Source organism: Saccopteryx leptura, chromosome 4 (genome assembly GCF_036850995.1).
Source record: "Saccopteryx leptura isolate mSacLep1 chromosome 4, mSacLep1_pri_phased_curated, whole genome shotgun sequence".
Classification (NCBI taxonomy): domain Eukaryota; kingdom Metazoa; phylum Chordata; class Mammalia; order Chiroptera; family Emballonuridae; genus Saccopteryx; species Saccopteryx leptura.
Genome location: NC_089506.1, coordinates 187,685,743 through 187,757,831, shown reverse-complemented (window position 1 = coordinate 187,757,831; position 72,089 = coordinate 187,685,743). Strand labels below are relative to the sequence as shown.

General features: G+C 39.3%; 1 protein-coding gene across 1 annotated transcript; it reads left to right on the top strand.

Annotated features, from left to right (window-relative positions):
• The first annotated feature begins 23,227 nt into the window (after positions 1–23,227).
• Positions 23,228–63,450, top strand: LOC136403445 (cytochrome P450 3A12-like). The gene is made up of 13 exons (XM_066382184.1): positions 23,228–23,398; positions 27,083–27,176; positions 29,302–29,354; positions 32,748–32,847; positions 40,541–40,654; positions 40,912–41,000; positions 42,290–42,438; positions 44,294–44,421; positions 46,253–46,319; positions 53,169–53,329; positions 56,868–57,094; positions 60,318–60,480; positions 62,662–63,450. The coding sequence occupies exons 1-13, from the start codon at positions 23,328–23,330 to the stop codon at positions 62,755–62,757; spliced, it is 1,512 nt and encodes a 503-aa protein (XP_066238281.1). The 5' UTR covers positions 23,228–23,327; the 3' UTR covers positions 62,758–63,450.
• Positions 63,451–72,089: the final 8,639 nt, after the last annotated feature.

Below are 72,089 nucleotides of genomic sequence, written 5' to 3'. Positions count from 1 at the left end.
AAAAGATCCTATGTCATCATTTCTTATGGCTGAGTAGTATTCCATAGTATATATATACCAAAGCTTTTTAATCCACTCGTCCTCTGATGGACACTTGGGCTGTTTCCAAATCCTTGCTATTGTGAACAATGCTGCCATAAACATGGGGATGCATTTCTTCTTTTCAAACAGTGCTATGGTGTTCTTGGGGTATATTCCTAACAGTGGTATAGCTGGGTCAAAAGGCAGTTCGATTTTTAATTTCTTGAGGAATCTCCATACTGTTTTCCACAGTGGCTGCACCAGTCTGCATTCCCACCAGCAGTGCAGGAGGGTTCCCTTTTCTCCACATCCTCGCCAGCACTTATTCTGTGTTGTTTTATTGATGAGCGCCATTCTGACTGGTGTGAGGTGATATCTCATTGTGGTTTTAATTTGCATTTCTCTAATGAGTAGTGATATTGAACATTTTTTCATATGCCTGTTGGCCATCTGTGCATCCTCTTTGGAGAAGTGTCTATTCATTTCTTTTGCCCATTTTTGGATTGGATTGTTTGTCTTCCTGGTATTTAGTTTCATAAGTTCTTTATAAATTTTGGTTATTAACCCCTTATCAGACGCTATGTCAAATATGTTCTCCCATTGTGTAGCTTGTATTTTTATTCTGTTCTTATTGTCTTTAGCTGTGCAGAAGCTTTTTAGTTTGATAAAGTCCCATTTGTTTATCCTGTCTTTTATTTCACTTGCCTGTGGAGACAAATCAGCAAATATATTGCTGCGAGAGATGTCAGAGAGCTTACTGCCTATGTTTTCTTCTAAGATGCTTATGGTTTCACGGCTTACATTCAAGTCTTTTATCCATTTTGAGTTTATTTTTGTGAGTGGTGTAAGCTGGTGGTCTAGTTTCATTTTTTTGAAGGTAGCTATCCAGTTTTCCCAACACCATTTGTTGAAAAGGCTGTCTTTACTCCATTGTATTCCTCCTTTGTCAAATATCAGTTGTCCATAGAGCTGTGGGTTTATTTCTGAGTTCTCTGTTCTGTTCCATTGATCTATGTTCCTGTCCTTATGCCAGTACCATGCTGTTTTGAGTACAATGGCCTTATAATATAACTTGATATCTGGAAGTGTGATACCTCCCGCTTTTTTCTTCCTTTTCAAGATTGCTGAGGCTATTCGTGTTCTTTTTTGGTTCCATATAAATTTTTGGAATATGTGTTCTATGTCTTTGAAGTAAGTCATTGGTATTTTAATCGGTATTGCATTGAATTTATAAATTGCTTTGGGTAATATAGACATTTTAATGATGTTTATTCTTCCTAACCATGAGCACGGTATATGCCTCCACTTATTCGTATCTTTCCTGATTTCTTTTATCAATGTTTTATAATTTTTCAAGTACAAGTCTTTAATCTCCTTGGTTAGATTTATTCCTAGGTACTTTATTTTTTTGGTTGCAATGGTAAAGGGGATTGATTCCCTGATTTCTCTTTCTGACAGTTCATTATTAGTGTATAAAAATGCCTCTGATTTCTGAGTATTGATTTTATATCCTGCCACCTTGCCAAATTCATTTATCAGGTCTAGTAGTTTTTTGACTGAGACTTTAGGGTTTTCTATATACAATATCATGTCATCTGCAAATAATGATAGTTTTACTTCTTCTTTTCCAATTTGTGGCTAGGACTTCCAGAACTATGTTGAATAAGAGTGGTGAAAGGGGGCACCCCTGCCTTGTTCCTGATCTTAAGGGGATTGCTTTTAATTTTTGCCCACTGAGTATGATGTTGGCTGTGGGTTTGTCATAGATGGCCTTTATCATGTTGAGGTATGTTCCCTGTATTCCCACTTTGCTGAGAGTTTTGATCATGAATGGGTGCTGGACTTTATTAAATGCTTTTTCTGCATCTATTGAAATTACCATGTGGTTTTTCTCCTTTCTTTTGTTTATGTGATGAATCACATTGATTGATTTGCGAATATTGTACCAGCCTTGCCTCCCCAGAATAAATCCCACTTCATCATGGTGTATGATTTTTTCCATATATTGCTGGATCCGGTTTGCTAATATTTTGTTGAGGATTTTTCCATCTAAGTTCATCAGAGATATTGGCCTATAATTTTCTTTTTTTGTGTTGTCTTTGCCTGGTTTTGGAATCAGAATTATGCTCGCCTCATAAAAGCAGTTAGGAAGTCTTTCTTCCTCTTGAATTTTTTGAAATAGCTTGAGAAAAATAGGAGTTAGTTCTTCTTTGAATATTTGGTAGAATTCACTTGTGAAGCCATCAGGCCCAGGACTTTTCTTTTTTGGGAGTTTTTTGATAGCTGTTTCAATCTCTTTTGTTGTAATTGGTCTGTTTAGGTTTTCTGATTCTTCCAGATTGATTTTTGGAAGATTATATGATTCAAGGAATTTGTCCATTTCATCTAGGTTGTCTAGTTTTTTGGCATACAGTTCTTCATAGTATTTTCTTACAATATTTTGTATTTCTGTTGTGTCAGTTGTTATTTCTCCACTCTCGTTTCTAATTTTATTTATTTGAGTCCTCCCTCTTTTTTTCTTGGTGAGTCTTGTTAAAGGTTCGTCGATCTTGTTTACCTTTTCAAAGAACCAGCTCCTGGTTTCATTGATCCTCTGTATTGTTTCTTTAGCCTCTATGTCAGGGGTCTCAAACTCCACTCAGCATGTGGGCCGCAGAGTAAGATGCTAGAGAAATGAAAAATACAAATAGGCCCCTAGGCTTACTTAATTTTATCCAAAATATTTTGAACTTTGTGGATTAGTCTGCGGGCCGCACAAAATTGTTCGGCCGGCCGCGAGTTTGAGAACCCTGCTCTATGTCATTTATTTCTGCGCTGATCTTTATTATTTCCTTCCTTCTACTAGCTCTGGGCTTCACTTGCTGTTCTTTTTCTAGTTCTTTTAGATGCAGGGTTAAGTTGTTTATTTGAGCTTTTTCTAGCTTCTTGAGGTATGTCTGTAATGCTATAAACTTCCCTCTCAGGACTGCTTTTGCTGTGTCCCATAAATTTTGAGTTGATGTATGCTTATTATCGTTTGTTTCTAGGAATTTTTTAATTTCTTCTTTGATCTCAATGTTAACCCATTCATTGTTTAATAACGTGCTATTTAGTTTCCAAGTGTTTGAATGTTTTTCAATTTTTCTATTGTGGTTGATTTCTAGTTTAATGCCATTGTGATCAGAGAAAGTGCTTGATATGATTTCAATCTTCTTAAATTTGTTGAGCCTGCCTTTGTGCCCTAACATGTGGTCTATTCTAGAGAATGTACCATGAGCACTTGAAAAGAATGTATATTCTGCTGTTTTAGGGTGAAAGGTTCTGAAGATATCTATTAAATCGAGTTGATCTAATATGTCCTTTAAGTCTGCTGTTTCTTTGTTAATTTTCTTTCTTGAGGATCTATCTAATGATGTTAATGGGGTATTGAAATCCCCTACTATTATAGTATTGCTGTTGAACTCGCCCTTTAAGTCCATCAAAGTCTGCTTTATATACTTAGGTGCTCCTATATTAGGTGCATAGATATTTATAATGGTTATATCTTCCTTTTGGATTGCTCCCTTTATCATTATGTAGTGACCTTCTTTATCTCTAACTATGGTCTTTGTTTTAAAGTCCATTTTGTCTGATATAAGTATTGCTACCCCAGCTTTTTTTTCCTTTCCGTTTGCGTGAAATATTTTTTTCCATCCTTTTATCTTCAGTCTGTGTTCATCTTTTGATTTAAGGTGTGTCTCTTGTAGACAGCATATGTATGGGTCCTGTTTTCTTATCCACTCAGCTACCCTATGTCTCTTGATCGGATCATTTAATCCATTAACATTTAAGGTTATTACTGATATGTAATTGTTTATTGCCATTTTTTTTTCTTTAAAACTGTTTTTCTCTTTTGCTATATTCTTTTTTTTTCCTTTGATCTGTTTACAACAGGTCCCTTAGCATTTTTTGCAGCCTTTGTTTGGTTGCAGTGAAATCCTTGAGGTTTTTTTTTGTCTGTAAAGCTTTTTATTTCTCCTTCAATTTTTTTTTTCATTTTTCTGAAGCTGGAAACAGGGAGAGACAGTCAGACAGACTCCCGCATGCGCCCGACCGGGATCCACCCGGCACGCCCACCAGGGGCGATGCTCTGCCCACCAGGGGGCGATGCTCTGCCCATCCTGGGCATCGCCATATTGCGACCAGAGCCACTCTAGCGCCTGAGGCAGAGGCCAAGGAGCCATCCCCAGCGCCCGGGCCATCTTTGCTCCAATGGAGCCTTGGCTGCGGGAGGGGAAGAGAGAGACAGAGAGGAAAGCGCGGCGGAGGGGTGGAGAAGCAAATGGGCGCTTCTCCTGTGTGCCCTGGCCGGGAATCGAACCCGGGTCCTCCGCACGCTAGGCCGACGCTCTACCGCTGAGCCAACCGGCCAGGGCCTCTCCTTCAATTTTAAATGATAGCCTTGCTGGATAAAGTAGTCTTGGTTGTAGGCTCTTGTTCTGCATTACTTTGAATATTTCTTGCCATTCCCTTCTGGCCTCAAGTGTTTCTGTTGAGAGGTCAGAAGTCATCCTTATGGGGGCTCCTTTGTAGGTGATAGTCTTTTTTTCTCTAGCAGCTTTTAATATTTTCTCTTTATCATTTAGCTTTGGTAATTTCATTATGATGTGTCTTGGTGTTGGTTTCTTTGGGTTTCTCCTTAATGGAGTTTTTCTCCTTAAGGCAGTGAAATGTTTTCCTGCCTTAATTGGGGGAAGTTTTCCGCTATAATATGTTTGAACAAAGTCTCTATCCCTTGTTCTTTCTCTTCTCCTTCAGGAACCCCTATGATGTGGATGTTATTTCTCTTCATGTTGTCACAGAGCTCTCTTAGAGTTTCCTCAGACTTTTTGAGTCTCTTTTCTTTTTTCTGCTCTGCTTCCATGCCTTTATTTATTGTGTCCTCTAACTCACTGATTTGATTCTCTGCTTCATCCATCCTGCTTTTAATTCCAATACAGATATTGTATTTGTCATTTCTGTCTGATTCTTTTTTATTATTTCAATGTCCTTTTTTATATTTGTTATCTCTTTATTTAGGTTTTCGTAATGGCCATCTATGGTGGTTCTAATATCTTTGAGCATCCTAACAATCGTTATTTTAAACTCTGCATCTGGTAATTTGGTTATATCTGATTCACTTAGGTCCTTTTCTGGGGATTTCTCTTGGTTTATTTGTGTTGTATTTCTCTGCCTCTGCATTTTCTCTTCACGGGAGTGGCTGTGATCACATGCTCGGGTGCACAAGGGTTGGTGGCCTTGGCCTTTGCCCCGCCCCCGTGTGTGATGTTATGCTCAGTCCTGAGGGCACTGGCGAGCACCTTTGCTCAGCTGCGGGCCTCTGCCTGTTTCCAAGCTTTCGCCCTGCCCTTGCAGGAGGATCCCACTCAAGGAACAGCTGCTAGCCTTGGCTCTACCGCCGGGCAGGGCTGCATGCCCAAGCTCAGCTCCATAGCGGAATTCCGCCTCTTCTGGGCTCTTGGCTACACCCCCGTGGGAGAAGCCGGCTAGCAAGTCAGACCGCAAGCCTGGGTTGCACAGGCGGGGCAGGGCTGTGCTTCTCTGCCCTTGCTTCGGGGCTGGTCTCCACCCTTTCCGGGGTTCCCGTCCTTCTCCCGGAGGCTGGATTACAGGCTGCCAGCAGCTGAGCTTGACCGCTTTTGCACGCCCCCTTCTCCCCAGCCTGGCAAGATTGAGCTCACACCTGAGCCCAGTGGTGGCCAGCCGGCTTTTGTCTCCTGCTGCCGCCCGCTCTCCGGTCCGCCCTCAGCCGCGTGGGTGGGGGCGTTGCAGCTCGGACCCTAAGACTCACTACTGTAGACCCGAAAGCTCCCTCCTTCTATGTGACTCTGCTCTGAATGCTGCGGGGGAGCTTGTTTGGCTGCTCTCCTGCTTCCCTTTGCTGGTATTGCTGTTTCTGGGGGAAATATTCACTTCAGCTTTGGGGAGTGACTCGTCCCAGGGGTTAGGGTGGCTATCTCCCAAAATGTTTCTCCCTATGCCTCCTAGATTACACTCTCTTCCTGTTACTCTGGTCCTCTCCTCTCTCCCCCCGTCCCCAGGAGCCCCAGGTGATTGTTTTTGAGAGAGATGTTCTGCGCGGTCCCTTTAAGAAGGATCCTGGGTCTGAGAAATCAGACTCTCTCACAAACAGTATCCTGACTTGTTTCCAGCTAAATACTGTCCTTACGCCTCTTCTGGGCTCTGGGGCTGCAGGCTGGGGCTTTGTTCCTGGGGCTCAGGACCCTTTCCCCTCTGCTAAACTCACTTCCCGCCACGCGAGTCTCTCCCTGCTGCCATTCGCTCCGAGGAGCTGGGCAGCCCTCTCCGCGTTTCTGCATTTCCGCTTTTCCTACCAGTCTCGGTGTGGCTTCTTCAGTGTTCCTTGGTTGAAGGGTCCTTTTAGTTTAGTCCAAAGTTGGTTTTTCCAGGTGATAGTTCATAAAATTAGTTTGTAATCCACTTTGGTTCTGGGAGGTAGATGCTGGTACGTCCGCCTACTCCAGCGCCATCTTGTCTCTCCCAAGGTTTGTCAATTTTATCTTTTCAAATAACCAGTTTTTTATTTCATTATTTTTTTCTATTTTTTTTTTGGTCTCTATCCCCTTCATTTCCACTTTGACTTTTATTATTCCCTTTCTTCTACTGACTTTGGGTTTCATTTGTTTTTTTCTTTATTAGTTCTTAAAGTTACAATATTAAGTTGTTTATTTGAGATTTTTCTTGTTTCTCTTGGTAGGCCTATGATGCTATAAACTTCCCTCTTAGTAATTTTTGCTGCATCCCCCAAATTTGATACATCATAAGTACATTTTTATTTATCTTTGTATCTCTTGATCTTTTCTCTTATTTCTTCTTTGACAAAATAGTTGTTCGGTAGCATATTGTTTAGTCTCTACATATTTGCTATTTTTCCAGCTTCCTTATTGTAGTTAATTGCCAATTTGATATTACTGTGTTCAGAAAATATGCTTGATCTTTGTCTTCTTAAATTTATTGAGACGAATTCTGGGACCTAACACATGTTCTATGCTTGAGAATATTCCATATACACATAAAAATAATGTGTTTTCTGTCCCTTTGCAGTGGGAAGTTCTATAAATATCAATTAAATACATTTGGTATAATGTGTCATTTAACACCAAAATTTATTGACTATCTTCCTGGATGATGTACCATTGCTACTGGAAGGTATTTAAATTTCCTAGTATAATTGTATTTTTTTTCAATTTCTCTCTTTAGGTTAGTTAATAAATGCCTTATATATCTTAGTGCTCTCTTGTTGAGTGCATATATATTGATAAATGTTATATATTTTTGGCCATTATAAAATGTCTGTCCTTGTCTTTTATTACCTTTTTGTAACAGTACTTATATAAGACAAAATTGATTTCATTAGCTTGGAATATTATCTTCCACCCCTTCTTTTAAAGCCTCCTTTGTCTTTGTATTTGAAATAAGTCTCCTGAAGGTAGTATATAGTTGTGTCTTGTTTTTTAATCGAACCCATTACTCTGTGTCAAAAAGAGCCAGTGAACTACAATGAACAATGTGGGGAAAGGCAAACAGTTCATGTTTAGCAAACTCCCAACATTCTAATAATTCTTTTCTACTAATATTTGAACTTATGTCTCCTCTTTTTGCTAAAAGAAAATACATTACACAATTTGGAATTACTCTTTAACTTTTGTCCTCTCGCTGACACAAGTTGAACTGTTTATGAGTTCACCTGGGTGAACATTTCTAGATGATCCTGCAGCAGTCAGATATCGGCTGAACATTGTGATATATTCTCTTTAATCACAGCCATCATGGGAGAAACTTAAGATCTAGGCCTGAAGCTGCTGCAGCTCACAGATCAGGGCCATTCCTGGTAAGAGCTCCTTTGCAAAGGAAAGACATAATTATTAATGCTTATTTTATGAGGCTAAGCTGTTTAACTCCTATCGTACCTGCATATCAGTTGCATTTGGTGGATTCCTATTAGCCATCTGTTTAAACAACAGAGAACATACATGTCCTTGGAGTCCATACAAAGCTCAGGGGCCAACCAGGCCAGGTTCTTACCACACTTTATCCTTGTCTCCCTCTATCTGGTATGTTCTCAGAGTTTCTTACCCAACGTGTTGTGCAAAGTTAAAATCCCAGAAGAACTATGACTTCACAACAACTAGGGTGGCTATAAAGAAAAAACCCCCACAAGTGTTGGTCAGAGTTTGGAAATACTGAAACCCTTTTATGTTGTTTGTGGAAATGTAAATTGGTGTAACCAGTGTGAAAAATAGTTTGGTAGTTCTTCAAAAAGTTAGAATTACCAGACAAGCCAATAATTCCACTTTTAGGTATAGACCTAAAGAGAACTGAAAACAATTTCTCAGGCAAATACATGTACCCACATATTTAAAGAAGCCAAAGGTGAAAACAGCATAAAACTGTGAATTACTAGATAAACAAATTGTGGTATATATGTACAACTTAGTAGTATTTAGTCATAAAGGGAATGAAGTACTGATATGTGCTACAATAAGAATGGACCTTGAAAATTTCATTTTAAAAATGAAAGAAACAAGATATAAAAGCCACATATACAGAATTACATTTATCTAAAAGGGGTAAATCCATAAAGCCAGTAAGTACATTGCTAGTAGTCAGAGGTTTGGGAGAGCAGAAAGCAAACATGCATTGCTCAGTTGGCACAGGATTTTATCTTCAGTAGAATAGAAACATTCTGTAACCACAGGGATGTGGTGGCAGTGCAGCATTGTGAATGCACTAAAAGACAATGAATTGTTTATTCTAAAATGACTAATTTTATGTCATGTGGATTTTACCTTGGTCATTTTTTTTCAATCCCAGAAATGCACTCTAATAAGTACAATACACATCAACATGGGGTCTGCCAAGCCCATTGGCTATTTCCAGAGGATCTGCTCAGCCTTCAGCACCCTACTGTCTGATCCAGGGTTGACTCTTGACCCTAGAAACAGAAGATCCTCAGCTTTGCCTGTGAACTGACTAGTTCCTTATTAGCAATAGTAAAAGTTGGCATGACTCAGACACTGTACTTTTCAGTTAACAAAAGGTAAACACGATCAACAATGATAAAGATGGTAAGCTAAGCCTTTCTCACAGCCTGAGATGCTCTCTCTCTTTTTCTTTTTCTCTCTGAAACTCCTCTATCTGTGGTAGTACAACCAGAGTGTCACCTCCTCTGGGAAGTCCCTCACCCAGGTTGCTCCAAATCCCCCTTAACTCTGCTTTCCTCAAGCTCCCAATGCCTTTGGAGGTATCTGCTTGCAGTGGAGCACTCCACCTAGGACCTCTGCATAAACACCTTTGTGACATTCTTGTTTGCTCTTTGTCCCCACGTACATCATAACACCAGGCACAGCGACAACCCCATTCAAACTGATAAGCAAGGCCCGTGGCTCTGGGGATAACCTGTGACTGATTGAAACAGGGCATCTTGTGCCAGACCTCAGGAGAGGACTGAACTTGGCTGACCCCTGGCAAAAGTCAGTGGGTTTGGCAGGCAGCGTGGTGACATGTCTCCTTGAGAACCATTATGATCTTCACAGAAAATGAGTGTTTGTTTATCTTCTGGGGAGATTGTTCATTACTTTTAACTGATTATCAAAGGAACCCATGTTCTGACTAAAGGTCAAGAACTCCAGCTTGTGAACCCAGCTTTCTCCCTTCCCCACTCCCCTTGCTGCCACTAGATCTGGTCAGTTCATGCAGTCTCATAGGGATAAAAATAATTAATTTTTTCAGTAATTTAATAGTTTTCACTTAGGATTTCATAAGCAGCATTTCTGATGAAACCAAGTAATGATGTTCTTTCTATTAGCAGCAAAAATAAATTCATTGATGGGATTTTATTTATTTAAGAAGTTGCAATTTTTGAGTGAGAAGATGGCAGCAGAGTAGGCAGAATCATTCACCTCCTCCCAGGCCCAAAATGGAATGACAACTAAATTGTAGACCAATTAACCTCATAACTAACTGAAGAGTATCTGAACAGAAGCCTTATAACCAAGGATCTTCAGAGAAAAACACATCCAGACTGGAGGGAAGTGCAGAGATGTGAAAAGGGCTGTCACTGCTCCCACATACAGTGACTGAGAACCCAGAGGGATACCTCAGCTGCAAAGGTGCCCCCTGAGGAACACGGGGTCCCAACTCCATGCCTAGTTGCCATGCCCTGAGCAACAGAGCCAGGAAGAGAATCCCACATAACATCTGGCTGTACAAATCAGTGGAGATTCTGTATGCTAGGAGAGAGGAGAGTCTGCTAGAAACCCAAGTACCCTCTTAAAAAGTCAGTATACAATATCTCATCTGCAGCCACTCACTCTGGACTCCAAAAAAAGAAGGATTGCTAGTAGAAGACTGGAGTCCTGTGTAGACAGACTGGTGTGGGTTGTGTCGCTCTTAGGGAGCTGAGGGACAGCCACAAGGGTCCCTGTGCTGAGTCCCTCTCCTGTACCACTCACAAAAGCCATCTTTCCTCAATCAAGCATACCCCTTCAAACTACATTGGCCTGGAAGGACTGCACAAACCCTACTTTCCTGACCTCTTTTCCCATGCCCAGCTGAGCTAATGCCTTACAGATGAATTTTGCTTCCTGATTCTGTGGTATAGATGTTTCTGTAGGGATCTTGAGGGCAAACAAGGGAGAATCAAAGACAGAGTTGTGTGGCTCTGGGGTGGAAGATGTTTCCCCTCTTTTTCTCCATAACATGTTTTCTAGAGCAGAAACACCACACACAGCACCCCTTCCCCATACATGGATCAGAGTAGCTGCACCATGCCCACTCAGAGTGCCAGAGGAGTTGTACCCCACCTACTGTAGGCCAGAGCTTCTGCACACAGCACCAGAAGTGCCAGAGAAGCACTCCCAGTCCTTCATGGGCTAGAGCAGGGTTCACCTTGCCCCTATCTAGTGATCCACTAGCCCACCAAAGGAGAACCAATGGATACACCCTCCTGAATCCTAATGGCCTTACCCTGCTGAGCTTATACATAGCAATATTGTCAGCAGGATGTGGCCAACCTGTTCCCCTAGTGCAAAAGACTCTCCAGGAGATAAGGACAGACTCTGGGGAAAACTGAGTTGTGTGGCTCTTGGGCGGGACCATTTTTCTCTTGCATGCCAGATTTGTGCTACCATTCTTATACAGAGCCCTGCTTTCAAATGGCCAAATTTTGGTCTGTTTGGACCTGATGATCACTGCTGGCCTTACCCCAATGAATACTTAAGACCCTGTCCCATCACAAAGGTTTCAGGCACCTTATTGGTAGCAGCTGACCTTGGTATACCCTTAGACACTTGCTGAGTGGCCTCAAACCCTGCACTGGCACCAAGTTTGAATCTGTATCAGTCTAGTGAACACCACTCACCCCTACCTTGTGACTCATTGAAAGCTTCCCTCATGAAATTCAAGTACCACAGAGGCTCTTCTAGTAACTAACAGGAAACTAACAGGTGAGGGTATATCTTGGGGAGCCTTGGAATTTTTGCTGATCTGTCCCCAGGTTCAAAGATGATAGAAACCAGCTTTGGTATGCAGCTACATTCCTCCTAAGCACAACAAGTCCTGCAGAGGCAGCTACAAACTGTGGATCACTTTGTAACTCCAAATCAGTAGCCCAAGGCTGGTCACAGGCAGTGCCTGACATTGACAAGCACTGAGTCCCCTCCTCTCCAAAGAACCAATATACCCAGTGGTTCAGATTACATCAGAACAAAACCCAAATAGCTCCACAAATAGCACACTAAAATGGATATCTTGATAGACAAAAGACCTTGTTTGTGTTAATTCAGCTTTGTGGAGTCAGTCCTTGCACAACAGATCATACATTGTACTCGGGGTTGACTCTCATACCAACCAGAGGGGAAACCATACCATGATGGGCCAACAGCAATCAAGACTCAGTTACAACAAGACAGCTCATATAACCTACACAAGAGACATTCCTGGAGCACCTAGTTCAGACAATCAGGGTGACTGCACCTCTGAGTTCAACAGGACGTCTACTACATAGGCAACCATATCAAGGCATAGCAGATAAATGTAATAGAAAACATGGTTACAGAGAGACAGCCAAAATGTGGATAAAAAGAAACATGCTCCAAATGAAAGAACAGGAAAAATCCTCAAAAGAAGAACTAAATGAAATGAAGGCAAACAAGTTATCAGACAGAGTTCAAAACAATGGTTATAAGGAAGTTCAAGGAACTTAGTGAGAACAAAGACATAGAAAACATAAAAAAGGGATATAGTAATCATTAAAAGATCCAGTCAGAAATGAAGCATACAAAATCTAAAATTAAGACTACACTAGAAGGAATCAACAGCAAGATAGAAGAAGCAAAAATACAATGATTTGGAAGACAAGGTAGCAGAAAACACCCAATCAGAGCAAAAAGAAAACACAATTTTTAAAAACTTTCTTAATCTGGTGAAAGAAAGTAATACACATATCCAGGAAGCACAGAAAATGCCAAACAAAATGAACCCAGAGAGGCCCACACCAAGTTACATCATAATTAAATGACAAAGGTTAAAGGAAAAAAAAAAGCTTAAAATCATCAAAGACAGTTAACTTCAAGGGATCTTCCATAAGACTGTCAGCTGATTTCTCAAGAGAATCATATCAGACCATAAGTAATTGGCATGAAATATTCAAAGTGATGAAAAGCACGGACTTATAAACAGGACTACTCTACCTAGCAAGGTTATCATTTAAAATTGAAGGAGAGATAAAGAGCTTCCCAGGCAAGAAACAGATAAGGAACTGCATTACCACCAAAACATTATTACTAGAAATGTTAAAGGATATTTTTAAGAAGAAAGAAAAAAGAGAGAGAGAAGTTAGTTATAAACAATAAAATGACAATAACTAGATATCTATCAATAATCATTTTAAATGTTAATAAATTCAATGCTCCAATCAAAAAACACAGAATAGCTAAATGGCTAAGAAATCAAGATCCATATATATGCTATTTATAAGAAAGTCACCTCAGAATGAAAGATACACACAGACTGAAAGTAAAGGGATAAAAAAGCATATTTTCTTCCCAGTGAAAATGAAAAAAAAAAAAGCTGGGGTAGCTATACTTATATCAGACAAAATAGATTTGAAAACAAAGTTTGCATTAAGAAATAAAGAGGATGCTACATAATGACGAAGAGATCACTCTAACAAGAGGATATAACACTTATAAACATTTAGTCACCCAACATAGGACCACCTAAACATTTAAAGCAAATATTGATGAACACTAAAGGAGAGATCATCAGTAATATAGTAAGAGTAGGGGATTTTAATACCTTATTGACATCAATGAAAATATCTTAGGTACGAAAAATTAACAAGGAAACATCAGCTTTAATGACAAACTAGACCAGATGGATTTAATGGATATTTTCAAGGATTTCACCCCAAAGCACCAGAATATACATTATTTTGTATATATATCAATAGAACATTTTTTAGGGTTGACTTCATGTTAGGACACAAGACAGATCTCAGTAAATTTAAGAAGATTAAAATTATATCAAGTATTTTCTCTGGCCAAACACAATGAGGCTAAAAAATGAATGGGTTAACAATGAGATCAAAGAAGAAATCAAAAGTTATTTTGAGAAAAGTGAAAAAAATCTCACAACCCAAAAATCTATGGGATACAGCAAAAGCAGTCCTAAATAGGAAATTCATAGCATACAGGTCTACCTCAAGAACAACAACAACAACATTAAAAAAAACTCAAATAAACAATCTAACCTTACACCTAAATGAACTAGAAAAAGAACAAAGCCCAAAGTGAATAAATGGAAGGAAAGAATAAAGATCAAAGTGGGAATAAATGACACAGAGACTAAAAAACAAATAAACAAACAGAAAAAAACCCATAGATGAATGAAACTAAGAGCTGGTTCTTTGAAAAGATAATAAAAATTGACAAAACTCTAACCAGATCCATCAAGAAAATGAGAGAGGATTCAAATAAATAAAGTTAAAAATGAAACAAGAGAAGTAGCAACTGACATCACAGAAATATAAAGTATTATAAGAAAATATTATGAAAAACTATATGCCATCAAATTGTACAATCTGAAAAAATTGGATATATTTGTAGAAACATACAGTCTTCCAAAACTAAATAAAAAACAATAAAAAAACCTGAACAGCCTGACCACATGGTGGCACTGTGGATAGTGCGTCAGACTGGGACATGGAAGACCCAGGTTCAAAACCCAAGGTCGAAAAAAAAACCCCAAAAAACCCTGAGGTCACTGCTTGAGCGCAGGCTCATCAGCTTGAGCACGGGCTTACGAGCATAAGTGTCGGATCTCTGGCTTGAGCATGGGATCATAGAAATGACCCGATGGTCACTGGTTTGAGCCCAAAGGTTGCTGGCTTGAAGCCCAAGGTCTCTGGCTTGAGCCCAAGGTAGCTGGTCTGAACAAGGGGTCATTCACTCTGCTGTATCTCCTCGGTCAAGGCACATAGGAGAAAGCAATCAATGAACAACTAAGGTGCCGCAGTAAAGAATTGATGCTTCTCATCTCTCTCTCTTCCTGTCTGTCTGTCCCTATCTGTCCCTCTCTTTATCTCTCTCATAAAACAAACAAAAAAAATGCCAAAAACAAACAAACAAAATGCATGATTATAAAAAAGTGATGCTGAAAAAACATTTGACAAAATCCAGCACTTATTTATGGTAAAGACTCTCAGCAAAGTGGGAATAGACAGAACTTATCTATTGATGGGATTCAGCCACTTTGCACTGGTTCGGCAGAACGGATATCTAATTTTTTGTTGAGTTCGGTAAACCAGTTGTTAAAATGGCACTTGTAATCAGGGTTCTCTCTAAGGTGGGCACCTAGGCAGCTGCCCGATGTGGAAATCACATATTTACATTCCTTACTCTATTTTAATGTTCATCTGTGCAACTGTATGTTCTAATTGCCTAGTATTGCTTTCCGTCTACAGGTGAAAAAAATTGTAAGTGAGGACGCCAATCAAGAAGCAATATAGAAATATCTTAAATAACAGTTTTATTGTTTTCTGTCAGATATTATCTAATATTTTAAAACTCTTATTATCTAGTTTTGTGTACCTCTTTTATTGTTCCTATTTAAGAATTAAATACTTGAAATAATAAATTACCTTTCGGTATATGGTTTTTTTAATACTTAAAATGGTCATTAGGGCAGAGAAATTGTTGTTAAATAATTTGAACCCCACCACTGAACATATCTCAATGTAATAAAAGCCATACACAACAAACCCACCGCTAACATAAAATTCAATAGGAAAAAGCTAAAAGCATTTCCCTTAAGATCAAGAACAATACGAAAATGTTCCATTTTATTTATTTATTTATTTATTAGTTTTACTAGGGTGACATCAATAAATCAAGGTACATATGTTCAAAGAAAACATGTCCAGGTTATCTTCTCGATCAATTATGTTGCATACCCATCACCTAAAGTCAGATTGTCCTCCGTCACCTTCTATCTAGTTTTCTTTGTGTTAGTATTTGAAGTCCTAGCTACAGCAATCAGACAAGAAGAAATTATAGGCATCTAAATTGGAAAGGAAGAAGTAAAACTGTCATTATTTGCTGATGACATGATACTGATTATAAAGACCCTAAAGAGCATTATGATAAAGACTCCATGGAAAAACTAGATGATAGCCTGACCTGTGGTGGTACAGTGAATAAAGCATCGACCTGGAACACTGAGGTCACCAGTTCAAAACCCTTGGTTTGCTTGGTCAAGGCACATATAAGAGTTGATGCTTCCTGCTTCTCCTCCCCTTCTTTCTCTCTCTCTCCTCTCTAAAATAAATAAATAAATAAATAAAATCTTTTTAAAAAACTAGATGATAAATGAATTTGGTAAAGTGGAAAATTAAAAAATTCATATTCAGAAATTGGTTGCATTTTCATACACAATAATGAAGTATCAGAAAGGGAAATTAAGAAAAAATACTTCATTTATATTTGCATCAAAAAATAGTAAAATACCTAGAAATAAATTTAACCAAAAATCGAAAAGACCTGTACCCAGAAATTATAAGGCTCTGAAGAAAGAAATCATAGAAGATACAAATAGATGGAAACACATATGGTGTTTATGGATAAGAAGCATTAACAACATTAGAATGTCTATATAATTTCTATCAAAATACCAATGATATATTTCACAGAATAAGACCAAATAATCCAAAAATTTATATTGAACCACAGAAATCTCTGAATAGCCTCAACAATATTGAGAAAGTAGAATCAAGTTGGAGGTATCACAGTACCTGATATCAAACTATATTATAAAACCAGAGTAATAAAAACAGCATGATACTAGCATAAAAAGAGACATATTGATCAATGGAACATAACACATAGAGTCCAGATAAACCCACACCTATATGGGCAATTAATGTTTAATATAGGATGAAAAAACATACAATGGGGCAAAGACAGTCTATTCAATAAATGGTGCTGGGAAAATTGAAGAGATACCCACAAAAATATTTAAATTAGACCACCTTCTTACAGCATATGCAAGTACAAACTCAAAATAAATGAAAGACTTAAATGTAAGACTCAAAACCATAAAAATCTTAAAAAAATATATAGGCAGTTAAATCTCTGACATTTCTCTTAATATTTTTTTCTGATATATCTCCTCAAATAAGTGAAACAAAAGAAAATAAAGAAATTAAAACCACAATGAGATATCACCTCATACCTTTCAGAATGGCTATCATCAACAGATCAACAAACCATAAGTGTTGGCAAAGGTATGGAAAAAAGGGAATCCTCATGCACTGTTGGTGGGAATATGGATTGGTACAACCAGCATGGTTGTATGAAGTGAACTCAAATAATTAAAAGAGGATCTATGACCTCACAATTTCATTTCTGGGAATTTATCCAAAGAAACTCGGGGATTGGAGGGATTGAGGAAAAAGGACAAAAAATAGAGGGAGAGAGAGAGAGAAAGAGAGAGGGGGAGGGAGAAAACTCATCGATATGGACAATAGTGTGGTGATTGCCAGGGAAGAGCAGAGGTGAAGGAGGGTAAAGGAGAATAAATGATTATGGACAAAGGCTATTCTTGCAGTGGGGGGCATGGACACACAATACAGCATTCAGAGATGTGTTGTAGAATGGGGCATTTAAATATGCATGATTTTGTTAACTAGTGTCACCCCAATAAATTCAATTTAAAAAATAAAAACAAACAAATGGGACTACATGAAACGAAAGATTTTGCACAGCGAAAGAAACCATCAACAAAACAAAGAGAAAACCTACTGATTAGGAGAACATATTCACTAATAATATATCTAATAAGGGGTTAATACATAAAATGTATAAAGAACTCGTAAATCTCAACACTTAAAAAAAAATTCAATTACAAAGTGGACAGAGGACCTGAACAGACACTTCTTCAAAGAGGACATACAGATGGCCAATAGACATATGTAAAGATGCTCAACACCAGTAATTGTCAGAGAAATTAATATTAAAACCATATTGAGATATCACCTCTCCTGTCAGAAGGGCTATCATCAGTAAATGAACAAACAAGTATTGGCGAGTATTTGGAGAAAAGGGAACCTCATGCACTGTTGGTGGGAATGCAGATTGGTGCAGCCAATGTAGGAAACAGTATGGAGTTTCCTGAAAAAATTAAAAATAGAATTTTCTTATGATCCTGCAATTAAACTGCTGGGAATTCATCCAAAAAACCCAAAACACTAATTTAAAAGAAATATGGGCCTTGGCTGGTTGGCTCGGTGGTAGAGTGTTGGCCCAGTGTGTGGATATCCTGGGTTAAATTCTAGGTCAGGGCACACAGGAGAAACACCCATCTGCTTATCCACCCATTCCCGTCTCACTTCTCTCTCTCTCTTCCCTTCCTGCAGCCATGGCTTGATTAGAGCAAGTTGGCCCCAGGCGCTGAGGATGGCTCCATGGCCTGCACCTCAGGCACTAAGAAGAGCTCAGTTGTTGAGCAATGGAGCAATGCCCCAGATGGGCAGAACATAGCCCCCTAGTGGGGTTGCCAGGAGGATCCTGGCTGGGTTGCATGAGGGAGTCTCTCTGCCTTCCCTCCTCTCACTGAATGAAAAAAAAAAGAAGAAAAAAAAAGCACTCCTGCATTTATTGCAGCATATTTACAATAGCCAAGATATAAAAGCAAGTGGATATTAAGTTGGTGGTACAGATATATACTGAAATATTGCTTGGCCATTAAAAAGAATGATATTTTACCATATGCCACAGCAAGGATGGACTTAGAGGGAATTATGCTAAGTGAAATTAGTCAGAGACAAATACCATATGATTTCACTTACATGTGGAATCTAAAGGACAAAATAAACAAACAAACGATATTCAAACAGCCTCACAGAGACAGAGAGTAGATTTGTGGTTGCCAAAGGGGAGGTAGTTTGGTGGACTGGGTGAGAGGGGTGAAGGGATTAAGAAGTACAAATCTGTAAATAATATTGTGATAACAATGTATGATGCCAGTTGGGCACTGGAAATATCAAAGGAAACCCTTTGTGAAAAGACTCCATAGCACATGTCCAGATTTAGAATTCATTGTTTATTTGTGTGGCTAACTGTTTAGTGTCTATACCTATCTTCCCTTCATGAGGGCAAGAAGCCTGACTCTCATATTCAGTTTCGGCACATGGACTGAACAGAGCAGGCATAGAACCCAACCAACATGCCCACTTCCTCCATATTGTTTCTCACTTCTCCATCAACCAGAGGCCCAGCCACCAAAACTTAGCTACCAATTTGTTTACTATGAATTGGCAAGATCAAGCTTTACCCTACTGAGAAGTATGGGGGCTTGAGAACTGAGTTACAAACACATAATCTTGCTTTTATTTTTTGTGCACTCAAATTATGACCCGTGAAATTTGAATCTAATGCACAAATCACTTCAGAATAATGTGCCTCCTCATACTGTCGCAATTCTCTCAGTGGATATCAGGATGGGCTTCCCGGAAGAGGTGCCACTGGGTTAACATTATAACAGAACAGGAGCATCAGACTAATGGTGCTCCTCACATCACTGAGTCCCTGACAACCTGATTATCTGAGCCTAATGCTTTCCTGAATGTTATCTGAGATTCAACTTTGACCTTTTGCTAAGAAGACCAAGCAAGCAGATAAGCCACTGTCTGGTGATGAGGACATTATGTTTCTTATACCTGCATAATTACTTTAACTTGGTTGTACTATAATTATCTGTTAATTTATCTCTGTATCAACCTGAATAATGTCTGGGTCTTATTCATATTTTTACCCTGAGCATTTAGAGCAGAATTCTGAAAGAAGGTGAGGAGCACACTAGTACACGAGCAAGTAGATGAGAGACACGGGTTGGGTGGGTGTATTTTTTTCATACTTCAGCACTACTCATAATATGTACGTCTTTTCTTGTTAGACGTTTCCTTCTGTAATAAGTAAATCAGGAATGGCTAAGAACTGTATGATTTCACACACGGGTGGGATATAAAACAGAGACTCATGGACATAGATAATAGTGAAGTGGTTACCAGGGGGAGGGGGATGTAGAGGAGAAGAATGGGAGAGGGTGAGGGGGAGAAGGGTGTAAAGAGGGGCAAACATAAGGTGACAAAAAATTATTTGACTTTGGGTGATGGGTGTATAACATAATCAACAGTTCAGATGTTATAAAAATGCTTACCTGAAACCTATGTATTCTTATCAATCGTCACTCTGTTCAATTTAATTTTCTAAATAAAATTAAAAATAAAAATAAACCATAAAAAAGATGTTTCCTTCTGTGGGAAGAAGGGGCAGAAAGATCATGCCTTCTATTGTTTCCCCCTTGAAGAGCAAGGCCATTTACATTGTTTAGGATGTGGTGCTGGCTACATTTTAGTCCTAAGGAATGACTAGCCTATGGCTGTTGGGCTACATTCCAACCTGCTGGACCAGTCCTTAAGGTGAATAGGGCCAGGCGGTGGTATATTAGGCTTAGTTATGAAGTCAAGACACCTAAGTGTGATTTAATAGGAAGAGTAAAGCACATTAGGTTCCACAGAAGTTTTGTTTCCAAAAAGAATAATAAAAGTTCTGTGTTTAGGTGAGTGAATTAAGTTGTCACTAGTTATCAGATTAATCTTACCCTTTCCTTGTTTGGATGTATTATGTGTACTTCTCCGGCTGGGAGCACAGAGGGGAGATCCGAACCAATAATACCTTTAGTAGTCATGACTGGCATCTGTCTTTGTTCCCGTTCAGATGAGTTGGAGTCTTTTCACAGGAAGACCCATGGGGGTGTTGCTGTGGAGGGGGCTCCATGAAGAATCAGAATTTTAATCACTTGCCATTGTAGCCTTGAGTCTCACCAGTTCCCATAGTCTCACCTGTTCCCATATTAGGGAACAGCGTTGAATATTGGTGTTTAGGAGCAGCAGAAGACTTTTCAGTCTCCATTTATATTAGCTTAGTTTTAACATGTTGTCACAATCCATAGCTTTTGTGAAGCCACTGCAGTTACTAAGTCTCAGCCTTTACACTTATAAACTGGGGAGAGTAGCATAACCTTATTAAACATTACTCAGTATTAGGCAGCAAATTGGGCCAGACTAGTTGGAATTCTGGGACTTTTTATGCTACTTTTCCTGTGGATCAACTTCTAGCTCCTCATGCCTGTCCTTTGTTGGTATTCCAGCTTGCAGCCCGTTCTTAGTTACCTCACTGCAAGACTCCATTATTCAAGATCTTCTAGAGGTGTGCTACATTATGGCACATCTATATGTCCCTCTGCCTCCACTGAGAGGCTGTTCCCGAGGACGGGAACTGTATGTCTTGTAGCCCACAGCCTGGCATGATAACATTCATGCACTTGGCTTTGAATCAGTGCACAGAGAAATAAGTGTATTTGTGTTACACTTTCCAGTGGCAGCTATGGAATTTAACAGGTGCCTCCTGGAGAAAACCTTAATGCAAAGATGACACACTCTGATGGTAGAACTTTCAGGCTGCATGACAAACTTCCAAGTAAATAAAAGGAAGTCGGGACTTACTGCATTTTAACCAATGTGACATCCACCTACTCAGTCCATTTCATGCAACCTTGGAGAATTTCAGGCCTGAGGGACCTAAAGAATTGACAAGTGAGTATCACTTTCTGCAAAAGGGCTGAAAGTGAGGAAGGATAAAGAGAGAAGGAAGTGTACAAACACAGCTCAAATGTTTCCTGTTCCTTTGAGTTTTAAGAACATTTAAGGTTTCTTTTTGACATAATCCACAGTCTCTCAGGCCAAGCAGACACAGAACATGAGTCCAATTGATGACCACGAGCCAGTGGAATTTCCAAACCTTCAGTACTTGTATCTCTCCCATCAAGAATGTGGAAGAAAGGTCACAGGACACTGACTGCTATTAGATCCCTCCTACCAGCTCTTTACAGCCCATTAGAAAATCCCCCACTAGTCAAAAAACAAGGAGGCTTTCTTCTCTCAGCCACATTTCCTCAGAAAAAAAGCTCATGTCATGTTTCTGGAGTCCTGTGTGCTATGTGTGCTGCCCAGAGTGACATAAGTCATGTCAGTGGTGGCTAAGGAGTTCAGGGTTCACTTGGCCATCTGGGCTGCTGTCCTCTTCACATTCATTGTTCTTGGACTTGTTGTCTTTCCAGAGAAATAAGCCATTATTTAGACATGAACCTGTTTAACTCCCTGTCCTTTGCAGGGCCCTCTGAGGGGTGAGATAGTAAGCTGGATGAATTGATAAGCTTGGTGTAGACATGATCATCTCCTCCAAGTTCTGCCTTTCCTTCAGGGGCCCCTGTTCAACACAATCCTGATGGATCAGTCCTGATGCATCAATGTGCAGCAATGAGGAGGCAAGGCCAGGCCCTCCTGTTGTGTTAACAATTCCGGAAACGGAGTGGTCACCAAAGAGCCACAGGGAAAGGACACATACAGGATCCAATAATATCACTTCTATCAACTCAACTCCACCAACCTTTCTCAATGCCTGCTATATATCATATAAAGTGTTCTTTATGCATAATAATGAATAATGACATAATGGTGACTAACACCCAAACTATGCCCTTGAGAAACTCTTCCTGGTAAAGGAAATTGGTGTGGAGACCAAGAGTGGTGCTGGATGGTACAGAGGATGGTACTGACTCCAGATTTGACTGTCTGCCACTGAAACTTCAATAATTAGAGACAAGAGCTGGTGCAAGGAACATCGGTGTATCCAAGAGCCAGCAGCCTAAGAAGATGGTGGACTAAGGTTACAAAGTCCATCTTTACATGTCAGTGCAGGCAGGGGTTTTGATGAGAGGGGAAGGGAAGGCAGAACAAAGGAAACCAGAAAGCAGGAGGGGGTTCTGGGCTCCCCGTTGAGTACACTCTGTGCGAGTCAACACAGTCTACCCAATAACCATCTCACGTTCAAGTGATGGTCTGGTTTCATTATTCTTGTTTTCCGGTCCAAGGTGAGCAAATCACCTTGAGCCAAAACACCTAAGGCTGGAGTCTCCTTCCTTTCCTCTTAGAATCCTTTAAGCAAACAGACTGTTTATCCATAGCTACATGTGAATTTACAAGTCATCATTTACAGAAACACCATGAAAAGAATGGTGGTGGTGGTGGTGGTGGTGGTGGGTTTACAAGGATAATAATAAAATTGTCTGCAGAGAGTAGAAGTTCCCTAGAGGAGGAAGCAGTTATATCTGTTCAAGGAGGTTGGTTAGGAAAGATTCAGACAAAAAGGGTTCTGGCTAAACTAAGTATGAAGGATGAGTAGGGGCTTTCTGGGGCACAGAAACAGTCTTGGCATAGAAAACTGCACGAGTAAAGATCTGTGAACCTAGCCAGTTTGAAGGATTTCAAGTATTTATTAATGCAAACAGCATGGAGTCAAGGGCAGGTTAGTGATTTAAGTCCAATGGCTTTACTTGAGTTTCAGTAACCTTTGGCCTTACTGATAAAATGGAGTGAGTTGTTCATTGATTTCCCACAGAATATGAACTCAAGGAAGATAAAAGTGGGAGTGTCCGTGATGCTTTGTCAACTACCAGGGTGGAGAGGTCACCTCAGTTCGAACACAAATGGCTTTTCTACTGGCTGCACTCAAGCTCCACCCCGACTCCCAGTACATAAGCTTCCAGTCTCACTGATATCCACTAAAACTCCACACGCACCGCCTGCTAAGAGCACATACTAACTACAAGGAAAACTCAGACGGCGGAATCTTGGAAGGAAAGTGGCCATGGACCTGATCCCAAGCTTTTCCATGGAAACCTGGGTTCTCCTGGTTACCAGCCTTGTGCTCCTGTATATGTGAGTTACTGTTCAGGTTCATGACCTCTGTAATCTGGGACTTGGGAAGTTCCTTAAACCCCCCTTTCCCATATTTATTTTCAAGGTCCAACAGCTAACTAAGAGGTAGTTGCTTAAGAATTGGGGCTACAAACACCAAAGGGGTCATTATTGATCTTCCATGACCTATTGAGGGAGTAGACTCCTTGTCCACCCAACTCCCAATATCTGTAGTGCAGAGGGTTTGGTGACATTATTTGGTCCTGGGGATGATTTATTTTATTTGGAAAATTAAATTTAACAGGGAAACATTGATCAACAAGAGTACATAGATTCTGGGCAAACATCTCCCCATCATCTGGACAGTCGATTATGTTGTATACCCATTTGATTGACTACCGGTTTGGTAAACGTAGACTAATTAACCAGAATTCAGCAGAGGCAAATTAAACACAACTGGCTCTGTGCAGTGGAGCCCTCTCCACTCTGGGTTCCTGGAGGCAGGAGGGAGTGGCCTGGGGTTTTGCCTCATTATCTTCACCTCCTGGGATCTGTGTCTGCTGGAAGAGGTGTGTGCAAGGATCGGTCCTTGTGTGACTAGGTTTGTTCCTGCTCCCTCCGTCCCACTGCCTGGCATAACTTACACCGTGTGCCAGGATGTACCCCAGGCTTCATGGGAGGCTAGAGAGTGCTGCCCTTCTCTTCACATCAGCTCTTTTTTGTTTGTTTGTTTTTGAGAGAGACAGAGAGAGGGACAGATAGGGACAGACAGACAGGAAGGGAGAGATATGAGAACCATCAATTCGTTGCAGCACCTTAATTGTTCATTGATTTATTTCTCATATGTACTTTGACTGGGGGGCTACAGCAGAGCGAGTGACCCCTTGCTCAAGCCAGCAACCTTGGGTTCAAGCCAGCGACCTGGGGGTCATGTCTATGATCCCAAGCTCAAGCCAGCGACCCAGTGCTCAAGACGGCAACCTCAGGTTTTGAACCGGGTCCTCTGTGTCCCAGGCCGAAGCTCTATCCACTGCACCACAGCCTGGTCAGGCTCCACACTAGGTCTATTCTGTGTCCCCTCCCCCAAACACTCCTATCCTAAGACTCAGTTCCCATCTCTGTAATAGGCAGAACCATTCCTCCTGGATGAGAAAACTTTAGAGCAGAAAAACTTGGCAAAAATCTTATTATTATATTCTTTTCTTTCTCCATTTTCACTAATCTTTGGGGAGTGTTGGCATCATTATAGAGATTTATTTTCCCCCTGTCAGAAATTGGCTAACTGACAGCACAGGCTTGAGCCCAAAATCCAATTTTGATTTAAATATTTTTTTCCATTAAGTTACAGTGTAGGCAGATGAATCAAACCATCTAGCAGAGGAATTCCTTTCAAGAGTGAGATTTCTGGCATCATGAACAGGTTGGGAGAGGAGTTATTTTGGACATGTGGGTAGGGACAGCCCCTTCATGTCCCATTTGACCTCTACCTCAATTTGATTTTCAATAAGGGTAGGGAATCATGATAACATGAATATAGAAAATATGAACTTTGTTTCAGTTCTATGAAAGAAATATTATAAACACAGGATATTGTAGCAACATGTTTACTATCTGATCACATTTTAAAATTAATTGATAGTATTTAATTTCATTTAGTTTAATGCTAGATTTTTTACTGAGATAAGACTCTTTCCATCATGTTCTTTCTGTAGGATAAAAGAGGCTGTTGGTACAGAATTTGTGGCTAAAAAGGTGTGTAAATTTCTTCCCACTACTAGAATAATGTCAGGAATATGAATTCAGTATACAAGCATATACTTCTGTGGCATAGATTGTATATGTGTTTTTAAATATAGGTGCCCAGCTGGTTACTTTAATCTCACAGTGCAGGTATATAAGTGAAACTATGAGGCTGTGATGATAAGAGAGGCATCCAGGTAGCAGTCTGGATGGAGTGGGAGAATATTCCTCCCAGATACTCCTGGTCCTGGCCCCACAGGAGGTCTTTCAGAGGGCAGCAGGTTAGGCATCTCCTCTGCTTGAAATCTGGGGTAGGGACACCATCTAAATCACACTGTGTGGCATTGGGTCTGTCACTAGATACTGTCACCCCTGGATAAACAACATTGTAGCATTGATGACACTGGGACAGCCAGGCATCAGTTGCTGTAGAGCAGACAAAGCTCTCGTATGACAACACAATGTAAACAGAATAGAAATGATTGGCTTTATTGTTAGCCCCCTCATTTGCCTTGCAACAGAGAATTGGTGTAGCTGAAAAGCACTGCAATGGAAGTTTTTTATTGGACCAGAAGTTTTATTGAGCCTGCAGGCAGAGTTTTGTGTGCCCACTGCTCTCTGCTTCAGATTTTCTTTTCTATAAGGGACAGACTTGTTTCTCAGATTTTAAGCCCTGAACACTGGTTTAATTGTATAGAAATAAGTACACTGTGGCTGTTCAGAGGACTCTTTATGGTGATTGTAAAGCCAGTATCCACAGCCACCATCACAGCCGCCTGGCCCATACAGGTTTGCATTTGATTCGAACAGACAGTAATGAAACTACAGAGCCAAGAACTGGTGAGCCATTAGCTTTAATCCTAGTTTGCACCCGGCAGGCAAGAAATATACACAGTGGGCTTTTCATTCAGGGCTCCCAAAGCCACTGGCTTATCCGAGTTTCCTAGAATCAAAGGTTTCTACCTCACCAGCCTTATTCATCTCTGTTCCCCATCTGCTTCTCTCTGCACAAACTGGCTTCTCCTTCAGCACTCCGCCATCTTGGATGTTTCTCCTCTCCTCCATGTGGCCTTTCTCTGCTCTCCTCCAACATGGGCTCCTCTGCCCCATTTTATAGTGTAGAAATTAAAACCTTTAATCCAATATACAAACAAGGAAGTCTCTGATAAAAAGTCACTTATCTGAGGCATAATGAGATTCTTCATGATTGTGCACCACCCCCTATCACGCATCAGTCAAGGGTGTGAGGAAAAGCTTAGTCTTTAAAATTAAGCCTTAGGCTATAATGACTTTGCCAGTTTACAGCTTGTCTCCCACACTCAAAGTGAGCAAACATATATGTCATATTTAAAAACTTATTTGACCAACAGTGATATATTTAAGAAGAGCCAGATCCTGAAACTAGGTCAGGGCAGAGAGGGAAAGGGAAGGTTAAAAGTCACTGAGCAAACTGTTAGGACAATGTCTCAGTTGGCTCATAGTAACTCTGTAATTAAGTGGATACATTAAGCCAAATCTCATCATTGGAGCAGATTGTGTGTGTGTGTGTGTGTGTGTGTGTGTGTGTGTGTGTGCTTGCGCGCGCCCACGCTCGCATAGAATTAGAATCTCCAAAGTCATAGGTGAGTCAACTTATTAAAAACCATAACTGAATTATCTGAAAATATTCCAGCCTGAACCTCCCAGGAGCACTGTCATTGGAAACACTGATCAAGTATTCACTCTGGCATTGGGTCCATGCAGTCTTCAGCTGCTTTTATGTAATCTCATTACTTTCTGTGGGCCTCACAGCAGAAGTAGAAAAAGAGATGATGAGTGAATGTGATTACTGCTATTGTTACTGTTATTATTTATTGTCTTTATGTGACCTGTCTAGCTTAGTGTTCAGGTTCTGCATCAATGACTCTGCAGCCCCAGCACCTATTCCACAATTCCCATAATCTGGCTTTCTCTTTCACTTTAAAGATATGGGACTAATCCACATGGAGTTTTTAAGAAGCTGGGAATTCCTGGGCCCACACCCCTGCCCTTTTTTGGAACTGTTCTGTCCTACCGGAAGGTGAGTGTTGTTTGAGTTTCCTCTTTTGCTTCTTTGTGGTTACAAATCCCAGCTGACCTACATAGCAAAAGGGACCTCCTGAGTTCTAAGGTTTCACACTGTCCAGAAAGGGCATCAGAGGCCCCGCCCAGCACAGGGCGGGGTTTACCCCAGGGCTCTGTCAGCTGTTAGGAGCCTCAGGTTTTGCCTCCATGGGCAGCAGAGCTCTCTGGCTAATTCAGCACAGGACTTCACGTTCCAGCTGTGAGCATCACGAGCAGCATTTTCTTCCTGCCAGTGCAGATTCCCAGGAAGACATCATCGTACTCAGTATTAGGAGAAAAGCGTGGAGGGGGCCTGGTAGCGCCTCATGAAGTTGGATACTCTGGAGTCAGACTTTCCTGTTCTTAGGTTACAAGGCTGTTAGCCTGTTTTGTTTTGTTTTTCTTTGAAACTTCACTATAATAGGAAGCCCACGAATATGCCATTGGGTAATTTGCATATCCATACCTGAACTCAATCCCTGCATTTATTTCCATGGCTCCAACTCACCCCTTGCTCTCCTGACATCATTGAAGGTATTTGAGAGTCGGAACAAGAGCTTTCTGCTTTACCTCTCTGTCCTTGGCTGAGTCTAAGTGGGAGTGGGTGAAACTGAGACACGATGATATTTGTACATCAACTTCAGATATTTAACTTCTAACTGAGTTGTGGAGGGGTTTTTTGTAAAAAAAAAAAAAAAAAAAAAAAAAACAACAACAAAAAAACACAAAACAACCCAGTTACTTAAAATGTAATTACTAACAGCAAAGGATTTGACAAAATTATTTTAAAATTAAATTACCTGAATGAAATGTACTAGGTGACAGACACATGAACTGTGAATTTGGGTGAAGTCTTTGTGGTTCATCCAGCCCTGATGCTTCACCCAGGGCCTGACCCTTGGACGGAAAGTGATGAGCTCTCTTTATTGGGCCCGCAGGCAGAGTCTTGTGTGCCCACTGCTCTCTGCCTCAGGTTTCCTTTCCTGCAAGGGACAGGCTTGATTCTCAGATTCTAATTCTCTCAGCTGAGGTCTCAATGCTTCATTTGTCTGAGAACTTCCCATACTTTCTTGCCTCTAAAAAATAATCATTTCCTTTCTACCTTCCCAGATCACCTTCTCATAGATAGACCCCAATACCCACATTTCTGGGACCTTCTTTTGCATAGTTAAAATATCTAATATCTCAGCTGAAACTTATCAATGGGAAGATTTCTTTGGTAAGTTATTGAAGTGAAAACTCAGAGAGTTTTAGTTTCCTCTGTCCTTGTGGAGTGGCGTCATCTCCTCCTCTTTCCCGTGTTGAGCTGGAAAACTGGGAAGTGAGTCACTGCCATTCATTCATTCACGCACTCACTTTCTCACTCAACCAAGATGTCTTGGACTTGCTTAAATCTTCTAGACCAGCGGTTCTCAACCTGTGGGTCGCAACCCCAGCGTGGTCGCCTAAAGCCATCGGAAAATACATAATGCATATCGGGTATTTACATTCTGAATCATAACTGTAGCAAAATTGCAGTTATGAAGTAGCCACCAAAATTATTTTTTGGTTTGGGGTCACCGCAACATGAGGAACTGTATTGCGGGGTCACGGCATTAGAAAGGTTGAGAACCACTGTTCTAGACTAAAGGGGTCACTGGTGTCTTGAACTTCCTAATTCTGCTAGAGTTCTAGAGAGGGCCCATCATATCAATGAAAAGGATGCTTAATGAGGAGATGAAAGAGTGTGCGGTCTCTCATCCTCTTCCTCAGCTTCAGTTCTGGAATGTCTGTGGAGGTAATAATTCAGGAGGTTATGAGAATTTGAGGCAGCTCATGCACAACAAAAACCCTTCAGAAAAACAAGGTGTTACTCAGTATCCTAGATAAGGGTAAGCTGAGTATCAACACTATTTAGAGAAATATCAAGTGTGATTTTAGATTTTCCATTTCAATTCTCTTTTCAATTTCTCCATGTTCCTCAAGACATGTCTGAGTAAGGGCTTCCCTCTATCTGTCAGTGAAAGACAGCCTGAAATCATTGGATTCAGGTCATTTTGGTTGGAATTAGAGTTAGAGTTCAGTACACTTAGATTAATAATCTAATTTTCTTTCTTCTTCAGGGTTTTGGGAACTTTGACATGACATCTTTTAAAAAGTATGGAAATATGTGGGGGTAAGTATTTGGGAAACTCCCATTGGATAGACTTGCTGTTACAACAAGGGCCACAAAGGTTTGGAGGAAGTCTCAGCCCAGAGCCTCTTGGTAGGAAGTCAGCTATTGTAAAGCTTTTGGAGACTTGTCCTAGCAGGGATCCCCGATGTCACCAGGTGTCCAGGTCTGTTCAGAATCAAGCTGGGGAGTTGCAGGCTGTTATTACTCTCTAGATGTTGATGGGCCAGGACTCCTGGTGTCCCTTTCTGGCCAGTGTCTCATTATTCCCTCTTCTATATTTTTCCTTCCTTAGGTCTGCTTTAATTGAATAAAATGCATTATTTCAGACCCTTCTACTCTATGCTCATAAATGCATATCATAACCCTTCTCACATGATTGACTATTAATTAGAAGCCCAAATCCATAATTTTATATTTGGATTTGTTGCATCCTTTTGAAAAAAAACTGTAGGTATAGAAAAGCAGAATGGGAAACCACATCTGCTTAGCTTTTTAAAAACTTTCTGTGCAAGTATGGAGTTTTATTTTATTTTATTTTATTGTTTCTTTTTTTTTTTTTTTTTTTTTTTTCATTTTTCTGAAGCTGGAAACAGGGAGAGACAGTCAGACAGACTCCCGCATGCGCCCGACCGGAATCCACCCGGCACGCCCACCAGAGGCGATGCTCTGCCCATCCTGGGCGTCATCATGTTGCGACCAGAGCCACTCTAGCGCCTGAGGCAGAGGCCACAGAGCCATCCCCAGCGCCCGGGCCATCTTTGCTCCAATGGAGCCTTGGCTGCGGGAGGGGAAGAGAGAGACAGAGAGGAAAGTGCGGAGGAGGGGTGGAGAAGCAAATGGGCGCTTCTCCTGTGTGCCCTGGCCGGGAATCGAACCCGGGTCCTCTGCACGCTAGGCTGACGCCCTACCGCTGAGCCAACCGGCCAGGGCCTATTTTATTGATTCTTAAATGAGAAGAAGGGAGACAGAGAGATAGACTCCCTCATGTGCCCTAACCAAGATTCACCCAGCCAGCTCCCTATGAAGCAATGCTCTGCTCATCTGGGTCTATTGTTCTGTTGCTTGGCAGCCGTGCTATTTAAGCACCTGAGGCAAGACCATGGAGCCATCCTCAGAGCCCAGGGCCAACTTGGCTACAAGAGGGGAAGAGAGAGCTAGAGAAAAAGAAAGGAGAGGAGGAAGGGTGGAGAAGCAGATGGTCACTTCTCATGTGTGCCCTGACTGGAATCAAACCTGGGACATCCACACACCAAGCCGAGGCTTTACCGCTGAGCCAACCAGCCGGGGTCTGGAGTTTGGGTTTTAAAAAATGTTTAAACCAAGACTTCTCACTAGAGGTTTAATTTGTACAAGTATTGCTTAATCTACCCTAATCTACTAACTCTGAAGAGAGGCAGGATATTTCCAAACCACACTGTTTCCTGGCAGGTCAATGGACTTGAGGATTTTGTAAAGTGACCTCAGCCAGTTGCAGCAACTGTTCCCAGGGGGAGCTGCTGGCAGTGTGGTGAGGGCAGCAGGAGAGGTGTGACGTGGTGCTTGTGTCCTAGAAGCACATGGGAAAAAGGCTTTACTTCTCAGTACTTTTTCATCTTTATAATCCTGAAAAACCATAAGGTCCACTGAGTCTGCATGGTCCAGAAAGGCTATGCCGTGAAATAGAAATACCACGCAACATGGGTCACCAGTGGCCTAGATTCCACTGAGCTTCCTACAGTCCCTACTTGTGAGCTCTGGATGCAGTTTCTTTTTTTAGAAAATGGTTCTCATGCTCAGGTGTGTGCACGAACCACCTTGGAAAGATTGTTAAATACAGAGTCTTGGGACCAATCCCCCCACCCCCACCCCAGCAACATCAAATCTGGAGAATCTGAATCGGGACCCAAAAATATGAATGTTACCTGGTAGTGCAACAAACCCGAAGACTCTGTGAGATCATACATGCAAAGTGTTACCCAAAGCCTTAGGTCTCTCCACCCAGGTGTTTTTGAAAAACACAATGGGGAGAGAGGAATCATCCAAGAAATATGATCAATCTGATCAGCCTGAGAGCCACCATAGGTGCTTACATCACTACTTCAACACTAAATGTACTTGACATCCACTTAAATCTTCTCTGAGTTTTAGATTTTTGGGGAAATGGGCAGAATTAGTGCAGAAGTTTTCACCCATTAAAAAAAAAACTTTTTAAGAATTTTATTTATTGACCTTAAAGAGAGGGGATGGGAGAGAGAGAGAGAGAGAAAGGCAGGGTAGAAGAGTGGGAAGCATCAACTCGTAGTTGCTTCTCATATGTGCCTTGACCCCTAGCCCTGGGTTTTGAACCGGTGACCTCAGCATTCCTGGTTGATGCTTTATCCCCTGTGCCACCACAGGTCAGGTGGTTTTCCTCCATTTTTATGTGTGATCACAAAACCATTTGAAATTCCTCTGAGGAATCAAAGTAGGTAACACTTATAGAAAATCTTCCATTTTGTTCTAGCTAACGCAAATTATTTATAATAAAAAATAAAATGCCAGAAGACAGTGTTATTAAACTTAAAGTAAACCTCATGTAATTAAACTTATAATAAACCAGTCAGGAGATCAAGACAAATTGGGATATATCACACAGAAAGAGTCAGCTTTGTGTGGTATGTCAGTCAAAAGTGGGTTGGCCCTGCTGCTAACAGATGTCACCCACGTGGGGCTGGAGACCCACTCAGGACCACTTACAGAATAAATATAACTAATAAAAAGGAAGTATTTTTAAAAACTAATTATATGTGCTCCTTTGTATTTTTTAATTCTCTTTGTCCTTTTATTATAAATATTCCTAAACTTGATTCTACAAAGGACTTCTCTTTAATAGTTAAAATATTTCTTTTAAGCAATTATGAACTAGGGAACAAAATTTAGCTAATAGGGCAAAGAAATCATTCATATTCTTACTAAATCTTTTTGAAAATAAGTCTTTTTTATTTGCAGGCACATTTTTGCATATTTATGATCACTATGTTTACACTTTTATCTAATATCATATAATATGCATTTTTATGTTCTTGATATAAATTCAAAAGTGTATATATATATTTTTTTCAAAAGTATATTTTTAAGTGACTGTATGGATGGACTCTTCTTATTTGTTTCCTGTTCTCAGATAATTGACTTGCCATTATCTATTTACTAACTTCCTTTTGATATGAAGCATTTTAAACATGCAAAATTATAAAGAATGGCATAGGAAATACTCATGAACACACCACCTAGACTTGAATTTTCTAATGTTATTTCTAACCACAATCTCTAGGAATATGGATTATGTAATACCAGAATGGAGTTTGGACTTCCAGGAGTGGCTCCAGCTGCAGAAACTGGCTTGTTATGTTAATCAGCTCTGCTTTCCCCACACAGGTTCTATGATGGTCGCCGGCCTGTGTTGGCTATCACTGATCCAGACATGATCAAAACAGTTCTAGTGAAAGAATGCTATACCGCCTTCACAAACCGGCGGGTAGGCACCCATTCTGTTTTTAATTTAAATTTTTATTTATTTAATTTGAATTTGAATTAATAATATCAATAGGTTAACAGGAAGTTGTCCCCAAAATATCCAGGTAGGTCCTATGTCATGTACCTTTCATTCAGTTTTGACCAATAGTAATATCTTGTATAATTGAAGTACAATATTAAAGCAGGAATTCGACATTGGTACTATCCACAGAACTTATTCAGAGTTCATCTGTTTTACATGCTCTCATTTATGTGTGTGTTGCTTATAAAAATTTATCATGTATTAGATTTGTGTAAGTATAACACTACTACAATTAATATACAGAATTGTTCCATCACAACTCTCCTTCTTACTATTCTTTTGTAGTCACAGTGTGTACCTTGTCTTTTCCTTTTATTAGTTCAAATTTTTTTTGTTTTTGGTGAAGCTAATTTATCAATTTTTCCTTTTATGAGTTAGGCCTTTTGTGCCAAGTCCAAAAACTCTTCACCTAGCCCTAGGTCCCAAATTTTCTTCTCTTTCTCTACACAGTATATAGGTTTGTATTTTACATTTAAGTATATGATCTATTAATTTTCGTATAGGGGAGTATAGGTTAAAGTTCTTTTTTGCTATGGATGTGTAATTGTTGTAGAACCATGTGTGAAAAGGCTATCCTTCCTCCAGCCCCCTCCACACCCTTTCCCCACTCTTCCCACGGAAGGTAGTCAGGAACCAGCCCACAGAGACACGAGCAGTGTCTGGCGGCCTTGCCTAGAAGACAAGAGTCTCAGGCTGCAGTGTGGGGAATGACAGGGGGAAGGAAAACAGGGAGGGGAGACCAGCACAAAAATACAGGGCCTCCTCTCCTAATAGCCCCTGTATTGTTTTCTTAAACAACTATATCTTTGAATATTGCCTCACAGCCAGATCTAAGGCAGCCACACCTGCACACACAACTGGACCTAAGGCAGCCACACCTGCATGCACAACTGGACCCCACGATCCTTGGGCACATACCTCATATGCTTGTGAGGCTCATATATCTGAGAAGCAAAGTTAGTGTTTCTAGTGGAGGCTTGAACTGGCCAAAAAGATTGTCGTTTGAGCTTGGTCTCATGTACTGGCAGATGAGATCTGCCTACTCCCCTAGCAATATGAATCGTGAGAAAAAGTGGACTGCAGGAACTGTTGGAAACAAGGGCCGGTCCTGCTTAAGAGGTGCTGGGTTGGAGAACATTAGAGGGGAGGCTGGGTTTTGTTCTCTCCAGATGTGCGTGGTTGGGACCCACAGGCAGCCATTCTGATACTGAGCACTAACTGAACTCCTATTCCACACACCAAACTGTGCTAGGCACCACAGGGCACAGAGGAAATACAAAAGAAATGGAAGCCATCAGTCCAGTCCCAAAGAATTAGAGACAAGACACATACATAATAAACCAAGAACTAATGCCAGACATAGACTGCAAATACAGCTGTAATACAGCACAGAGCACATACAGAAGGTCTCTGGAATGTGCAATAAAGGAGTGACCAGAAAAAGAAAAGAAAGAAAAGGCTTCCCTTCCTCCTTGAATAGCTTTTGCACCATTGTCAAAAATCATTTGGGCCAATTTGTGTAGGTTATTTCTCATTCTCTGTTCTGTTCATTGATCTATGTGTCTGTCCTCCACCAGTACCACACAATCTTATTACTGTAGCTACATAATAATTCTAAGCATGTAGAATGGTTCCTTCCACTTTTTGTTTGAAAATTTTCTTAGATATTCTATGTCCTTCAACTTTCCACTCAAAGTTAAAATAAGTTTGTCTATCTATATTACAAAAAGATGTTAAGATTGTTTTTTAGTATTTTGTGTAATATTTATTAAAGTTTTTAAAATTTTTTTAATTAATTTTAATGGGGTGACATTGATAAATCAGGGTACATATATTCAGAGAAAACATCTCCAGATTATTTTGACATTTGATTATGTTGCATACCCCTCACCCAAAGTCAAATTGTCTTCCTGTTGAGATTTTGATAAGCGTTTAAAATAACCATATAGATCAATTTGGGGAAAATCTATATTGTTACTAGGTCAAGCCTTTCAATCCATTAACACAATATATCTCTTCATTTTATTAGGTTTTCTTTGATTCCTTTCACCAGTTTTTGTAGTTTTCGGCATAGAAATCCTATGCATGTTTTGTGAAATTTTCACCTAAACAATTTCATTTTCTTTGATGTGATGGATGATAAATAGTATTGTGTTTTCAAATATTCATTGTTATTATATTAAAATGTGGTTATTTTATTTTACTTTATTTTATTTATTGCAATCGAGACAGACAGACAGGGAGAGAGATATGAGAAATGTCAATTCATAGTTGTGGCAATTTAGTTGTTCATTGATTACTTCTCCTATGTGCCTTGACTTGGGGGCTCCAGCTGAGCCAGTGACACCTTGCTCAAGCCAGCAATCTTGGACTCAAACCAGTGACCATGGTGTCATATCTATGATATGATGCTCAAGCTGGCGACCCCTCGCTCAAGCTGGTGACCCTATGCTCAAGCTGGATGAGCCCATGTTTAAGCCAGCCACCTTGGGGTTTTGAACCTGAGTCCTCAGCATCCCAGGTAGATGCTCTATCCATTGCACCTGGGAAGGCTTGATTTTTATTTGTTGATCATGTATTTTTACAACATTGCTGACCTCATTTATTAGTTCTAGAGTTTTCTTTTAATATTCCTTTAAATTTTCCACACAGACAATTGTGTCACCTGAAAATAAGGACACTTTATATTTTTCTTTCCAATCTGTATGCCTTTCACTTCTTTTTGTCTTACTGTACTGGCTAGAACTTCCAGCATGATGTTCTATAAGAGTGGTGTGAGTGGACATTTTTGTATCATTCGTGATCTTAGAGGAAAGTATTCTGTTTTTTGCCATTTTAATTTGTATATTTCCCTAGCTGATTAGCTCAGTAGTAGAGTGTTAGCCCTGCATGTGGATGTCCTGGGTTTGATTCCGGGTTTGATTCTTTTTCAGGGCACACAGGAGGGGTGACCATCTGTTTCTCTACCTTTCTCCCTCTCTCTTCTCTCTCTCTCTTCCCCTTCCACAGCTATAGCTTGGTTGGAACAAGTTGGTCCTGGGAGCTGAGTATGACCTCACCTCAGGTGCTAAAAATAAGTTGGTTGCCAAGCATTGGAGCAACAGCTCCACATGAGTAGAGCATTGCCCTATAGGGGGCATGCTGGTGGATCCCAGTTGCAGTGAATGTGGAAGTCTGCCTCTCTTCCTCCCTACTTCTCACTTAGGAAAAAAATTTTGTATAGCTATTTGCAATAAATAAAATGTACACGTTTAAGGTATACAATGTGATATTTTTATATATGCATATATTGTAAAATAATTTCTATAAATGAGTTGACATATTCTCAGTGTGTGGTAAAAACACTCAAGATCTACTTCCTCAGTGAATTTCAAGTATACAATACAGTATTATTAACTATAGTCACCATGCTGTACATTAGGTCTCCAGTACTTATTTATCTTATAACTAATTTTGTACCCTTTGATTAGTATTTTAGTTCCACACTCCTAGGCTTTGATAACTATCATTCTATTTTGTTACTCTTAGTTTGACTTTTTTATTGCTTCATGTACAAGTGAGATCACACAATATATGTCCTTCTATGCCTGACTTAATTTACTTAGCATGTTTTTCTCTAGGTTCATGTATGTCGTTGCAAATAACAGAATTTTCTAATTTTTCAAGACTGAATAAAACTTCATTTTATATATGTATATATATGTCTGTATATATACATATATATGTTTGTGTGTATAAGGACTTACTAGTGTCATTTTGTTAACCCAGGTGTGATAAATCCTTTGTTCCTTATCCCTCTCTTCTTCTTGTCATTTTTTTTGGATTTGTTAAAATTTTACAGTCATATGCTTTGATTTCTTTTCCTTTTTAATTCCTGTGCCTCTTATAGGTTTCTGCTTTGTGGTTACCAAGAAGTTTACATTAAATAGTTAATAGATATAATAGTTTATTTAAGCTGATAACAACTTAACTTTGTTCTCATTCAGAAGTTCAATGCTTTTACTATCCACCTATTTTAAGTTTTTGATGTTGTTATTTACATTTTATATTGTATTATATATTCATTAATAAATTATTTTATCTATAGTTATTTTAATTATTTTGTCTTTTAACCTTTACACTAGAATTATAAGTGTTTTGCACACCACCATTACAATATTACTGTATTTTGAATTTAGCTATATATTTACATTTACCAAGTTTTATACTTTCATATGATTGCATGTTACTGGTTAGTATACTTATATTTTATCTTGAAGAACTCCCTTTAACATTTCTTGTAAGGCAGTTGTAGTGATAATGAACTCTGTCTACTTTTGTTTGTCTGAAAATGTCTTTGTTGTACCCTAATTTCTGAAGAATCACTTCTCCCAATAAAGTATTCTTGATTGGTAGGGTTTTTTTTCTTTCAGTACTTTGAATATATCATCCCAGTCTCTGATCTTCAAGATTTTTGTTAAGAAATCTGCTGATAGCCTTAGAAGGGTTCTTTTATATGTGATAAAACCTTTTCTTTTGTTGCTTTTAAGATTTTCTCTTTGTTTTTTATTTTAGACCATTTTATTATGATGTATTTTGATGAAGTATTTTTAGATCAATCTGGTAGGGACTTTTGAGCTTCATGTGCTGGAGTTTCCATGTATTTCCACAGATTTTGGAAGTTTTCAGACATTTTTTAAAATAACATTTCTGCCCTTTTGTTCTCCTCACCTTCCAGGGACCCCATAATGCAAATTCTGTCTGATAGTATCCTATAAGTGCTCTAGACTTTCTTGATTTCTGTTCATTCTGTTTTCTCTACTGTGACTGGATGATTTTAAATAATCTGTCTCCAAGTTCACTGATTCTTCAACTGCTTTACTGAGTCTGCTCTTGTAGCTCTGTTGCATTTTTTAGTTCAGCCATGTACTCTTCAGCTTTCATTTTCTTTGTATTTTTTATATCTTTGTTCAACTTCTTATTTTGTTATTGTAGTTTTGTCCATGTGGTTAAACTTTTAAAAATTAAATTGGTTAACAACAACACACTGACACCATTGCAAGACTACAGGGATTATGAAAATTTTAGAAAACATTACAGTAAATTACCTTTTTTTTTTTTTTTTTTTTTGAAATTAAATTTAACAGTATGACATTGATCAACAAGAGTATATAGATTTTGGGTAAACATCTCCACATCATTTGGACAGTCAATTATGTTGTATACCCATCATCCAAAGTCAAATCATCCTCCGTCACCTTATATTTGTCCCTCTTTATACCTTTCCCCCAACCCCCTCCCCATGAACAGACACTTCTCCCAAGAAGAAGTACAAATGATCTTGTTAAATTTTTTTTTGTAGCTCTCTCAGCTTCTTTAGAACAATTTTGAATCCCTTGTCACATAATTTGTGATCTCCATTTCTTTAAGGTCAGTTACTGCAAGTTTATTGTGTGTCTTTGGTGGTGTCAGAATTCCCTGATTCTTCATAATTCTTATTCTTCAATAGTGTCTATGCATTTGAAGAACCCCTCAACTCTTCCAGACTTTATGAAATGACTTAAGGAAAGACCTTTACTTGTGGTTTGGGACATATCGGAGTGTTCTTTGGTCCTCAGTGCTAGTTTGGGCATGTGTTGTGACTCTAGGTCAGTAGAGCATGGTTGGCTTAAGCAGCTGTAATTCACAACATCGTCAACTGCATGATCCTTGACAGCATGGGCTGTTCAGTCTCCATCGTAGCTGCAGGGGCTTCTGGGGTCATCACAGCAACAACAGGTCCAGAAACAAGAGACTGTCAGGCAGTAGTAGTAGACAAAGTTGCTCATATAAAGCATTCACTAGTGGGCGCTAACTGCATATGTATGCCCAATGGTAATGGCCAGAACCAGTGTCAGGAACTGGAGCCAACTGTGGGCACAGTTTGCTTAGAGTGCTTGGGCTGTCAGTGTGCACTCACATGGCTGCATGGGCTGGCTGCAAGCACATGCACTGCAGTGGGGACTGGGGACTGGAGTTGAGGCTGACAGTGTGCATGAGTGCAGCTGCAAGGGTTAGCTGTGGACAAATGTGGTTTAGTCCACTAACAAGAGGCAGGGCTATCAGGTCCCTGAACAGCTGCAGGGAACTAGGCTAGTGTTAAGCACATGGTCAGCCACATATGCCAGGGCTTGCTGCTGGATTGGATCCGATGTCTCAAGTTAGTAGCACAACTTAGGGCAGTCTGGTGGGTGTGGGGTGTAGTAACGCAGAATTCAGGCTGCTAGAATCTGAAAATGTGAAATCCTGTGGAGCTTCAGCAGCAAATTCAGCAGGGAATTCACAGTGGCTGTGGTGGCTATTGATTTCCTCAGCATCAGTCTTTTGGTGTCTTCTGCAGAGTAAGTAGCACATGGAAAAGCATGACAGCTTCTGACAAATGACTGATACTGGCAGTTCTTGCTCTTCTTTGTTTTGCTGTCACTAGATTTTTCATCTATGCTGCTATAGTGAAACAAAAGCAGGCCATTTATACAGCATTCTAAAAGGTTACAGAACATTACTACTTACCTTGTTTGTTTGTTTGTTTTTCTGTAGGAAGGGGAGTCTCCCAGGCTGAGGATTTTCCTCCTGGCATTGAGCAGTGCCAGCCTGGGGATGAGAGGATGCAGGCAATATGAAACTATTCTCCTCCATTTTGTGCAGTTATTCTCAGGGTGTTTGCTTCATTCTCTTGCTTTAGCCTCTTGAGTGAACTACTGAACTCTCCTAGACCTATTTTTGTGCGGGGATAGCTGTCTAGATGTTCTTTGTGGGGAAATAGATGCTGGATTCTCTGCCATCTTGGTGCTGTTGCTCTGGGCTTTCATGATCAAATGTGATGTTAGCTGCACATTTGTTAGTAAATGCTCTTTATCAAATTGAGAAAGTTTTCCTCTCTTCCTAGTGGGTAAGTTTTTATCAGGAATGCTTATTGGAGAAATACATTTTAAAACAAAATGTAGTGTTAAAAGGTGGAAGAAAGACTCAAATAGGTTGGTTTGATAGAACAGTCCCAACCCGAGAAATAAAATTACCTCTTCCTTTTTTCTTTTATTCCTGGTAGGAAAATGTAAGGGAAAAAGATTGTATAATTTTATCATTTTTTTATAATAACAAATAGGTTTCTAATCTTTAAGTATTAATCACTTTTTAAAATCACCATATTAAGACATCCTTTTTAAAGTTGGTTATGTTGCACATATAAGTAAAATTGGAATTGGTCTGAGGCAATATACTGTTTGCCAAGACTATCTGGCTATCTGACAAGAATCCCTTCCTATTATTGTGCATAACCCTGAAGGATTTAGTAGGTCTTATTCTTATCTATTCCCCTGGAAAAGCAGTTTCCCTATCACATGATTCATTTGCATTAAAAAAAGTGATTAGAATAAAGGCTAGAAACCATATCAGAGAGCTGAAGCTCTCCTCCGTCCTCTCAAGGTGATAGACATTGGGGATAGGTATTTATAGAGTATCTAGCACAGGGCATAATACTAAGTAGATAGTTACTAAATATTTGTTGAATAATTTATGCCCATTTAACAAAATTTCTATAACTGTTCTGACCTGCACAAGTTACATAGGGCAAAATGTCTTTTGCTTTTAATTCTAGCCTTTTGGTCCAGTGGGGTTTATGAAAAGTGCTATCTCTGTGGCTGAGGATGATACCTGGAAGAGAGTACGAACATTGCTGTCTCCAACCTTCACCAGTGGAAAGCTCAAAGAGGTAGGAATATAAGAGGACATTTAATTAGATACTTAAATAATGTATCTGAGGTCAGGTAGAAAATATGATAGTTTCTTTCCAAGGGTAGCTGCTGAATTTGAGCTTCCTAAAAGTGGTCTTTTAGTTTATGTCTGAGCAGTGACATTTTAAGATTCACTATAAAATATCACTTACTGCTCCATGCTTGTGAAAGCCAGGTCCTTCTAGGACTTGATTCTTCACAATTAACTTTGGATAATGTTATATTTTGTGTCTAGATGTTCCCCATCATTCACCAATATGCAGATGTGTTGGTGAACAACTTGAGGAAGGAAACAGAACAAGGCAAACCTGTCAACTTGAAAGAGTAAGTAGGAGCCCAGATGCTGGGATTCTGTGACCTGCAGCTGTCACCACAGAGCTGCAATTCCCACTGTTGAGTCACTCTTGTGACCAAACAGAAGTAGGTGTGTGGTGTTTGAACTCCAATCGGCTACCCACCAAGATGTGGCTCGCCTAGAAAAGGAGGGCAGCTAGGAGAGAAATGCCTTCTCTTGGGTACATAAGCGAGGATTAAATTATCCACTTAATTGTTACCTTGGATACTCTGGAAGACAAAAATACAGAGTTTAAAAACAAGAAACACAATCATACTATAAAGTGTTTAATGTAGAGTATGAGATAGTGGCAGAGGAAGGCACTGGTACACATTGGGGGGCAGTGTGTAGGGCAAGGATGCTACAACATGAAACTTGGAACAACTTAAATCCCTTCATGATTTTGGTGAGGGTACCAACAAAATACTAAATATTAAATCTTACCAGCATTTCTCCTTTCTTTATTCCCAAAAGAGAGAATGTCTTGTACAGACTAGGGATAGGGTGACCATATCACTTATTGTCTAGAGTAAGGTATTTTTAATTATGCAGGAGCAGCAGATGTAAACTGGCAAAACTGGGGACATAAGATCACTTACCTATGGGATTCCCCCAGATTGATTTTAGACTGATTTATTTTTATTATTTTTAAACTAGGGACATTCTTCTTACAGTTTACAGAAATGAGTCTGCCCTCGGGGCAATCTCAGATCACTGGAATTGAGGAGAGGGGGTCTTTCAGGAGCTTTAGCAAGAATACAGAGAAGGAGGGATGACATTCCAGGCAGCTGAGAGCCGGGTGCCGCTGTTCTGTGATGGGCTGAAGAGGAATCAGCTCTGAGTATAGAGACTGTGGTGAGGCAAGACTCAGACCAATGTCAGCTTTCTTGATCCCACTAAAGAGTTAGTTATCTATCTTCTGTCCTGCTTGAGCACAGTACAGCTACTATTGTCCAGACTCAGAGCACACCACTGTAATTTGTCTGGTTATGAGTCTCTAATCCTCTGACTGAACTCCTTGCACCCATAGCTGGGTCTAACTTGCCTTAGTGCCACCATAACCTCAGCACAGGGCCAGCTGCATCACTGGCAGCTGAAAACACGTCATGATGAGTGTGACAAGAGCATAGATTTTTTAGATGCTCCAGCAGGTACTTTGGACAGTTGTGTGACTCTTTACTTGGACATGAGTTTACATGCCGTTCTTGTTGTATGTGTTGGATGAGGATAGTAAAGAGGTGCTGACTCTAATTGTCAATGTCTTTCTTTCTCTACCCAGCTTCTTTGGGGCCTACAGCATGGACGTAATTACTGGCACATCATTTGGAGTGAACATTGATTCCCTCAGCAATCCGCAAGATCCCTTTGTGGAAAATACCAAGAAGCTCTTAAAATTTAACTTTCTCGATCCATTTCTTCTCTTAATAAGTATGTAGACTACAATATTCCTCTTTCTTTCTCCCTCATTCCACCCTCCCTTTGTCTCTTCCTTCCACCCTCCTACCCTCTCTCTCTCCCCATCTACCTTTCTTCTTTCTTTCTTTTAAAAGCTTTATTGAGATATAATTCACACAGTATATAACTCATCTATTTAAAATGTACACCTAGTTTACTACCTAGTTTCCATTGACAGATAAATAAATAAAGAAAGTGTAATATACACACAGGCATGCATACCCACACACAATAGAATACTATTCAGCCATGAAAAGGAAGTAAATTCTGCCACTTTTGACTACATGGATGGACCTATGAGGTATATGCTAAGTGAAATAAGTCAGACAGAGAAAGATAAATACCGTATGACTCCACTTCTGTGTAGAATCTAAAACAAGACGAAACAAAACAAGCAAACAAACAAGACAGAAACAAACTCAAGGATACAGAAAACAAACTGATGGCTGCCAGATAGGAGGGGTATTGGGAGGATGTGTGAAGAAGGTATGACAAATTAAGAAGTAAAAATTGTCAGTTATAAAATATAGTCATAGGGATGTATAGTACCAAATAGAAAATATAGTCAATAATATTGTAATAATTCTGTGTGGTGTCAGATGGGTAATAGACTCATTAGGGTGATCATTCATAAGGTATAGAAATGTCTAATAAGTATATTGATCACCTGAAACTAGTATAATATTATATATCAACTGTAATTTAAAAATAATTTAATAATTTAAATGTAATTGAAAGAAAATTTAGTTGACCTTAGACACATGAGTTTATTTTAGACTCTGAATTCTATTCTGTTGATTTATATGTCTGCCCTATGCCAGTACCACATTGCCTTAATTATAATAGCTTTGGGTACGTTTTGAACATCAGGATGGGCCCTGTCTGGTTGGCTTAGTGGAGCGTGCACTCGCCCAGCATATGGACATTCCAGGTTCGATTCCTGGTCAGGGCACACAAGAGAAGTGACCATCTGCTGCTCTCCCTACGCCCTCTACCCCTTCTCTCCCTCTTCTCCTCCTGCAGCCAGTGGCTCGATTGGTTTGAACGTCACCCTGGCACTGAAAATGGCTCAGCTGGTCTGAGCACATCAGCCTCAGAGTCTAAAAATAGCTCAGTTGATTCAAACATCAGCCTCAGATGGGGCTGTCAAGTAGATCCCAGTCAGAGCGCATGTGGGAGTCTTCCCAAATCTTCCCCTACTCAGAAAGAAAAGAGAAAAAAAAAAAGAAAATCAGAAAGTTTGAGTTCTACAAGTTTATTCTCCCTCCCCATTTGACCATACTGGGTGTATCCTTTGCAATTTTATAAAAATTTTAAAGTTAACTTGTCTATTTCTATAAATAAACACATTAAGTCTGATAGCAAATGTGTTAAATCTACATAAGACTCACCTATAATTAAACTCTTAGATACAATGGTTGTTGATATTTTGATATATATATATAATAGCGTTTCACATTGTTAATGCATGTGCACCTGACTGCTATCTCTTGAATAATGTCATTAATTAAAGTGTCAGAATCTAGTCTGGTTTATTCAAAGACAGTCTAGTTTAATAGATAAAAGGCAAAGCTATTCCAGAATGTAATCCTGTTCCTTTAGTCACCCAAAAGATGAGAAGGGGCCACTGACCTCACTGGTATAGTGGTGCCCCGCATGTGTGGACATGCCCTCGCTCAGTCATGGCCTTGGAAGTCTGAGCAAAGGTCATAGAGGGAATGGTTTCTGATTATGGAGCCTGGTATCTTTTACTCTTCTGGTTGGTAGAGAAAATTATAATAGCTCTGGGTACATTTCATATTTTTATTGGCTTTCTTTTTTCTTACAGTGCTCTTTCCATTCCTTAACCCAGTTTTTGAAGCATTAAATATTTGTATGTTTCCAAAAAGTGTTACTGATTTTTTCAAAAAATCTGTAAAAAGGATGAAAGAAAGTCGCCTTCATGATAAAGAAAAGGTAAAATCTGTCTGTAGTTACATGCGTGTATTCACTTTTTGATAATTTATTGAACTGTATACATATGATATGCACACTTCTCTTTTTCTTTTCAACATTTTTAAATTTTATTTTAGAGAAGAGAGAGAGAGAAAGAAGGGGGAGAAGCAGGAAACATTACCCCCCATTTGTGCTTTGAACAGGCAAGTCCTGGGTTTTGAACCAGTGACCTCAGTGCTCCAGGTCAATGATTTATCCACTGCACTACCACAGGCCAGGCACTGTTTTATACTAGGGGTTATTTTTCCTGCATTTTTTTTTCTTTTTCTTTCTGAAGCTGGAAACGGGGAGAGACAGTCAGACAGACTCCCGCATGTGCCCGACCGGGATCCACCCGGCACGCCCACCAGGGGCGACGCTCTGCCCACCAGGGGGCGATGCTCTGCCCCTCCGGGGCGTCGCTCTGCCACGACCAGAGCCACTCTAGCGCCTGGGGCAGAGGCCAAGGAGCCATCCCCAGCGCCCGGGCCATCTTTGCTCCAATGGAGCCTTGGCTGCGGGAGGGGAAGAGAGAGACAGAGAGGAAGGGGGGGCGGGGGTGGAGAAGCAAATGGGTGCTTCTCCTATGTGCCCTGGCCGGGAATCGAACCCTGGTCCCCCGCACGCCAGGCCAACGCTCTACCGCTGAGCCAACCGGCCAGGGCCTTTCCTGCATTTTTAAAAAGACTTTACTTATTCAATTTTTAGAGAGGAGAGAGAGAGAGAGAGAGAGAGGAGGGAGGAGGAGCAGGAAGCATCAACTCTCATATGTGTCTTGATCAGGCAAGCCCAGGTTTTCAAACAGGCTACCTCTGTGCTCCAGGTCGATGCTTTATCCCACTGCGCCACCACAGGTCAGGCCTCTTTTTCTTAAGGTAGGCAGAGAACTCTAAGTTTACAGGAGGAAAGTTAAAACATTTTGTGGAGAATGAAGAAGGTGAAGGTTAAGAAAGGAAATAAAACTGAGTCAGAGAGACATTGTTTAAAATGTAATAATAAGCACAAAGATTATATTACTGCATGAATATTATTAAGATAGAAGTTTAGCACTAACCTTCAGTAAATAATCAAAGTATAAAAATTACTGTTTAAAAATTATTTTCCTGGTATCATAATTCCCTAGATTTTAAATTGTCAAAGAATCACATCAATTCCAAGCCTCTTTGATCTATTCTGCAATGGCAGTTTCCATCCGGAAGCAGGTGGAGCGCCCTCGATCCTAAATTGAAGCCTGCTCAGAGACTGAGAGGGCAGGCGTCTTCTCTGGGCATTGAGGTTGCCTTCACAGGCCTGGGGGCCAGCACGCAAATGTCTGCAGGCCATGGGGATAGGGCCACGTACCCAGGATTGCACTGAATGTTGTGGAGAGTTCTGGGATAGGGAGGCATTTGAAACTACTCACAGAAAAACTGCCAATAATGTCATCAAATGTCAGGAGATTAATCTGTGTGGCCATTTATTAAGAATTAAGGTTAGAGGAAAAAAAATGATTGAGGTCAGAGACTTTTTTGTGAATTAGCAGGTCTGACAAGAGAGGGAGCAGGAAACTCTTTGGCCAGGAAGCCTTGTTCAAAAGCCAGAGAAGCTGAAGATCAGAGAGATGGGGGCCAAAAAGCACCTGGGTATAATGGCTGCATTTCTCTCAGGGAAACATCCTGCTCTCTAAGATTAGTGGCTGGATGTTTCTATTCACAATGACTCAGGCAGCACTGGTCACACTTCTGGACTTAATGGGGCCATATTATCAGGAAAGAAATTGAATATTGCACTCTTGACTTATTTCTAACATTGAAATTTCTCCTTCTGCTTCCAGCACCGGGTAGATTTGCTTCAGCTGATGATGAACTCCCAGAAGTCCAAAGAAAAAGACTCCCACAAAGGTAAACAAGGTGTTCTTCGGAGGGCCATTGTTGGGAAGCTCCGAAGTAGGAGCTGGTTCTGAAAATGTGCATGAAGTTTTCCTGGCAGATAAGAATTTCAGCCAAATTTAGAAAGACATGTTTATGTTAAGTATTTCTTTACGGTTTGGACTCGCAAGGCAAAAGACACACCAGATTATATATACAACGGGCAGAGGACTGAAACTCTTAGGTGGGTCTAGCCCCAAGAAACAGCGCCATTGCATATTTATTGAGTTCCAAAAGCCATTGCTTAGCAGTTAAAACTAGAAAGTTACACAAGCCTTTTTTCCCATTCGTTTCATTCCCAACCCTGCATATCTACTGTTTCTTTTCATGAGGAAGGACACAAGAAGAGTCCGAGTCTCAGAGGTTATCAATCACAAAGGCCATCTGGTTCTTGCAGGCATTCCTCCAAGAATTCTGCGTACATGTACTTGAGTAACCCAGGCCAGTGTCTCTCCATGATCAACATACTCCAAGATCTCCTGTCTCTAATTAACCCTTGCTTTGCAGTTATCTGCTGTTTATACTGGTGCAGAGTTATCTCCTATATGTTTAGATATAAATAGTAGCCACTTTCTACAGACATGCAGAGACAATTTTGTTCCAAGCTTAAAGGGCACCATAAACAAGAATTTATTTTATTTATTTTTGTATTTTTCTGAAGTGGGAAGCAGGGAGGCAGAGAGACAGACTCTCACATACGCCTGACCGGGATTCACCAGGCATGCCCACTAGGGGGCGATGCTCTGCTCCTCTGGGGCGTTGCTCCGTTGAGCCTGGAGCCATTCTAGCGCCTGAGGCGGAGGCTATGGAGCTGTCTTCAGCACCCGGGCCAACTTTGCTCCAATGGAGCCGCTTGACTGCGGGAGGGGGAGAGAGAGACAGAGAGAAAGGAGAGGGAGAGGGTGGAGAAGTAGATGGGCACTTCTCCTGTGTGCTCTGGCTAGAAATTGAACCCAGGACTTCCACACACCAGGCCGACACTCTACCACTGAGCCAACCAGCCAGGGCCATAAACAAGAATTTTATGCCCAGAAGTCAGCAGTGGTTTGTGAATCACCTTCATCAGAACCTCTGAAGAGCTTGTTTCCAGTGTCCTTCTCTGGTCTCACCCAGTCCCACTGACTCAGAACCTCTGTTTGGAAATTTGCATTAAGCTTTCATCATGTTAGGAGGCACATTGCCCCAGTGTTGATAATCTTAACTTGGAACTCTTGGTTAAAATTGTGTTCACTAGATTAATTGTGAAGTTTAATTTTCCTCTTCTATTAATAAGTAACTTTTGGGAAGCTATTGAGACTAAGTAAATATTCTGTTCCTCTTCAAATTTTCACCTACTACTTTTATCATCCATTATTGGATTTTAACTGAAATCATTATTATTATTATTATTATTATTATTGTATTTTTCTGAAGCTGGAAACGGGGAGAGACAGTCAGACAGACTCCCGCATGCACCCGACCGGGATCCACCCGGCACGCCCACCAGGGGCGACGTTCTGCCCACCGGGGGGCAATGCTCTGCTCTTCCGGGGGTCACTCTGCCACGACCAGAGCCACTCCAGCGCCTGGGGCAGAGGCCAAGGAGCCATCCCCAGCGCCCGGGCCATTTCTGCTCCAATGGAGCCTTGGCTGCGGGAGGGGAAGAGAGAGACAGAGAGGAAGGGGGGGTGGGGGTGGAGAAGCAAATGGGCGCTTCTCCTATGTGCCCTGGCCGGGAATCGAACCCGGGTCCCCCGCACGCCAGGCCGACGCTCTACCACTGAGCCAACCAGCCAGGGCCCAAATCATTATTATTTTAATGGTTGCAAAATGATAGCTTTCTTTTCATTTCTTTTACATTCATGAATTACTGCTTCATTGTAAGGAAAACCTTTTCATTCTTATTTATTTTTTTATTTATATCAATATGAACTAATATATTATAAATTTATATTCTTACATCATTCTTTTTTTTTTTTTTTGATAGCCAAATTCTCACAGGTTTGTTCACTGGAGTGTTTTTAAGTGGGCTCTGGGTTCCTTCCTCCCTTTTAATTTTTAATTTTTCCAAAAGATGTTATTTTTTAGGACACTTTTAGGTTCATAGCAAAATTGAGAGGAAGGTGCAGAGATTTCCAGTACACCACTTCTCCCTACCTGTACACAGCTTCCCTGATGACAAATCCCTCACAGGTGTGGATCATTTGGCACAATCAGTGAACCTACATTCACACTTGAGTTTCTATTAGGGTTCACTCTTGATGTTGTACATTCTTGGTTTCTCTTTATTTCCCCTGAGCAGCCTTCAAATCAGTCACTTCTCAAAGGAGCTCAGGTTCATTTTAGTGAGAAGCAATATTTAGAAACCAAAATTTGTGATCTGGGCATGTTCATTCCTACCAGGGTACTCTTTTTCTAGCTCTCCTTGGTGGACAAACCTAAGAACATCAAATATATTTACATAGATCTGGCAAACATAAGTATTTCCATATATACCCATAAGTAGACCAGTGATGTAAACATATTCTCTCTCCATCTCTGCCTCTCAAAAATCTCTGATTTAAAGTTTATTTCCATAATATAAATAATCCCATCATGGTTAATTTTAAAGTACCAATAGTTTGACAACCATCTCACAAAATGGCTATCTAAATATTTAACATTTGTTTCTAGAACGCAGGTATGAGATGATTCTAACACAGCACTATACATGGATATCAGTCTAGAATTATTTCTTTCCTTCCTTCCTTCCTTCCTTCCTTCCTTCCTTCCTTCCTTCCTTCCTTCCTCCCTCCCTCCCTCCCTCTCTCCCTCCCTACCTTTTTTCTTTCCTTCCTTCTTTCCTTCCTTCCTTCCATCCACCCATCCATCCTATCTTCCTTTCTATTTCTTTTATTATCTGTTCATCCATATATCTATCTACAATGTCCAATACAACCTTCGTGATGAAGGAAATTGTATACCTGTACTGTATTTTTCACTCCATGAGACGTACTTTTCCCTCCTAAAAGTGGAGGGGAAAATGCCCGTGTATCTTATGAAATGAAAAATACAGTATATTATTAAATATTTTAACACACCATTTCATTCAGAATATTTTTTCTTATTTTTCTCCTTAAAACCCTAGCTGTGTCTTATTGTCAGGTGCGTCTTATGGAACAAAAAATACAGTTATATGCATTATTCAATACAGTAACTATTAGATACATGTGGCTATTGAGCATTAGTTTTGTAGCCAGTGCAACCAAAAACATCATCTTAAATTGTACTTAGTTTTAATTAGTTAAAATGCAAGTTTAAATGATCACTTGTGGCTTGTGGCTACCATATTAGACAGCACAACTTTAAGCTATGAATATTATGGGGTATATGCTAACTGTGGGAAAGAATTTGATAGTTGAATTTATCCCCCAAAAAACATCACAGAAATCCCATTAGAAAATCAGAACTTTATGTCAACCTTTGTACACTTATTTTGAGTTGTAAATTACATGGTTGGGTGAGCACCGTGTTTATTTTAATGCCCTAGGTGTCTAAAGGTCCTAATATGCTCCAAACAGAGTAGAGCTTAAACATGCTTTGTATCTCTACGGGTAAAATATAAAATGAGGTTGATTTGAAAACAGGGGCTATTTGCTGAGCATAAAATAGAGCAGAGAGAAGGGCTACATGCTGAGAAAGATAATATTCAGGTTGTGATTGAATAAACATTGCTAATTCCAGTCACTGAACCCTACATTTCTATATTTCATACTGTCCAATGCCCTTCTATTGGCACATTCTTCTGCTATTTTAATGCCACAAACACACACATACAAAACAGACTAAGACCAGTCACCAATCTTCTATTCTTTTTTTTCTGTCATTTTTGCACATATCTGAGACCATTCATTTTGAAGAAATGTGTCCCAGGTCTTCAATTACCTGATGGCTCTTAAAGGTATAATCCATGCTTACCAAGCTAGATTGTACACACAAATCACATCTCTTTTGTAAATACTATTCTTTAATTAGAGTTTACATTTAATATTATCTTGTATTAGTTTCAGGTGTACAGTTAGATTGTCGGTTAGACAATCATATACTTTACAGAGTGATCTCTCTAATACTTCAAGTACCCACCTGACACCATATGTAGCTATTACAATATTATTGAGTGCATTCCCTATGCTGTCCTTTACATCCACAGTATTATTTTCTAACTACCAATTTGTACTTCTTAATCCCTTTACCCTTTTTACCCAGTCCCCCGTCCCCTTCCTCTGGGAACCATCAGTCTTTTCTCTGTATCTAAGAGTCTGTTTTTATTTTATTTGTTCATTTATTTGTTCTTTAGGTCCCACATATAAGTGAAATCATATGGTATGTCTTTCTTGATCTGATTTATCTCACTTAGCATAATGCCCTCTAGGTCCATCCATGTTGTCACAAATGGTCAGATTTCATTCCTTTTTATGGCCAAATAATGTTTTATTGTATATATACCATTTCTTTTTTATCAACTCATCTACTGACGGGCACTTGGGTTGCTTCCATATCTTGGCTATTGTAAATAACCTCGCTGTGAACATAAGTAGGCCTATAGTCTTTTTTTTTTTTAATAATTTTATTTTTTTAATGGGGTGACATCAATAAATCAGGATACATATATTCAAAGATAACAAGTCCAGGTTATCTTGTCGTTCAATTATGTTGCATACCCATCACCCAAAGTCAGATTGTCCTCTGTCACCTTCTATCTAGTTTTCTTTGTGCCCCTCCCCCTTTCCCTCTCCCATTCCCCCCTCCCCCCTGTAACCACCACACTCTTATCAATGTCTCTTAGTTTCACTTTTATGTCCCACCTACGTATGGAATAATGCAGTTCCTGGTAGTCTTTAAAATTAGTATTTTGGATTTCTTTGCATATATACCCAGAAGTGAATCATGAGACATAGGCAATTTCATTTTTAATTTTTCAAGGACCCTCCATACTGCTTTCCACAGTGACTGTAACAATCTGCATTCCCACCAACAGTGCATGAGGGTTCTCTTTTTTGCACTTTCTCACCAACACTTGTTGTTTGTCGATTTATTGATGTTAGCCATTCTGAAAAGTATGAGGTGATATCTCAATATGGTTTAATATTAATTTCTCTGACAATTTTTGGTGTTGAGCATCTTTTCATATGTCTGTTAGGCATCTTTATGTCCTCTTTAGAGAAGTATCATTTCAGGTCCTCTGCCACTTTTTAATTAGATTGTTTGGTGGGGGGTTGGCTTTGAGTTGTATGAGTTCTTTATTAATTTTGGATACTAACACCTTATGAGATGTTTCATTGGTGGATATCATCTCCCATTCAGTAGGTTGTCTTTTTGTTTTGTTGATAGTTTCCTTTACTGTGCAAAAACTTTTTAGTTTGATGCAATCCCATTTATTTATTTTTTATTTATTTAACCTTGTTCAAGGAGATATCTCAGAAAAATTATTACTATAAAAAATATCAGAGATTGGTATCAGAGCATCAACTCCCATATGTGCCTTGACAAGGCAAGCCCAGGGTTTCGAACCGGCGACCTCAGCATTTACAGGTCGACGCTTTATCCACTGCACCACCACAGGTCAGGCCTTCTTCTGCTATTTTAATGCCACAAACACACACATACAAAATAGACTAAGACCAGTCACCAATCTTCTATTCTTTTTTTTTCTGTCATTTTTGCACATATCTGAGACCATTCATTTTGAATAAATGTATCCCAGATCTTCAGTTACCTGATGTCTCTTAAAGGTATAATCCATGCTTACCAAGCTAGATTGTACACACAAATCACATCTCTTTTGTAAATACTATTCTTTAATTAGAGTTTACATTTAATATTATCTTGTATTAGTTTCAGGTGTACAGTTAGATTGTCGGTTAGACAATCATATACTTTACAGAGTGATCTCTCTAATACTTCAAGTACCCACCTGACACCATATATAAACTAAATGACCATATAGTCATGGGTTCATTTCTGGGCTTTCTATTCTGTTCTATTGATTTATATGTCTGTTTTTATGTCAGTACCATGCTGTTTTGATTACTATAGTGTTATAGTATAGTTTAATATTAGGTAGTGTGATACCCTCAACAACTTTTCCCCAAGATTTCTGTAGCTATTTAGGGTCTTTTGTTGTTTCATATAAATTTTTGGATTTATTTGTTTTTGTTCTGAAAATCATCACATCTCTTGACAGTTCATATTGTGAATCAATAGTTCTAGTATGGAATTTGAGATTCCACATTTCGAATAACCTTCCAGATACTGCTGATGATGCTGGTCTATGGACAATATTTACAGTAACCATATTTCATGTATAGCCCAATATTATTCTCTTAAGTTTCTGCAAACATGTTTAGAGGAAAGATCCTTTAATTTTTCCTTGCATAAGCCATAGTGCAAAGTCAAGAATTTTCTGGGTATATTTTATCTAGAATAATATAACTTTTTCCAGGGAGTAGAATACTATCCTTTATTACTTGTACTTAAACTACTTTTAGAATTCTCCAAGGGACATACTGATAACACTGAGCATGTAACACAGTTATTCTATTTTTTGAAATTACACAGCTATGTTGTGGGTAGGTTGGTATAACTGGAAGGAGAAGGTCAAGAACAGTATAGGCCTGGGGAAAAACTAAATTAAGACAAATTTTTGTCTTTTTATGGCTCTGAAACATACACATTCCAATTTAAGCTGAATTGCTTTTTCAGTTTTTCCCATAGAGGTTTGGGAGTTTCATTTGGATTTCTCATCATTTACTCTGTGATGCTGTACATTGACCTGCCTTATAAAATACCTTTCTTCTCCTTTAGCACTGTCTGATCTGGAGATCGTGGCCCAGTCTATTATCTTTATTTTTGCTGGCTATGAGACCACTAGCAGTTCCCTTTCCTTCCTTATGTACTTTTTGGCCACTCATCCTGATGTGCAGCAGAAACTGCAGGAAGAGATTGATGCAACATTTCCCAATAAGGTGAGTGGGTGATACCTGAAGAGAGAGGGAGAAAGTAAAGCTTTAGCAAACATGCCTCCTCACCACTTCTTAGGAGAATTTTTTTCAAGAGCATTAGCATCAGTTCCTTTACCTGTGCTACTTAGGAAAATGTAAAAAGACTAAAACAAAGAAATCTAGGTAATGTGTGTTATTTACAGATATATAAGATCTTTGAAAAAAGTGTCCTGTTTGTCAGTGAAAAAGCCAAACAAACTTCAGTGGCAATTAACAATAGCAATTTATTGCACAAGTGTCTGGGTAGTTACACATTGATATTTGACTGGACTTGCTTTGATCTGGCTCTTGTCTCGATAGTATGGCCTTGGCTAAACTGGCAAGGTAACTCCACCTGTTTCTGATACTCCAGACAAGTAGCCTGGCTGTGTTCTTCTCAGGCAATAATCCCATCGTACGGGTGCCTTTCAAACTTTACTTGCACCACACTTAGCCAACATTACATTGGTTTAAAGCATGGCACATGGCCAACCCCAGCATCATAATGGGAGGGCTAGAAGTTAGATGATTAAGGGCACGGATGTTGGAAGGGGTGGAGAATTGGCACCATCACTGTAATCTACTACCTTGGAAAAACTTTGTGGTCTAGTAGAAGTCTGGTATGCAGGAAAGAACATAGGGTAGAAAATAGGAGACATGAGTTTGAGTCCAGATTGTGGTTTTGGACAAGAGTTAAGACCTTTCTGTGTCATAGGTCCTTCAGATATAAGGTAAAGATACATTTTAATGACCCGCTAAATTAGAGATTATCTTTCTTCTCTGGGTAAGCTTATACTGGGATTCATTTGATTATAGTAAGATGGGAAGGTCACTAAGAGACAGACTAGCTAAAGCATTATGTTTTCCCTTTCTTATAATAACTACAATGACAACAACACTGATAGCTAACATATGCTCCTTACTACATATATATATCTGTTCTAAATGCCTTATATCTATAAATGAATTTAATATTTTTAAAAAATGTACATCAAAAATAGAAACAGAATCACAGATAGAGAACAGACTGACAGCTATCATAGGGGAGGTTGGGTGAGGGCCTGCATAAAAAAGGTAAAGGTTTTAAGCAAAAAAATCCCTCATAAACATAGGCAATAGCATGGTGATTATCTGAGGGGAAGGGAGAAGAGGGTAAAGGGAGGATAAATGTGATGGAAAGAGACATGAGTTGGGGTGGTGAACATACAATACAATATACTGATGATATATTATAGAATTGTACACCTGAAACCTTTCTAACCAATGTCACCAAAAAAATTCAATTGAAAAATTATGTATTAGTCAGGATAAGCTAAGTCAATGGTTCTCAAAGTGTGTGCCAGGGCACACTGGTGCGCCCTAGAAGATTTCCAGGTGAGCCTATGGTATTCCAGAGAAATATGCTCCTGTTGGGGATCAAAAAACCAACAGGGTTTTTGGAGTTTAGATTTTTGGGGACAGAGGTGTGGGGACTTGGCTGTAAACTGACAGTCTGCCCAACCCCCCACCCACTTCACTTGCCTGATTAGGTTGCAAAAGGCTGTTAAGCTGTGTGCTGGATTGTTTACACTACCTCCCCCATGTTCCCCAGAAAGCCTGCAGGCAAGTTTCTTCTATCCTTTGTTTGGTGTAAAGTTAAGATGATATGTATGGTGGGCGTTTTCTGCACTCAACACAATTAAGAGTAAAAAGAGAAGAATTCTTCAATGTATTGATGAGGAAATGAGAGTTTGCCTTTCAAATATATGCCCAAATATTGAAGAAATCGCTAGGCCACATCAGGCTCATGTTTCTCATAAACACAAGAATGAAAACACTTAACACATTTGTGCCAGGACCTGCCAAATTTACTAAATCTTACTAAGAATGTATGTATATATATAAAAAAATAACTTTTTGTTGGTTTTTAAATTTTTTTAACCCCACTTTCTTATGAATTCTAAAAAGCATAACTCAAAAAAAATGTAACATAAACATGTTTTTTAATGTCAGAATAAATTTAATTTTGTCATATTTATTTAATTTAATTACCATAAAAGCACGCTTGAACTTCATATTTTTTCTTAATATTTGACTTAATTATTATAACATATTTCTCAGAAATTTGTATATAGTGCGCCTACAATTATTCGTAGGATTTTAAGTGCACCCCGACTTCAAATATTTTGAGAACCACTAAACTAAGTTATGCCACAGCTACTAATTAGCCCTCTATTCTCAGTGGTTTTACATAGCAAAGGATTATTTCCACACTCACATGTCCAAATGGGTTGTTAGAAAAGGATGGGATGGGAGTCTCTGCTTCACATAATATCTTGGAAATATAAGCTAAAAAGTAGCTTCTAGTAGCTGCACTCTCTGGAACACACAGCCTTCATGTTGGTTGGGAAATAAAGAACTAGAGTGTTGCTCACTGGCTTTTTAAATGTTTTGGCCCTGAACTGACATATGTCACCTCAGCTCACAGTCCGTTCTCAAAGCTGATCTCCCCTAGCGTCCAGTGGGCTGGGAGATGTGGAGACTACATGGATATTGGGTGAGCAGTGATTGTCTCTGCCACACAGCCCTATGAAGTGTCATCTCTAATTATCTTCATGTAAATGTCAGAAAACTGAGCTACAGAGATGTGAAATAACTTTTATACACAAGTCATATGGTAGTGGTAAGATGCCACTATCCAAAGCCTTAACTTCTACAATATTGCCTCTTCAATATAACACCAAGTGATACTATATATTACCCATACTGTTTTCAGATAGCTGACAAAACTGGAATTCTTGGCATGAAAAGATAGGGCTCTGGGGCTGGAGATGCTTGTTTGAGATCTTCACAGTTTATAGTCAAGCCCTGAAGCAATAGCCTGGGGACTGTTTCAGCAAGGCAGTAAGGACTGAGTGAGGTCCACCTCTTCATAACTTCCACTAGAATGAAATTATGTGCCCTGCTAGCTGGAATACAGCCATACTGGTCTTTTGCCAAATTTGGTTTAGAAAGGAACTCGTTTCTCTTTAACTTATTCATAGAATTTCTATATAGAGAGCATTTCTCTCCAGATTTTATATATATCATTTAAAGAGTTAGCAAGCAGGATTTTCAACTAAAAATCAGTATGCCAAATAGGGATTTTGCTCTTTTACACATTCTCTTTCTTTGGTACAGAATTATGGCTTCCCTTTTTAAAGGAAACAGTTTGGCATACTTTAGTTAAAAGTAAGGGTCATAGTCTATTAGTCACATTTGTTTACATGAGAAAAAGAATCACTACATGGTAACGTGAGGGATTTCAGGTCTTGCCTCGGGAATTGTCCCAAAGGTCTTCATAGTCATAACTACTCCACACATCTCAATGGGCCAATAAGCAGGTCAAAGGACATGATAGATATTAAAATGTCTATTAAGTCCTAAGGTCTTTTACCAAAACATATTATTCTTTGGAGCTCCTAACATTTCTATAGAACTGTATTGACTGAGTTGAAAGTTGTTCTCAAATCTCAATTTTAAAAATCTGTTTCTCTCTTCCCAGGCACCTCCCACCTATGATGCTGTGGTACAGATGGAGTATCTTGACATGGTGTTGAATGAATCTCTCAGGATATATCCACTTGCTGGCAGAATCGAGAGGCTCTGTAAGAAGGATGTAGAAATCAATGGTGTGTTCATTCCCAAAGGGACAGTGGTGATGGTGCCAACCTATGTTCTTCACAATGACCCAGCGCACTGGTCAGAGCCTGAGGAATTCCGTCCTGAAAGGTACTGGGCCTCTGGGAAAGGGAACCCCCATGATCCAGGCTGGCTGGGGCGTATTCTGGTATCTGTTAGTACAGATGACAAACTGTGGTTGTACAATCATTTATATGTACATTTTTTTAGAATTTTGTTCTTCTTATTATGAAAGTGATCGTTTGTTGACAATATTTTACAAACTCTAGACTACAGAAAATTGTATCTGTTGATAGTCTTATTATTTTAAGATAAACTTCATTAATAATGTGATATATGTCATTATTAACATTTTCTAAGCATATATAGATTTTTTAAATTAAAAGAGTGATGTATTTTATTTTGTACTGCTTATTTAACTGTAAACTATATAAACAATGTCTATTATATATAACCATTATATATAAACATACATATGTATAAATGTTTATGTGTGTGACTATATGCAAATACCAGAAATTAACCATTATCTGATTTTAGAAACATGGGCTTTTTTATTTCTTTAAGTTTTTCTATGTTGTTTTCTTTAGCTCTCTAAATTTACTACCAGTGTTCCCACATTCTGTTTTTTACATCGGCTGCCATGCCTCTAGCATCTTTGGAGTGCAGGCTGACAGCCTGAGAGGTCCTCACCCCTGATAGCTGAAGCAGCCTCTTTGAGCACAGAGGTGACAGAGATCCTCTGGTGCTGTCTATGACTGCAGTCCTGTGTTAGCTTCCTCCTACTCTCAGCATATGGTGACTCTTCCAAAGGGAAGTCATCTGCTCTCTAGAGTCTGAGACAAACCCCCTAGGATGATATTTAACATGTTCTTCTGAGTATTCAGAGCCACAGTCCAGCTTTAGGCACAGCTTAAACTCTAGAGAGAGCTGTTGTTCCCATTTATTGTACTGGTGCGAAAAAGTGGAATGAACTATTGAGGGCACTAACTGGGATCTAGATTTTCCTAAGATCCCTAATTGGAGAAATCATACCTCATTTGCCATGGTGTTTTCCATAGTAGCTTAATGTCTACACATAATGCTTGTTAAAAGAATAAGTCAGAGATGACCAAACAGTCTGTTTTCTGGACCAAGGGATCTCTATGGCTCCTCCAAGCTCAGTAGTTTCCCCTACTGTAGCTTCATGAAACCAGAACCACTGACTCTATTTCTCTTTGATCAACAAAGATCAGTGTCAGGAAGTGGGCAAGGCGTGAGAAATCTAAATATTAAAAAAATGCCTACTATGAGGAATTTTTGACATTTACACAAATATACGTGTATTTGACATATAAAAAAGCATTTTCTATGACAAGTTTATGAAATAATTTTAATGCATCTATGTGTACTCAGCACCTGCCTTATAGCTATCAACCCATGTCCCCTGCCCCACGCCTGTACTACCATCCTCTTGACTTCCATATTATTTTAAGGCATATTATTTGTAAATATTCCAGTGTTTTCCAAAATATAAGAGCCTTTTAAAATACATAACCACAATGCCATGATTACATTCCCAAACCCACATTTTTCCTTAATATAATCAAATATTGAGGAACCAAACTTGAATAAAACATAGGCTTAACCTTCAAGGAATTGATAGTGTAGTGGAACAGAGAGACAAGGAAACCAGTGATTATACTAGAGGAGCAGGATATGCCTATGTAAGTTATCTGACTTGAGCTATTCAGTGGGAGGGAGAGAGACAGAAGGGAATAGGTGAGTGGAGGTGAGGGGAGGGAGGAAGGGGAAAAGTAAGCAAAAGAAAAAGAAGGGAATGAAAAAAATAACAATGTGACTAACGAGAGATATAGTGACTCTTCCAAAGGGAAGTCATCTGCTCTCTAGAGTCTGAGACAAACTCTCTAGGGTGATATTTAACATGTTCTTCTGAGTATTTGGAGCCACAGTCCAGCTTTGGGCACTGCTTAAACTCTAGAGAGAGCTGTTGTTCCCATTTATTGTATTGGTGTGAAAAAGTGGAATGAACTATTGAGGGCACTAACTGGGATCTAGATTTTCCTAAGATCCCTAATAGGAGGAAGCTTACCTCATTTGCCATGGTGTCCTTCATAGTAGATGAGTATCTACACATAGTGCTTGTTAAAAGAATAAGTCAGAGATGACCAAACTGTCTGTTTTCTGAACCAAGGGATCTCTATGGCTCCTCCAAGCTCAGTAGTTTCCCCTACTGTAGCTTCATGAAACCAGAACCACTGACTCTATTTCTCTTTGATCAACAAAGATCAGTGTCAGGAAGTGGGCAAGGCGTGAGAAATCTAAATATTAAAAAAATGCCTACTATGAGGAATTTTTGACATTTACACAAATATATGTGTATTTGATATATAAAAAAGCATTTTCTATGACAAGTTTATGAAATAACTTTAATGCGTCTATGTGTACTCAGCACCTGCCTTATAGCCATCAACCCACGTCCCCTGCCCCATCCACACGCCTGTACTACCATCCTCCTGACTTCCATATTATTTTAAGGCGTACTATTTGTAAATATTCCAATGTTTTCCAAAATATAAGAGCCTTTTAAAATACATAACCACAATGCCATGATTACATTCCCAAACCCACATTTTTCCTTAATATAATCAAATATTGAGGAACCAAACTTGAATAAAACATAGGCTTAACCTTCAAGGAATTGATAGTGTAGTGGAACAGAGAGACAAGGAAACCAGTGATTATACTAGAGGAGCAGGATATGCCTATGTAAGTTATCTGACTTGAGCTATTCAGTGGGAGGGAGAGAGACAGAAGGGAATAGGTGAGTGGAGGTGAGGGGAGGGAGGAAGGGGAAAAGTAAGCAAAAGAAAAAGAAGGGAATGAAAAAATAACAATGTGACTAACGAGAGATATGAGTCTTACTTTCTTCCTGCGTGAGCATGTGACCAACATGAGTTTGATGAAAGCTGGAACCTATCTTTTCTTTAATTAGTCTCATTTCCTACTTGCCTTTCAAAGTGTGAACATCTCAACAACCAAATGTAATTTCAGTGTTTAAAGATAAATTTTCCTTTAAACAGCATCCATCTTGTTTCTTGAGACTAAAAGCTCCTATAGGGTAAATGGAATGGAAAGAATCTACAGCTTACAATTCGCACAGCAAAATAACCATAGCAGGATCTCACTGACTAGCCCACAGAAGTATACAGATTCAACTGATTGAGGAGCCTAAGTGAGAACAACCCCAATATGTAGCTATCATGACTTTTTTGTTTCATTAACTTGTTTTTATATACTTTTGTGAAACCAGGTTCAGTAAGAAAAACAAGGACAGCATAAATCCTTACGTATACATGCCCTTTGGAACTGGACCCAGAAACTGTATTGGCATGAGGTTCGCTATGATGAACATGAAACTTGCTATCATCAGAGTTCTGCAGAACTTCTCTATGAAACCTTGCAAAGAAACACAGGTCAGCCACTTAACACGTTACCACTCTGCCTGCATAAATAATGATTGATTGAGAGTTTTTCTTAAACTGAGCTGTTTGTGTATACACACACACACATATATGCATGAATGTGCTCATTCATTGTCTAATAATCTGTTCTGTTGGCCAGAGAATCTATTTGGAACCACCTGTGACCTTTAAGATCCCATTAGTCTGGAGTGCTAAACCGTTGGCTTTATAAATAGCCAAACTACAAAGGCCATCTAGAATCAAGGCAGTTAGCATGACATGATGATGCCGCATCCTTTGAGCAAAGTTTCAAATTTGGTTTTACACCCACTGGAAGGAAGGAAAGGAAAAGCACTGTGCACAGTCCTGCAGTACATTGATAATAACAAGGTCGTCAATTTGAATGGTGCTCTTCTCCACCAGAAGTGACAGAAGCTCTTGTGATAGTGGTTCTCGATGACTGGCTACACAATTAAATCAGTGGAATACTTTTAAAAACTCTATTCCTAGGTCATCTCAGATTCTAAAATAATTTATCCTGTGCGGCTTTAAAAGCACCCCCTTATGTTTCCATTTGAAGCTAAGGTTGAGAATCATTGATTACAACATTTCTGCCTGATGTGAAGAAGTCCCACAGTCCACGACCATCCTGGCTACTTTAACTCTGCTTCTGGGAGTCATGATGCAATTAAATTGGGTTTCTTACATCCTAATAAAAATCCTTCTCAATATGTTCTCATCCTTTAACTCCTAGTTTACTCCCAAAGTGTCTCCAAAAGTCTTCCACATGTAGTCCAGAGCCCAATTTTTCCTCTGGTCTGGTTTCGCTACTGCAGGCTGGTATCATCACTCATACCACTTAATTTAATACTTTTTCATTAAACCATTCAGTTTGGTTCTCTGCTTCATTTGTACCTATGAATGTCTTTTACTCTATCATCTCATTTTATTCCTTTCATTTGTTTGCAATGGTACCTGGCAGTCATCCAGGAATTGCTTGTAGAGATTTTGCAGTTGATTTGGTGATATTGGATACAAATTTTAAATTATTTAATTCAAAAAATTTAACAAACAATGTTTGCAATGTGTTTTTTCTATGTATGTTGGTCTGTGTACAGGGGAAATCTATGCATGCAATTTGAAATTTAAAATAGAAAGGTTTTACATTAATAGAAAGATCTGGAATCTGTCCTCTGAAGAACATGAACAATAGTTGCCCTTGATTCATGTCAAGCAAGGCCCTTTAATAAAGCCTATTTCTAGGACTCTATTTCTATGCATGTATTATGCAGCTCTTTTTCTTAAGTAGACTTTATCAGAGAAGAGGTGGAGGATGAGGATGATTTCCATCTTAGTTGTGGCTTTGGGCAGCTATGTAGCAGCCCTGTAAGTGTGTACAAACAGAGGACTCAGCCCTGAGAAGTAGTGGGCCTCCAGCACACCTACTGTGGGGCAGACACTACCCAAAAGCTCCTCATCACCCATGATTGGTGTTTCTCACTCTACAGACAGTTTTCTGCCCTTAAGTCAACTGAGATCAGAAGGTTACTCTGTTGGTGGCTCTCCCAACACTAAATTGTTGAGAATAGAACTAAAGTTGGTCAAAACACTGTATAGGTCTTCAGAAGCTCACCATTTACACTCCACATGGGAACATATTAGAAAACAGGCACAATGCTTCCCAAAGACCTTTTCCCATAATGAAACTGGAAGATTTCTACTGGGAGAGGTAACTGGCCTTTTTGAAGACTAGGATGTTTCAAATAATTAAAATGTATAACACGTACTTGGATCACCTTGCAAGTTCCAGCATGCACAAAATTAATTCTCTATGGCTTTTCCAAATAGTTTGCCACAATGCCTACAAATCTGATTTAAATTTTAAAAATTCATTGTTTTGCTTAAAATTTAAACAAAAAACAAACACAAACCAACATCATTTGGTCTCTGGCATGGTACAGAAAAGGTGTTTATTGATATTTTCTTGAATGAATGTATTGATGAATGCTTTCACAGACCAGTCCTGAGACAGCTTATTAAATATGTGTAAAGAAGTAAAGATATATTATGCTAAAAGTAATTTTTATTAGTATATAAAACATCATTGTTCTCAATGTATCTCATCTCCTTTGCTTCTGTTGTTGACAGTATTTCATTAAAGTTGGTAGTCACAAGCTTTTTTAATATTTGCAGATTCCTCTGGAAGTAACCTTTACAGGACTTATGCAACCAAAAAAACCCATTGTTCTTAAGGCTGAGTTGAGAGAAGGTACCGTATGTGGAGCCTGACTTTCCCTAAGGACTTAACGCTTTGTTCTTCAAGGGAGAAGAACAAAGTGTCTATCCACTGACACCAGAGATCTTTGTGGAGAAAACCCAGAAATGAAGATGGGCTTACCCTACTGCCCTTGATAGATGACTAAAGATTCTGTACATTTATTTAGCCTTTTCAGTGTTTGTACAGATTGTTATATATTGTATAATATACTTTTCACAAAAATTAGGGGATATATCAAAATGAATATGAAGAGATAAAAAAGAAGCATTTGATTTTTTTATTAAACAAGAACATCATAAAAGCAAATGACAAGTCAAAGAAAGTTGTTTGATTATGCAAATGAAATGCAAAACCAACTTTTATTTTATTGGTGAAAATACACTATATAAAAGGCTGAAAGTACTGGAGTATCTGCACATTTCCTGAACTCCTAATTTTTGTGAGCAGTGTATAAGTGCCTGATATGAAAACCCAGCTAAATGGACTCTTACACTTCTGTCTCCATCCACCCTCACTTAGTACTATGTACTCTTCCTTACCACTAGTCAAGAATACAAATTTCTCTTCAATTTTGTTGAAAAACTTTAATGACAATAAGAATTATTGTGGAAATGGCAGGAGTAACATTTGTTATCACATGTTTTATTTTGAATACTTTATTGTATATTATATTGAGCTACTCAATAAACATCTTCACAATAGTATTATCTATTGCTTTCATGTACAGTAGGGGGAAATCTGTAGAATAAAATCAGTGGGAACCACTGACTAAATGTCTTTGGCCATCACAATCACTGGGTGGGTGGGGCCTTTTTCAGAACTCCAATTTGATATATTAAGATAGATGAGAGTTATCCGTGTGTGATTTTCCCATTGTTTAGAAAATACATTCATAATTTTATTCTATCTTTTTTTGAACACTCAGCTGTGGGATTTATTATGTTATTAGTTTTGATTTAATGTTTTACCTCATCTTGCCTGATGCTTCTGGAAAACAGGAAACATGTTTTCTTATATTGTTTGTATGTTATCCTCAACTCCTAACTCTCTTAACACAATGAACATTGAAGAAAGATAATTGATTGGTCAATTGATTGAGCAGAAATATATAAGCATTCATCAGTTTCAGAAGCTGCACAGGGTTCTCCTTTTTATTCTCTGCCCCTCCCCTCCCCTTTATTTTTCCTCCCATCCTTTCCTGTTTTCCCCCTTTCCTTTCTCTTGCTTCCCCTTCCCTCCCCTTTCCCTTCTCTTTCCCTTCCTTTCCTATCCCCTCCCCTCCCCTCTCCTTCCCTTCCCTTTCCTTTCTTTCCTTTGCTTCCCCTTCCCTTTCCTTGCTTCCCCTTCTCTTCCTTTCCCCTCCCTTCCTTTTCCTTTCCTTTTGGGATAATTCACTCCTAAAGCCAATAGGCACAGCACAGCTTTATGGGCAGACATGCAGGCAGAAAAAGGAGTCACAGTGGTTTGAATTTGGAGATCAAATAGGATGGTAAGGTGTCCACATTGGGGGTAGCCCAGTATGGGTGTGGGAGCCCACACAAGGTGATCAAAGTGCCCATGCAGAGGGGTGGCCTGGTGAAAGCAGCCAGAACTTAAATAGGGTGTGGAGAATCCAAGTAGGATAAGGAGGGCATTCATGAGTGGAAAGGGATGGAGCAAGGATTGGTTATGTAGAGGAGGATTGATCAAAGAAGTAAACATATTAAGGATAATGAAAGTCAGTTTTCCAACTGTTGGAGAAGGGAGTCTCTGGCTCAGAAAAAGAGGAAAACAGAATGAACCCAATGGACTCAGAGATTGGAGATGAGCAGATTATGTAAATTTATGCTTTTCTAGATAGATAAATTAGATGATAGATAGATTGATAGATAAATAGATGATAGATAGATGAATGGATAGGTACATACATGCATACATACTACATACATAGAAAGATAGATATTTGTGTGCATTTTGTGTTTAAAAGCACACATTCTCTATTTCTCTCCACTGAGAGGACTTAAAAACTTTATAACAATGAGCACACCTCATGCCCAGATCTTGGTTTATAAAAACCATTTCCACCTAAAGGGACCCAGGCTCCTTGGAGAAATTGCTGATTTGAGGGCCAGGGCTGAGAAGATGCAAGATGAGCCTGAAACATCTTGTGCTAGAAAGCAAGAAGATACTGAACACTGAGGGGGACCTGTCAAAAAGATATAGACGCCAGACTGAGGGGCTTCCCCTGACCAAACCAGGGATACTTTGAGCCTCATAATAAATAATGGTGGCAAGAAATTATAACACATTGAATGAAGTAGGAAAGATGAGTGCATGCAGACATCTACAAATAAATGGATAAATTGCAACTGGGTGAGTATATTTACACAGTTTCAAATAATACTGCTCAAAATATCATTTAATTGCAAAGAGGAAGGACAGCTTCACAGTGGAGGACCCTGGGAGACACTCCCTTAATCAAGTGACCAGGTAAGTATCATCAGATAAGAGATGAATTGAACATGCATCACCTGACTGACACAGTGAGAAGAACTCAGCCTTGCCTCTGCAATAGATCATATACAACTTCCCTCATCTCATGGATATGCATATGTGTTAGTCATAATCTGTATGTTTTCTCAGTGAACTGAAGCTTTCCCCTGTAGACAAGCTACTTCCCCTTTTGTGGCTAAAGTCCTGTTAGGAAAGATTATCCCTGCCTGGAGAACTCCTCTCAAACTCCATAGTGATTGAGGAACACATTTAATTAGTTAGGTACTTCAACAAATCTGTGCAGTTGGCTGATCTTATATTTTTGTTGTGCTTACCATCCTCAAGCCTCAGTTTTAGTCAAACGTACTAATGGCATTATTAAAATTCAATTGGCAAAATTTGTAGAGACCATTCAGTACTTTGGCCATAAGGATTGCCATTGGTCCTTTTAAATCCATCTTTGGAACTTATAATATCTCACCTTTTAAGAAAATTACTGGATGCCCCCATTCATTTGACTCCTGCTTCTTTTGATCCACGGTTAGTAAATGGAGGCATACTTCAATACAGTAAAAGCTTAATTACTTCTATTGAAAATAATGATGCTTTGGAGTAATGTCAGAATAGAAGCATGAGGAGTCCCCTTTGTCTCTCCCCTTGAAGTTTTAACAATTTTAACAGCTACAATTCCACAAAGGATTCACTGCTCAATGTACAAACACGTCCAAGTGATCTCCACATTGAAACATCTGAAGGTGGGCAAGTGACAGGTGGGAAGAAAGAAGAGCTGAGAGGGTGTCAGGGATGCAGCTCAGAGCTCACAGCCCAGAGCTCTCTGTAGGTCTCATCCTGGAGAGGGCAGGAATCAGGTTGCTGCTGACACTCCCTTCATCTAGGAGGAACAGAGAGATACAGTGAACATTCCTGCAGGAGTGGTCAGTATGAGCTTCAACTGAACCCAGTGACCTGGGCAGGGACATGCAGAGAGATGTGGCCACACTTGTCTGGCAATTGATATTGCAGACAGAGAAATAAAACCATGGAAACTGACTGCCTTTCTTCACACTCCCATAGCTGGCAGCAGGTCCCAGGAGAAGCTGTAGCAGTGAGTGTTGGGTTGCAGAGCACATTATCTGCAAACTCAAGGTCTGGTACTACAGAAACATGTTTTCCCTGAGCAACAGGCACAATCTGCTATTAATCTTAGGGTTGGTTGAAGGCACAGAGGGAGGCTGCAGAGATCTGCCAAGTCACCATTACTGGAGAACAAAGCCACAAAGGCAGGAGGTAGCTTCCCTGAGTTCACCCCATCCCTACACATCACAGCTGCTCTGCTGGCAGTGTCTGACTTCAGGGGACAACACTGGGATTTCACAGATTTGGAACCCCATTGCCCACCACATTCTCCCATGGAATTGGTCCCCTGACACAGTGAAGACATCTATTTTCTCAGGGAAGAAAAGCCATTTTCTGTGGCCCTGAAGAGGTCTGAAAAGACAGAGCAATGAAAAAGAACTAAAAAAACCTTAGAGCCCTAACATGTGGTCCATCTAGAGAATGTTTCATGTGCACTTGAAAAGAATGTATGTTCTGCTGCTTTGTGATAAAATGTTCTGTAAATATAAATATAAATCCATCTGCTCCAGTGTGTTATTTAAGGTTGCTGTTGCCTTTTTGATATTTTTTGTCTGAAATATCTATTAATTGATGTCAATGAAGTGTTGGTTTGTTGTTTGTTTGTTTTTTAACTGAGAGGCAGGAAGGCAGAGAAACAGGCTCCCGCATGTGCCCTGAATGGGATCCACCCAGCAAGCTTCCTACCGGGGATGCTCTGCCTAACTGAGGCTACTGCTGCGGTGAGGCCATGGAGCCATCCTCACCCAGGGCCAACTTTTTCAAACCATTAGAGCCATAGCTGCAAGAGGGGAAGAGAGAGGGAGAGGGAGAGAGAGAGAAGGGGAAAGAGGAGGGTTGGAGAAGCTGATGGTCACTTCTGTATGCCCTGACCAGGAATCACACCCGGGACTTCCACACACTGGGCCAACACTCCACCACTGAGCCATGGGCCAGGGCCTCCGTAGAATGTTAAAACCCCCTACTATGACTGTATTACTCTCTCCCTTAATGTCCAACAAAATTTTCTTTATATATATATATATATATATATATATATATATATATATATATATATATATATATATATGCTCCTATGTTGGGCGATTTGTGTTTTTGAGGGTTATATCCTTTTGTTAGATCAATCCCTTTAGTACTATGTAATATCTTTCTTTGTTTCTTTCTATGGCCTTGTTTTGCAGTCTATTTTGTCTGATATAAGTATTGCTACTCCAGCTATGTTTTCATTTATATTTACATGGAATATTTTTTTCCCATTCATTCACTTTCAGTCTGCGTGTATCTTTTATCATGAGCTAAGTCTCTTGTAGACAGCATATATATGGCTCATACTTTGTTATCCATTCTTATTTGTTTTACATGGGGGTACTATATATCTGCTACCCAACATGTTGCTTAAGACATACTCATCAAATATTTGTCAAACAAATATATAAATGTAATGTAGAGATATCATATTCTGGTGAGGAGAGCACCAGATGAAAGCATTACATAGTAGGTTTTGAAGAAAGTGATGATACATAGAATCTATTCTAAAACTAAGCAACAATATGGAACCAAAATAAACTCAGTGAAGTAAAAAATTTTAGTATCTGCACCGAGATAGGGAAACAAAGAAGTTCAACATATCCTTATAATGGTGAGGAAGCACAGGGTGTATAAGAATGACATGATAGTAAATAAGAAGGCGATATAGGAATATGCCATTTTCTTATTTTACTCCTGTAACTGAAATCTCTTGACATTATTAATGTAATACTATAATAATATATTATTAGACTGATATATATAACATAATATAATTATATATAATAGTATATTATTAATGTTATATTAATATCATTTATAAAACTGGAATATGAGTGGGATATACTAGCGTTGATTTCCTGCCTCCGTTCTTTGACTTCTTTTTATGACTATGGCACATGGGAAACCCTCAACAGCATTGTGTGGGCATTCAAGACTAGATGTTTATCAGACTTTGTTCTCAAAAGGGTTGAATAGAAAGGGGCTAAAGAAATGTGGATTCTGCCTGACCTGTGGTGGCAGAGTGATGAAGCATCGACCTGGAATGCTGAGGTCGCCGGTTTGAAACCCTAGGCTTGCCTGGTCAAAGCACCTTTGGAAGTTGATGCTTCCTGCTCTTTCACCTGTTCTCTCTCTTTCTTTCTTCTCTCTCTCTCTCTCCTCTCTCTAATAAAAATGAATAAATAAATTAAAAGAAAAAGCTACAGAATAAAGCATCAATTAAAAAAAAAAGGAATATTGATTCCAAGATGAAAAATAAGCCAGAAGCCCCTTGGGATTGTTTTGCTCCACAGTTAATTGGCCCTGGGAAAATAATAATCCCATGTTATCTTTAAAGCCACACTCTCCAAGATATCTCATTCCCCTGACTCCTACAAGTAAACTCCAAACAAAGCTCTTTGGGAATGCCAATCTCAAGGCATACAACATGGCTTACTATGCATTTTGAGAAATGGTTTCCAGAAGAGATTCAGGATGAGTCCTCCGGGTTGGAATGCCTGATGCCACATAGGCAGTGTCCTCAATTTAGAAATCTTATGTTCTAAGGGTTAGGGTTAGAATTGTTTTATTTCTCACAAATGATGCTCCTCTTCCTTCATGATTGCTTATATCAGGCCAAATGTATCCCCACTCTAATATTTCTCATTGCTGCTGAGGAAACAGTCAGGAAGGGGATTAATCTAAAAATAACAGTGCTAGATCCAAATTCATATTTATTAGATGGGGAAGGAGGTAAAGAACTAAGAAGACAGTGCCTTGAGTGATCTAAAATCTCTTTCTCTGCCTGGATTATTTCACAACCTAATAATATCTAGGTCCATCCATGCTGTCGCAAATGATACGATTTCTTTATTTCTTTTTCAATTTATTTAGAAAATTAAATTTAATTGGGTGACATTGATCAATAAGAGTACATAGATTTCAGGTAAATATTTCTATAGCATTTGAACTATTGAATGTGTTATGTGCCCATCACCCCAAGTCAAATCATTTTTCATCACTGTGTATTTGTCCCTCTTTACACCCCTCCCCTGGTCCCGCCCCCACAACCTCCTCCCTTTGGTAACCTCTTCACTTTTGTCTATCTCCATTAGTCTCATTTTTATATCCCACCAATGTGTGAAATAATAAGTTCATAAATTTTTCTGATTTACTTACTTCAGTTAGTATAATGTTCTCAAGGTCCATCCATGTTGTCGTAAATGGCAATATGTCATCATTTTGTATGACTGAGTAGTATCCCATTGTGTGTGTGTGTGTGTGTATGTGTGTGTGTGTATGTGTATATATATATATATATATATACACACACACACACATATAAAATTTCTTCTTCATTCAATCCTCTATGGAGGAACACTTTGGTTGTTTTCATGTCTTGGCCATTGTGAATAATGCAGCAATGAACATGGAGGTGCATGTGTCTTCATGTACAACCTCTCCAACATTTTATATTATCTGTCTTATTGATAACAGCTCATCTAACAGGCATGAGGTAGTATTTCATTGTAGCCTTAATTTACATTATTCCATAAGTAGGTGGAATATAAAAGCAAGACTAAGAGACATTGATAAGAGTGTGGTGGTTACAAGGGGTGGGGGGAGAAGGAGAGGGAAAGGGGGAGGGGGAGGGGCACAAAGAAAACTAGATAGAAGGTGACAGAGGACAATCTGACTTTGGGTGATGGGTAAGCAACATAATTGATTGACAAGATAACCTGGACCTGTTTTCTTTGAACATATGTACCCTAATTTATTGATGTCACCCAGTTCCTGGTTTTTTCTGATTTACTTATTTCACTTCGTATAATGTTATCAAGATCCCACCATTTTGCTGTAAATGATCCGATGTCATCATTTCTTATGGCTGAGTAGTATTCCTTACGGTATATGTGCCACATCTTCTTTATCCAGTCATCTATTGAAAGGCTTTTTGGTTGTTTCCATCTCCTGGCCACTGTGAACAATGCTTCAATGAACATGGGGCTGCATGTGTCTTTACGTATCAATGTTTCTGAGTTTTTAGGGTATATACCCAGCAGAGGGATTGCTGGGTCATAAGGTAGTTCCATTTTCAGTTTTTTGAGGAAACACCATACTTTCTTCCATAATGGATGTACTACTTTATATTCCCACCAACAGTGAATGAGGGTTCCTTTTTCTCCACAGCCTCTCCAACATTTGCTATTACCTGTCTTGTTAATAATAGCTAATCTAACAGGTGTGAGGTGGTATCTCATTGCAGTTTTGATTTGCATTTCTCTAATAACTAAAGAAGATGAGCATCTTTTCATATATCTGTTGGCCATTTGTATTTCTTCCTGGGGGAAGTGTCTGTTCATGTCCTCTTCCCATTTTTTTATTGGATTGTTTGTTTGTTGTTGAGTTTTATGAGTTCTTTGTATATTTTGGATATTAGGCCCTTATCTGAGCTGTTGTTTGAAAATATCATTTCCCATTTAGTTGGCTGTCTGTTTATTTTTTTTATCAGTTTTTCTTGCTGAGAAAAAACTTCTTAGTCTGATGTAGTCCCATTCATTAATTTTTGCCTTCACTTCTCTTGCCTTTGGAGTCAAATTCATAAAATGCTCTTTAAAACCAAGGTCCATGAGTTTAGAACCTATGTCTTCTTCTATGTATTTTATTGTTTCAGGTCTTATATTTAGATCTTTGATTCATTTTGAATTAATTTTAGTACAAGGGGACAAACTGTAGTCCAGTTTCATTCTTTTGCCTGTAGCTTTGCAGTTTTCCCAGCACCATTTGTTGAAGAGGCTTTTTTTTCTCCATTGTGTGTTGAATAGCCAAAGCAATCCTAAAGAAAAAGAATGAAGCTAGAGGCATTACAATACCTGACTTCAAACTATATTATAGGGCCACGACAATCAAAACAGCATGATATTAGCAGAAAAATAGACACTCAGACCAATGGAACAGAATAGAAAGCCCAAAAATAAAACCACATATATATGGTCAAAAAAATTTTGGTAAAGGGGCCAACAACACCCAATTTTTAATTGGGTTATTTGCTTATTTGTTGCTGAGCTTTATGAGTTTTTATATATTTTGGGTAGTAACCCCTTATTGGAACTGTTGTTTGTAAATATCATCTCCCATTTGGTTGGCTGCCTTTTTGTTTTGTTGTCAGTTTCTTTTGCTATGAAGAAGCTTTTAGGTTTGATATAGTCCCATTCATTTATTTTTGCCTTTACTTCCCTTGCCTTTGGGATCAAATTCATAAAATGTTCTTTATGGCCAAAGTCTGTAAGTTTAGTACTTATGTTTTCTTCTCTGTAACTTATTGTTTCAGCTCTTATGTTCAGGTTTTTGTTCTACTTTTGAATTAATTTTTGTTCATGGGGACAAATTGTAGTCAAGTTTTATTCTTTTGCATGTGGCTTTCCAGTGATTTCAGCCCATTTGTTGAAGAGACTTTCTTTTCTCCATTGTATGTTTTGGCTCCTTTGCTGAAGACACTTATCCATATATATGTAGTTTTATTCCTAGGATCTTGATTTTGTTCCACTGGTCTGTATGTCTGTTCTTTCGCCAATACCATGCGGTATTAGTTACAGAGGCTCTGCACTATAATTCGAAGTCAGGTATTGTGATTCCTCCAGCTTCGTTCTTTTATCTCAGGATTGATTTGACTATTCAGGGTTTTATATGGTTCTATACAAACCTGATAATTTTTTGTTCTATTTCTTTA

Bases quoted from the DNA above. Each gene is read 5' to 3' on its own strand.
- LOC136403445 (XM_066382184.1), top strand. From the start codon at position 23,328: ATGGACCTGATCCCAAGCTTTTCCATGGAAACCTGGGTTCTCCTGGTT. The intron at 23,399-27,082 runs GTGAGTTACTGT...TTCACTTTAAAG, and splicing joins AGCCTTGTGCTCCTGTATAT to ATATGGGACTAATCCACATG. The intron at 29,355-32,747 runs GTAAGTATTTGG...TTCCCCACACAG, and splicing joins AAGTATGGAAATATGTGGGG to GTTCTATGATGGTCGCCGGC.